At 33.2% G+C, this 53,873-nt stretch overlaps 2 protein-coding genes and 3 non-coding genes across 6 annotated transcripts; 3 read left to right on the top strand and 2 right to left on the bottom strand.

Moving 5' to 3' along the window:
- Positions 1-942: 942 nt before the first annotated feature.
- On the bottom strand, positions 943-21,959 carry LOC128166006 (uncharacterized). Its single transcript, XM_052830925.1, has 10 exons — positions 21,902-21,959; positions 20,169-20,321; positions 17,423-17,575; positions 10,213-10,437; positions 9,474-9,716; positions 8,150-8,287; positions 7,303-7,443; positions 5,908-6,054; positions 3,618-3,735; positions 943-1,104 (listed from the first exon to the last, which is right to left on the bottom strand). Exons 1-10 carry the CDS (start codon positions 21,957-21,959, stop codon positions 948-950), a joined length of 1,533 nt encoding a protein of 510 aa, XP_052686885.1. The 3' UTR covers positions 943-947.
- On the top strand, positions 17,415-17,578 carry LOC128168431 (U1 spliceosomal RNA). Its single transcript, XR_008241368.1, has one exon. It is a non-coding gene; the product is annotated as a U1 spliceosomal RNA (small nuclear RNA).
- Positions 20,161-20,324, top strand: LOC128168418 (U1 spliceosomal RNA). The gene has a single exon (XR_008241357.1). It is a non-coding gene; the product is annotated as a U1 spliceosomal RNA (small nuclear RNA).
- Positions 21,894-22,057, top strand: LOC128168442 (U1 spliceosomal RNA). Its single transcript, XR_008241379.1, has one exon. It is a non-coding gene; the product is annotated as a U1 spliceosomal RNA (small nuclear RNA).
- Positions 22,058-25,816: 3,759 nt separating this feature from the next.
- On the bottom strand, positions 25,817-38,069 carry LOC128166541 (transcription factor atf-2-like). 2 transcript variants are annotated; one of them, XM_052831780.1, is made up of 3 exons: positions 37,931-38,069; positions 37,659-37,729; positions 25,817-30,138 (listed from the first exon to the last, which is right to left on the bottom strand). In XM_052831780.1, the coding sequence occupies exon 3, from the start codon at positions 30,000-30,002 to the stop codon at positions 28,467-28,469; it is 1,536 nt and encodes a 511-aa protein (XP_052687740.1). In that variant the 5' UTR covers positions 30,003-30,138; positions 37,659-37,729; positions 37,931-38,069; the 3' UTR covers positions 25,817-28,466. The 2 variants fall into 2 exon arrangements, with proteins under 2 accessions (XP_052687740.1, XP_052687739.1); XM_052831779.1 differs by lacking the exons at positions 37,659-37,729; positions 37,931-38,069 and adding an exon at positions 37,143-37,547.
- Between the last annotated feature and the right edge of the window lie 15,804 nt (positions 38,070-53,873).

The raw sequence follows: 53,873 nt of genomic DNA, 5'->3' as shown, positions 1-53,873 counted from the left end.
AACATTAAATCGATTGTGATGCAATGTCTTGCTGAGAGGCATCATTATCAACACATATTGTTCTTATTGCAAGTAGTGAGTGACTGCAATGTAAATACATGTATGCATTCAAATATTAATTTCTCTGTTCACATTATTTTCATAAGCTCAATTATGCATGCATGGATGAGTGTGAGTGTAGATATCATCTAAAGTGAATTGTTTCAAGTTCATAGTATTAATGATGGTCAATAAGTCTTGCATATTCAGCATTAAAAATGTAGCTCATTTCTGTATACATTCTCAAACTACCTGTCGTTGACATTGTTATCCATACTTTGATATTTGTATGATTTCAAAAAATAATTTTCAATGGAATTTGAGTATTTTCATAACGTTTGCATAAGATTCATATAATCCTGCCGGAAAACAAAGACATAAATACACATGGACTGTTTCTCTGAAAAAAAGGCAATAGCATAAATCGTTTTATTTTCAATTAAAATGATTAATAATCATCTTTCAGACGTCATACATCATTAGATGATTATATAACTAATAAAAAAGATTTTAACATTAATATTGATTTTATTGTAAAATGAATCTTATCTACCGTAATATTCCATTGAAAATGAGCTAAATAAGAAATATTTTTAACAAGAACAATGTTAAAAAAGGTAAGTTATTTCAGTAATTTTATCTTTTGTTTATTACACCGATTCTTTTCAATATTTCATAAAATGTCCTATTGTAGAGATTTTTGTCCAAAGTTATTAATTCACATACGAATAAAATGTAAAATCAGTTATGCATAACTAATTATAAACAATAAAAGAACTATTATGCAGAATAAGAAAACAACTGAAGATTAAACTCTGAGCAAGAATAATGGAACTGTGATGTGTAACAAATATCTATCTCAAGTCGTTTGGTTTAAATCCCCTTGAATAACATACACCTGTTTTTGATTAATTTCGTAGTGTGAGGTTGTGATATGAGTTTTCTTCTATACGAAGTTCTTGGTATTGATGTCCCTCTTTTGCATCGGTCTCCAATTGTGGTGTTATTCTGGTGATGGCAGAGTATTGCATTGAGCGCATCTCCTCTACAAGTTTGTAATATCTCCTAAAGTTAACAACAGAATTAATTTATTTAATCATTTTCATCGTAACTGATTCCAGCCCCAAGACCTCAATAAACGATGTAACTTTTATTTAGATTTTGAAAAAAATCATTATAAGTCGTCACGTGTTTTTAAAGGTAAAATATACAATTTTGTAATTAATAAACAATTTTGTTTGCAATAAATCAAGATATTAGAGATCCAGTATGTCCTCTGTTTATGTGCATAGGGCTTTGAACATGTGGAAAATCGTATAAACATTTCTGCATTGGCACATCGCACACCTTAGCAACAATAGCAATAACTTTGATCAAATTTAAATCAGCATTATAGTCTCAAAATCAAAATAATTTGACAACTAATAAGTAAACTAAAAGTTGAAATATCTGCCGATGTTAATCCACATATAATTGTGAATTGTGGGAAATACCAAGCTTCTTTTGTTGTTTAAGGATTTGCGAGAAGATTTCTCTTTTTTCCTATACTCACCCCCCCCCCCCCACACACACACACACGTGTCTCCTGTGGTCTCACTTTTCTTCAGGGAATCATAGCTTGATCAAGCACAAAAATTTGAGCTTTTCTGGCCATATGGTTTTTGAGATTTCAAAGTTTGTAACTATATATATATATATATATATATATATATATATATATATATATATATATATATATATATATATATATATATATGTCTATGGATAACTTGACACCCCCCCCCCCCCAAACTTGAATTCACACTACCTGAGGATGCATCCACACAAATTTAAGCCTTTCTGGCCTTTTTGAGAAGAAGATTTTTAAAGATTTTTTTTTATTTATTCCTAGGTAAAACTTGATCCTCACATTGTGGCCTCATACTACCCCTTGGATTATCATTTGAACAAACTTGAATCTACACTACCTCAGAATGCTTCCAAACAAGTTTCAGCTTCTCTGGCTGAATGGGTTTAGAGAAGAAATTTAAAAAAAAAATTCTCTATATATTCTTTTGTAAAACTTGATCCCCCTTTGTGGCCTAACCCTAACCCCAGGAATAATGATTTTGACAAACTTGAATCTAAACTACCTGATGATGCTTCCATACAAGCTCCAGCTTTTCTGGTCTAATTGTTTGTAATAAGAAGATTTTTAAAGATTTTCACAATAAATCCTTATGTAAAACTTGATTCCCCCCATTGTCGACCCACCCTATCTCCGGGGATCATGATTTAAACAAACTTGAATCTTAACTACCTTCCACATTTTTTACCAAACATTTTTTTAAACATAATAGCAAATTTTCAGTAATTCTAAATTATCTTCCTTATAAAGAGAGCATGACCCTTCGTTTGAACCACCTTTACCTGATCTTTGTGACAAGTTCGGTTCAGATCGGACCAGTGGTTCTGGAGAAGATGAAAATGTGAACAGTTTACGACAACGCCGACACCAAAACCGACGATGACAGACAGACAGATAAAGGAACAGAGCGTACAATGCCTGTCAAATCCCCCGCACCTAGGACATTTAAACGACTTATGTACATCTCTTATATACATATAGGCTACATTTAAAAAAATCGTACATTTGAATATGTGCATCTGTACATGTAATGCTATTATACAGAACTTGATCATTAACAAACATACATTTATACTTTTCTTCTTGGTTTCATTTCTATGTGTCTTATCTTTACATTATAACGTGATCTCAAACAATCCCTGACTGTGCTAGCGCTATTGTTTATTTGAAATCATTTGGACTGGACAAGAATATTATCTTTTGAGGGGTTTATTGTCATCTGACAGGTTTAAAATATTTTTCCAAAATAAATCAATTGTATCAAAAAATTTAAAATAGGTTTACCTAAAAGGAAGTTTATGCGCAGAAATTAAAAAAAGAAAAGGACCATCATGATTCGAACACCCTCTTCGCCGAGAGGCACAGTCTACAGTCTTCCACCTATCACACTGAGCTACATAGACACATACTAATCACTGTGAAAACTTTAACAATTTGACATTTATAAATAAAGTTTTCAGTTTTTGTGAAAACCACGAGATTTCGCCCATAATGGGTCTAGACTCCACTTATTAAATCAATGATGAAAACTTATCCTTTTATCAAAAGTACATTTACGATGGAGTCTAGACCCATTCATACCAAAATTGTATTGTACTGCATAGCACAGGAAATGGTAAAGATTTATGCATAAAACGTCGTGTGGTCTAATTTGGAAACCTAGATCTCTTATGTTTACAGAATTAAAGCTTGTTATTGATTTGCAACGTTAAAATCATGTTATAAACAATGTATACCAGTAAATAGTTTATATATCAGCAACATTTGATCAAGTTCTTTTTTATTGATCCAAGATGGGGGATATGTATCGCCTTGTACGCCCTTGTCCTTTTGATCAGAAAATCTCACACATGAGCTTCGGCACAGACGAGTTAATAATAACAACACCAACAACATTCGTTAACATATCAACAAAAATCAGCATGTTTGAAGAAAAAAAAATCCATAATACCTAATGATTACGAGGATTGTGGTAACTAAGATAGCAGCTGTTACTACAAGGAACGACAATCCAGCGATATAAGATGATTCCTTGCAATTGTCATTCAATCCATCGAGTTGTAAATTAGCTGCAAGAATTGAAAATAACCACTGTATTGTCTATTGCCTAACTTAAATACATTTTGTTAAATTGTTCACCATGATTAACATGTATGCTTGTTTTGAACATAACATAGGCACGTAGCATCGTTTTTGAAAGTGGAGGGGCCAGACTCATCCAAAAAATCTTGACAAGCAAAAAAAAAAAAAAGGAATTTTGAATTTTCCAAAATCTTCTCAGTCCTAACAGTCCTAATCCGTGGTGGTGGTGGTGGTGGGGTGTAGTATATCTATAACTTGAACTTTCCTTATATTCATACCAATTTTGCAACATACTTCCAAAAAAGTGGGGGGGGGGCAACTCTATTATTCAATTTTTTATATGTGAATTTTAAAAATTTAGTTCCGGCAAGAAAAAGTGTTGGGGGGGGGGGCACCCCTGGTTCCCCTGATCCTACGTGCCTGTAAAGCTCCTTTCACAATTAGCGCACGAGCAGAAGCGACCAAATATTCGTGCGACCGAAAAGTTAGATATGAATCGTTAATTGTTGCCGAAATAATCGCATATGAAAAAAACATTCGTACAAACTTCGCACGATCTAAGCGAGCGTTGTGCAATGTAAACGCATTGAATCTTGCGATATATATTGCGTCTGTATGCGACTGTAGTACAATGAAAGCAACTGTTGAAAGATAATACGATAGGAATGCGCGAGAGACTAGGTGATCGTACGATTGAACGTGCGGCAATGTGATTGGACGTGCGATTATGCGTTCCATGGTACGAATGATCGTGCAAGTCAGAGGGGGTATATACACCGCCCATATTCAGAAGACATAGTTGAAAGCGAGAAAAGATGCCGCCCAAGAAGATACGGGTATGCAGCAGCATTTATTATTACACCTCAGTATGATTATTCTATTATATCTGATTGATCTAGAAAGTCATGTGACAGGGCGATTTCATAGTAATGAAAAAGCTGATATGAGCATACGATGTATACATATATGATTAAATCAAAAATATTTAATAATTATGATTCTCTTTATATCTCAGAACCAACTTAACTTTCTATGATTTATGAAAAAAAGTGAGACAGTTACATGTACATGGGAAATCAAACAATCACGACGTTTATGTTGCGACTGTTGAAAAGTCAAACATTATGTTGCTTGGTTGAATAAAACGCTTATTGCATAAATGTTCAGGGAATATAAAGATTAATTCCCCAGAAAAAAAAATTCTCTCGGGCGAAGCCCTCGGGAAATATGATTTTTCTTGAGGGAATAAATCTTCATTCATGTATTTCCCTCACCATCATGCAATACATGTATATTGTAAATTTTGTTCTTAAACAGAGATACTTATACATGGTATATATACTAGTAGCAAAGCATGGCATATTGAGGCTGATAAGTCGTGCAATGATATTAACACGTTGCAAGATTACATGAAACACGTTGAGCAACAGTCTCACGGTCGCAAAACAGACGCATTAACACCAGCAATTTATCTTACGATCTATTAAATCGTGTATCTTGCGAGTACACAGAAAAGGTTGTAAAACGTTCGTACTAATGTTCGTGCGTTGCATTGCGATAATTTGGGTCGCGTTTGGTCGCGTCCAAATAGTATGCATGTCCACTATTCAGAGGAGACTTGATGCGACCAGTAAAACGTATGCAACGAATGCGAGAGCTCGTGCAACGTAAGCGAGGGCTCGTGCAACGTATGCGGATCTCGTGCGAAGCTCAACAATTTCGTTCGCAAAGTGGTGTAAAGTGGTCGTGCGCCAATTGTGAAAGGGGCTTAACCAATAAAAAGGTGTTTAAATTTTAAACCTGTTTCACATTGCATCCCTGAATATCCCACCTCACATCCATGGTCACATATACCAGTTGTTTTGTTACATGTAACATCATTTAGACAGTGACTACTACAGTTGTGTATACAGCCCATTACGTATGTTCCTTTGTCACATTCTGTTTGACAGGACTTTCAGACGTGAACATCAATGTTTTGTTTTAAAATACTTGCAAATCTCGTAAGGATATTGTGAAGATGTGAGAAAAGTTTAAGTGTGTCTTTTGTATCTAAAACTCTCCTTAAGTTAATATTCATGTGAATAATGTATTTTCACATGACTAAAATTATTAGTAGTTCTTAAATCATGATGCAAATTATTATCAAACATATTAACCTTTCTCACAGAGTTCCCCAATATATCCCGGTTTACAGCCTTGGTCACACCTGCCAGTGGATCCGTTGCATGTCACGTCATTTATACAGTGTCCAATACAGTTCTGAGCACAGCCAGCACCGTATGTTCCTGGTGGACATTCTTTAACTTGAATAAAAACTTAATGGCTTTAACTCAAAATTCAATTTGTTACGGAACAACACTAGTATATAGAAAAGTGTTTAGTGTTATCAATGACACACCTTACAGCCTTATTAGGATAATCAGAACCTTTCAGATTTTTATACTGACAAAAAACGAAAACACGCCCGAGAACGCCTAAACACGTCATTCATGGGATTTTAAAGCTGACATGAATTCATAAATACGCATCATTTCCCTTTTATCTCCGACTACCACCATATTAGTTGTCGATTTCTAATGTTCTGCTCATCGCTACACACCCCTTATATAAGGCCGAGAGCCCTCGTCTTGCTTCACCGCATTCAGGAATTTCATACACCCGAACACGTTACCTTGGACGAAAAGGCTTGTAAAAACGCGTTTTGAACAAAAATAATATGGCAACCACTTCACTGGCAAGATATATCCAATAAACGACGAAACAAGACAGACTGAAATCCAGGCGCAAATACTTAAAAAAGTCCTCGATAATTGTAGACCGTTTCCCTGTGTATGTTATAACATCGCACATGCGCAAACCACACACTGTTGCAGATCGAGCAATGTCAATTATCGCATGGATTTTATAAACGGGTAGTTTTTATAGGAACGGATGGAAACGTTGTTACTTTCTTGGATTAACTATCATTTATCTACTGTGTTGGATGTAGTGTCGCCGGGGTTTTCAAGAAGATGCAGACGTTATGCACTCTGTATGAACAACACACGTGTTCGATGTACATGCGAAGTATGGCAGCACTGTCTGTGCAAAATAATACGGATACCTTGGACATCCTTTCAAAGAATAAATATATTTGTATTTCATTGATTGTTGTTTTCTTTATTCTTTATTTAAAATACATTTTACTACAATGTATAGTTCATTTAGAAGTCCGTGCAACGTGAATGCCTCGATCGGAAAGCAACCGACCGTAACTTTCTCAACCGGTATATATACCCCAGTGGCAGTAGAGGAGCGATCGAAACTAATATGGCGACCAAATGCTTTTATGAATTCATGTCAGCTTTAACGAGACCAGTTCGATACTTTTGCAAATCGAGAGAGGAGTTAAGATCAAAATAGTAAGTAAAAGTTTATGTTTATTATTAAGTGTGTCTTTTGTGTCTAAAACTCCCTTTAAGTTAATATTCATGTGAATAATGTATTTTCACATGACTAAAATTATTAGTAGTTCTTAAATCATGATGCAAATTATTATCAAACATATTAACCTTTCTCACAGAGTTTCCATATATATCCCAGTTTACAGCCTTGGTCACACCTGCCAGTGGATATGTTGCATGTCACGTCATTTATACAGTGTCCAATACAGTTCTGAGCACAGCCAGCACCGTATGTTCCTGGTGGACATTCTTTAACATGTATAAAAACTTAATAGCTTCAACTCCCTTGAAATTAATATTCATTTAATAATAATATATTTTCACATGACTATAATTACTAGTAGTTCTTAAATCATGATGCAAATTATTATCAAACATATTAACCTTTCTCACAGAGTTCCCCAATATATCCCGGTTTACAGCCTTGGTCACACCTGCCAGTATATCTGTTGCATGTCACGTCATTTATACAGTGTCCAATACAGTACTGAGCACAGCCAGCACCGTATGTTCCTGGTGGACATTCTTAAACATAAAATACTTTAAAAGTTCATGTTTAAAGAAACACAGTACAGAGTTATACAAACACTTTTAATGACAAAATCATTTGTGTCAAAAATTATGTAATCTATGGACACAAACTTGTCCTTGTTTAGATTTATCCGGGCTTAATCTATATCAGATTTAAAAACAAAATTGACGATTCACTCTATTTAACTTTCCACACCCGAAATTTTTGTAATGTACCATTTGTGTCAACAGTTGTAATCAAATAAAATGTGATTGATGGCAAAACTTGTCCATTGATCCATCTTACCAGGCCTTTGATTAATATTCAGCTGATGTAATGGCTTGACAGCTTTTGCTCAGACAAGATCAAATAATTATGAGATATAAGTCCATGTAAGCTAACACCAACATTTATATACAATACAGCCTGAGATTGTTTGCTAACCTGTATTACAGAATGATCCAATCCATCCAGGTGCACAACGGAAACAAGCTCCATTGGCAATGTGACATCTATTTTCCGGACAACTGTCTAGACAAGGGATGTCACAGTTATTTCCATAAACATCAAGGTTGACACAACCTAAGTTAAACATTAAATACTGACTGCATTTCCACACTTTAAAAGAGGGAATAGCACATTATATAGGATCCATCAAAATAAACAGTATATGGTTATTTATAGTAACTCTCGTATACACAAAGGCTGTTTCTATCATTCCAAATAACAAGAAAAACAATCAAAATTTGTTCGCTCATTTGCTTTTAAAATTTCAGACTCTATCAATTAATTTCTCTTATTGAAATATCAATACCTTCCTTCTTGCATTTGATTTTTGTTCACTTTTTTGCTGCAAGTTCAAACGTAAATTGCTACATTTATAAACTCTGTTTAATTAGTTTTTCTACATCCTGATGATTTACAAAATGTAGTTACAAGCATAAAATCAATTCTCTTTTTAATCAGAATTAAGTATTTTAAGAACTATAGTTTTCTGTTTATATGCAAAGCATTTTTACTAGTATAAACATTTGTTGTTTTACAGAATAATTGGTCCACTAATTGATTCGTCATTAACATTGAGAAATTTTCAGCTGAACAATGTTCGGTTGTAAATGAAATAATTCACTGATATATATCCGACAAGAGACCGATGATGACAATTTTAATTAAATAAAATAAATGCATACGTAGATAAATTACGCGAACAAATTGATTAACTATCTTGAAAACAACATCGCTTTTTTTTATTACGGTGAAAATCGAAGTAAATATATCTACTTGGACTACAATTAAAATACATCTGGTATCTTCTACTTTCAATAAGTACGAACAGATACCCACTTTACCACAAATAGCAATTTTTTATATTATATTATTATTGTAAAGTTGTAATGGTTTAACCTGAGCTGTCTTTTTATTATAATCATTATAAAAACCGGCGACCCTGAAAAAAAGAACATTACTACTGAACTGTCTCAAAATTGTGTTTTTGAAAATTCTTAGTTTATTTTTATGAATATATAGACACAATAAGTATCTTGTAATGTTATATATTGACCAATTCCAAAATACCAATTTCATTGAAATTTGATAAAAAAAAAACAAAAAAAAAACATCTCAAATATTTAGACATTTTGATGTTTATCAAAAAAAGTATAGGTCCTTAAAAATTAATGATAGTTACATGTTTCATTTACTTAATTGTTATATGTTCAATTAAACGAAAAAACTATCACCTATTTAATAGAGTAAAACATGAGTTCACCTGTCACTGCTACGTCACACAGCTCTGTGTAAACTGACGCGAGTTGATAACCACTTGGGTAATTTAATTTATTCAATCTCTCGTTGTAGAATATAACGTAGCGTCCATGTGCTGTACAGTTTGTATTGAAATCCAAAGGAGGTAATTCCGGTCCGTTCTTGTAACACTGGTATCCACGGTGTCTGTCAGTTGAGTTAGACACATACAAAGAAAACCCGGCGAAGCGACCTCTCTGTCTCATGGCTATATAAAGTGTACATCTAAATTAGCATCAATGACTTTTTAGATTTATGATATGAGTAGATTTATATATGCTACGACACAAGAACTTCGCAACACTTGTTGTTGTGAGCTTATTGCTTCCTGTTTTGTTGATATATCAATGAAAAGTTACTTCTATTTATCTAATCACAAAGCCAAATTTTAATGTGCTGGTAAAGGCATTTTTAAAGGCAATGAAATTTAGTTATTTAAAACAATGAAAGAATTGGATATTTCTTTTCTTTTGGTAAATTCACTTTAAAAAGATATTAATGAATGAAAGTTGTCTTTCAGTTTGTATTGTGTGTTTACTGCTAAAGGAACAACAAATAAACATATTTACCTTATAGTCACCCTGTTCATAGTCCTTGAACAATGGTATCAGAGCAAAATAGATACTCATAAAAAGTAATGTAAGAATAAGCTTTTACTTTTGAAAACTTACAAAAGTATCAACAACCACAAATGACATACTTACTGTAACCAGGATAATCCTTGAACACGATTCTGATGTTGTACACATTGTATATCCCTCCAAGGTCAACATACCACCATGTTTTGGAATCGTAAGCTGTGGTTATACCAATGTCATCTGTTCGCATACACGTGCTCATGTTTCCATCGACGGCTTTACCAGCACCACACGAAGGGCAAGTATACGTATGTCTGTATTGATTTGTTCGCTTTTTTGCCGATAAATTATCTGTAAATAGAGCCAACGTAATTCAGATTTTTTTCTAATAGCTAGTTAAAATATAAAAAAAAATCATGCTTTGAGTATCTTTAAGGGACATGGTCACGGTTTTGATCACATTCTATTTTTCTGTTTTTATTATTTACAATACTTTAGGGTTGCATTTCTAATGATCAAATGAATTTTGAAAGTCAGTGAAGCAAGATACAGGGCTCACAGTTCTTTGTCATGTAAACAAGGCCGGTGCCCTTTTTTTGTTTACGTAAGTTCAATATACCGGTAAAAAATCTTTTTCAAGCTGATTTGTATATATTCTTATTCATTTCAAGCCCCAATAAACAATTCCTAATGTTTAACGCATTCATTTTAGGTCTTTAACTAGAATTCTTATATCAATATTCAAAATGAAAAACGCTTAAAACTCAACGAATGACACTCAAATTTTGGTTGTCTATTAAAAATGCCTTACTAAAGCAAACATTAAAATATAAAAAAAAAACTTGACTGAAATCTTGACCATGCTCCCTTTAAAATAATTATTGCGAAGTTATCATCTATCCTCAGGCCAAATTTCTTCTGAAATATATATTCAGCAATTTTACGATTTAATATTCTGGATTGTACGCTGAGATAACATGCATACTGTTTATATACAGTATTAATGACACTATCAACTCGTTTTTTAGAAAGACAAGTCACAGATGTCTGAAATGGGTCTGTAGGCTTTCGTATCAATAAATCATCTGTTTATGATTTCATTTGAACTGACCAAAGTTATAAGTGGTCAACTAATATAACTAATTTATAAAATAAACTATACACCAAGCTTTGATTCATAGATAAAGATGTATGTTGCCAATTCAGTTGAGTGATTATTTCTCATATGACTTTAATGTAAACACCCTCGTGATAGATCACACCCTGAAATATAAATAGGAGAAATTTACAGCCCCGCGACGTTGAAAACTTTTGTTTGTCTTGCTGTTGAATAGGCTAGTTTCAATCTATATAGCAAGTGGTTATAAATGGTTAAGCAATCTTGAGCGGTTGCAAATAAAGACCTTGTCCATTGCTGGGTATAACTTCCGGTTTGCTTGAATTTCGCCAAAAACTATCGGATTGTTCTTGGTGCCAATAGATAAAAAACATGCAAGAAGAAAAGAGAGAAACGATCTTAAAATAATTTTTGATAAGAATTGTAAAATATTTAGAAAAACGTAGAGGACAAAAAGACCTGTAAATTAATACTTAGTTTATCATGTCGTAAAATCAATTCATACACCAACTTTTCAATGGCTCTAGCTCTTTATGCAATGGCCATTCTGCACATTTTGAGTTTTTAATGCATTTGTGTTACACAGACTAAAATCAATCGCAAAAGTATACTTTACACATGAAGCACGTGATGTAAATAACCAATATCTTGTTTTCAGGGTTTCGTTACGGGTTATTGGTTTCAAAAGGCATTGTCTTGTTTAATTTGTCTTATTGTTAAAAGACACATAATTTACAAGAGTTTAAGATGGACACTTAGAAGTTTTGTTAGGCGCTAGTCATTCAAAGTAATATTTTTGTTAAATTGATTGATTAACAAAGATAATTTCTGGAATGCATAAACAAACGGTTTTACAATGTAGCTTCTAATGAATTAAGTACAAGTTGAGTCTCATACATCTTTTTTACACAGATTTGTATTTGGCAAATATCCAACAAATACACTAATATAACTTCTAACATGAATACGTGTTGGACTGGACGTCTTTTGATAAGCAGAACTATATATTGTTTGGTTAGTTTGATGATGAACTTTGTCAAGTTGCAGAATCCAAATGTAATTTAGTTATCAAAATACAGTAAACGTCATTATTTTCAAGCCACTACATTCCCATTGTTAATATTTAAGATATCAATTGATCCATTTGACATATTTCATATATTTATAAAAAAAATATTTAAAAAAATAATATCATGCAGGATGAAAGAAACTGCTATGGAATGAATCAATGCTTTATATATTTCTACTTATATCTGTTTAATTTTTAAAACAAAGGCAGCTACATATCATGCATATGATTGTCTTAAATGTTAGGGTTTTTTTTTTTGGTTTTTTTTTTGGGGGGGGGGGGGGGGTAGGCATCTAGACACACTCTCTCATGAAACTAGGATCAATTGCATTTTCATAGTGAATTGTAAATATTATCCTAATCTAATTTATCTTATTTGATTTAATGAGAAAAATCAATTTCATGTTAATATGACAAAAAGAGTAAAATAGTCTATACAATCATAACGAAAGTAAATAAGTACCTACTATTTTAAGAGTAAACAATGACTTCAACTTACCATAACCATACGTAAAAATAAAGGTGAATGTCAAGCTGATCAGCAGCTTTTCAAACAGCATTGTGTTAATTGGATCCTCTTTTATTTTTTTAGTAAATAACAGGTTATGCAACGTTTGAGTGTAATAGGAAGTAGTTTGTTAATTTTGAATACGGTGGTTTACTTTGGTCAAATATCGATGTTTATATTTGAGCACTCTTGAAAAATTGTCATTAGATATGTTGAATGATCAAACAATTTTTTAATAAGCTGAAACTTAGAAAACATTCTTTTAAAAACTTTTAACAGGAAACAAATGAATTGAAAAACAACAATTTATATCAATTCTATTCTACATTTTATGCTCATTTCCAGCATTTAAAGCATAATAGAATGACTAAATAAATGGCAGAGATGAAGCATATGCTGATTGCGTCTTAGACTTAGTAGATCTCTTCGAAGAGGAGGGTAGGTGAAGTCACACTATACCTGTTCTTTCAATTTGTTCGAATTAACACATCAAACTGATTCCTTTCTTAATTTGAATGCTCTCCAATTTTTGCGATATAGTTCTAAGTGTAATGGAAACTTTGATGAATGACAATCAAAGACTTTTGCGAAGGTGAGTACGTGCTTCGAATATATACTTTTAAAAAGAGAATGGGATTATCCTTTGCAAAAGAAACTCTAAAAAAATATTTTTTTATGTCACTCAGTATTTTAATAGCACATGTACATACCTTAAAAATGTATATTTTGAAATGGAAAATTTTCCTGTCCCGTATCACTATCCGCAGAATCTTATGCAACACATTGATTTGTTTTTACATGCGCCTTCCTTTTGTCAACATGCGGGGTATTTTTAAGTTTCATAACATTTATGTCAAATTGCAAGATAATTATGGTATTATGCACTTTGTATATCTCATAATAAATGATGACTATGACAACATGCAAAACATTATATCGACATGTGTCTTATATATGTCTACATGTGATTAAACCATGTAAACATGAAGCATATTGAAATCTTTACATGTAATTTACATGTCAAAATTATTATCTCACATGTTGACATAAAAAGTTAAATGTTAACAGGACAATCTTCAATGATATTAATATTTTAAAATGAAAAAATGACAATAACAAACCGTGAACCATCTCAAAAATCAATAAAACTAAATTCAAATTCGAAGCAGAGCAACACCTCCAAATAGATAGAGGTAGGATCAGGTGCCTAGGAGGAGTAAGCATCCTATACTCATATAAGGGAAAAAACGAAACGTTGATGTTTTGTTTGTGATGGTCAAAATACAAACATTGAGCAAACACGGACCTCCATTACATTGAAGGTAGGACGAGGTGCTTAGGAGGAGTGAGCATCCGCAGCTGACCGGTGTCGTATAATTTAAGGTCCACCCTGTAAAATGGTCCGGCCGGACCCTAAATGTTAAAATTTAGGGTCCGGCTTTCCCCTATAAGAAAAGGTCCTACCCGCAGTCTCTTATTAAAAGTTCTCTTAAAGTAATTATACTTTTTGCTCATGTACATGTATCTTAAAGATGTCTTTGTTTATGTAATCAAATCGGACATTTGCGTATCGTACATGTATGACCGTATTACTAATTAAATTACTTTTGGAATATCGAATATTTATAGCGGGTTAAATTTTGACCAATTGTTTAAGAATCTGAAAAAATGAAAACCAGGAGTATTTTGACAATAATTTGCACACACTATTAAGTTCCTTTGTTTTTAAATCTCTTCCGGTGTATGTGTATTAACAGAGGGTTTCACGACAGGTGAACACGGGTAAAAGAAGCCGTGCAGGCATTCACACCTGTGCTAATCAGAATACACCCCTGAACTGGGAAAGAAAAAATGTCTCCTCTGTAGTGTTCTATACAACTTAGAATATCTTTTTATCTCGTGTTTTGTTTAATTTTCAGTAGATCAAGAACGTATTATTATACACTTATAATTCATACGTCTCTAGATAGATTTATTTTTAATGTTAGATAAATAATAAGAGGCCGCATATATGGATTACCTGAACAAAAGGGATATACGTTAACAGTATAGTGTACATACGTAACTGTTGTAACTATAAGGGCGTGAAAATACAATAGGAAATTAATTAGAAGATACACGTACCTATTATTAAAAAGCATGTTTTGATTGACTACAGGTATATATAAAGGGTTTATTCATTCATTCTTTATTCACTTTACTAGGCTTAACAGCCCATCCGTATTCATGTACATATAACATACAAATATGCAAGTGAAACAGAAGAACAGACAATCTACTTATATTATGGCAACAATTCATTTCGTAATTTTAAACTACTATCTGTATATTTTATAAGGTTATTCATAATTTCGAAATTTTCTGATCTTAAAAGTTGTACAAATTTGAACATAGAAGATCTCCTCCAAAAATATGGTTTGATATATTTATATTTTTTATGAAAAAGATCATACGCCAATAGAAAATTAAATTCATCTTCCACACAATAAATATATATTACAATATATACATTTTCTTCGAATTCTGAGTGTTCTATTTAATCAACCAGTTTAAAAAGTAATAAAAACCTTAAAGTGTGGTAATAATCTCTCTCTCTCTCTCTCTCTCTCTCTCTCTCTCTCTCTCTCTCTCTCTGTTTTTTATCATAATATAATATGATATGAATGCAGTTTTGTAAAAAAAAAAAAAAAAGAAAGTACATGTATGTGTTTATTCTCGACCGTATTTGATCACCTCAAATTCTCAAAGATTAATTATTTACAACGTCAAAAATTTTTACATATATATTATGGTGCATAATTGAGCAAGGATTTAGAAACGCGTAAACACTTGATATATAAATCCGTTTCCATCGATAAATTCTACAAATTTCAAATTGTTGATATGTCCAAGCTAGGATTTCTCATTTATGAAAAATTTAAGCTGAACTAACAGCGTACTTACAAAAATTGCGTTGAGAAAGAAATATAACACCCGCCGTGTGCTCTTTGTCGTAATCGGGAAACAATCGGAAAAGTCCGTAGAAAATTAGATGATTAATTATGGTCTAACAATTAGTATGAAAAACGTCAGTCAGCATGCGACCCAGTGAAAACAAGGTCGTTGTATCGACCATAAAACTTACGAAAAGATGACTTCAAGCGAGACTGTTGATAGTCCTGTTTTATCAACTTGTTTGTCAGTAGCTTGCTTCGTCTTAGAAACTGTTCCCACGAAGAGCATGCCCTTGCGAATCGAATCAACTGAGAGACAAAACTACCATATGCAGTAGCTGTAGAACTGTAGCTCTCCGGGAAAAAAATATTGACAGACCGGAGAGCTACAGGGCCATCCATTGAAAAAATTGTATATATATTGCGCAGAAAAACGTGCGCTAGTTTTGGACTGATTTACCTTATTTATACGCAAATTCTGTGAAAACAATTAGTACCATTAAATTCTTCATGCAATTGTTGGAAGACTTGATTTTTAAAAACTACATAGATGTTGTCTACATCTTTTTAGTGTCAACTTCAGAGTACTTGTGTTCAATCAGAATGGTAAACAAAATGAGTAAACATAATGAACTTGCTTGTTGACATTAATAGCCGCATGTTGACATGAAAAACTCGTATTTTTTTTCTCTAATTGTCTCGCATATTTCCAAAAGTAGGTATATCGTTATATAAGTTATTGTAGTTATCTTGCATGTATACATAATAAGTGCATGTTAACATACATATCTTGCACTCTGCCATATCTTGTATGTTTACTTAATTAACTCGCATGTTGATAAAAAATTAGCATAACCACATTATATTGCAACTTACATAAAAGATGTCAGATTCTTGCGCGGTTATTATAATAAAAAAATATTTGTAACCTGCATAATATAATTATCTTGCATTTTTACATAAAATGAAATGTTTGTCTATGTAAGAAGAAATGAGTGATGGAACAATATCCTACAAACCTGTTAAGATAAAACGAATTTAGTATATTATTTACAGTTTACATTTCAAAAACATATCAAAATTTTAGATTATTTCATTATCTAATAAATGTAGATGGATGGAACAATGTGTACTGCAGGCATCATCAAAGTAAGGTCACGAAATTCTTTGTTAATACCAGTATGTGTTAAGGAGGCATTTGGTCAACAAATTAACCATAATATATGTCTTAAATTTTTTAGTATAATTTGTTTGGTTATAACTGTCAGGTAGCAAAGACATTCCTTATTTTAGCTACAATTTGCATATTTTGTCTGCCTAAGCTTTAAAATATCAACATATTGCCAAATATTTTTTCAGGGTTCTTTTTCTTAAGGAGATGAATATAGTCTAAATAACTTTACGACCATCTAGCCCTCTCTAGATATCCAAGAAAGATAACCCACTTTCCAATTTTAATGTAGTGTTTTCATAATGAGAAACGTTTAATCAAAATATTTAAAAAGATTAAAGAGCAACAAACCAAAAACTAGCGCTGCAATTATAAATGACATAAATACAGAAAAAGAATAAGGTCTATATAATTATCCAATTATTTTCTTTCGAAAAGTACATCATATTTTTTGCAATATGATAATTTTCCATTTTTATATTGTGTCTATTTCTTCAGCTATATAATGACCATTATAATCATGATTAATCATACTTACCTGGTGTAGGGGATACCATGATCAGCAAGGCGGTTCCCCCAGATCGAGGCCTTACCATTGCACTCCGGTTTGGCTGAAGTCTGCGATAACCCCAAATGCGGGTTACTCGGACACGTAATTTTTTAGTGTGGGGGTCTGCGTTCGCGCTAACCCCTGATTATTCAATGAAATGAATACAATGAAAGAAAAACATCTGAACTGTTGAAGTATTGGTTGCTTATCGGATAATTCTCACTTTGATCCCTTTAAAAAGTTATTACATTTTTACTTAGACATATAAGAACAGTTTAGTTTCTTTCATTATTACATGTTTACAATGTGTTTGTTTACCTGATATTTCTTAGGTAAACTGATCTTGATTATAGCCTATTAAACAATTTATAAAGTTTCCTCGCGGAAAACTTCATTTTGAATAAAAGATATCATAATCACTATGTAACCTAAACACAAGTTATACATTACCAGGCTGTTTGTTTTGTTATTGAATGATACCTCGTACATTCTCTCCTCAGAGAGTGTAGTTTAAAGTTTGTTCAAATCATGATCTCTGGGGATTGGGAATCATTGGTGGGTCGAACTTTTACATAGGAATATATTATAGAGAAAAATCTTTAAAATCTTCTTCTAATAAATAATACGCTTAGACAAGCTGTAACTTTAGTGAAAGCAACCTAGGATAGTGTGGATAATCTTCAGTGGCAGGGTGGGGCCTTATTTTCGGAGGTCAAATTTTACAAAGGAAAAAGTATTAAATTTTGGTATTTACAAAAACTCGAATTATTTAATATATGGTTTTACTTATATGCAAGCATTTTGACATATTGTTGGTTCTTGAACATTGTTTAGACTTTGGCCCCTGAAGAATTCTTGGGCCTTACAAGGGGTTCAGAGGTTGATGGAAGTTTATATCCCATATATAAACAGTTGTTTAAGATGCTGATAACTACAATGCTCAGTATGAAATATGACTATCAATTCATCCTGATACAAAAGGAGCTCAATGATAAACATCAGAATATCCAGATTTTTTTTTTTGAAAATCTTTTTATACAGGATCTATTATGCTACATTGTCCAGCTATTTTGGATATGACTCCATAAAGCTGATTTTATTATGTCTATGTCTATTGTAGCTCAGGTGAGCGATGTGGTCCATGGGTCACTAATTGTTCTTAAAAGAAAACAACGTGACTTTAAAAAAAGATGTTGCAGCTACTTTAAAAGATGGGATGTTTTTAATTTTAATTATACTTTACACTGATTGAGTGACCTTACGACAGTAACATTGTCTAATCTAATTTATTTTATACCATATGGTAATAAAAGGTTCCTAATTTTCCAATAATAATGGAAGTTAATACAATTTGGTATGCAAATGAAAGGGAAAATTAAAAAGATGAATTTCATATCTCTTGTGAAATAAGTGAACTAAAGTATCATCAAAAGACACATTTAATGTTATATTGTATAATGTAATCATAAATGATAAAACATGGTTTAGTTATCTGGCCATTCGTCATTCTTTTGTACATTCTGGCTTTCAAGAAAGCATCTATGTAAAATCAGTAAACCTTTTAAAAAAAAATACATTGCAAATAAGCCTTGAGCATTCGAGCCTAGCAATGGTTGAGAGAAATTGAAAAAAATTAAGAGATTCTGCATATTGTAAAAATTTAACCTATACTTGAAATCTAAATTATTTTAACAGGACTTAAAAACATGTATTGACTTCATATTGATGTTTGCTTGGTTTTTCTCTTAATCTGAAATGTAAATGAAATTTTAACACAAATTAATATCTCGATGGTATTAGGCGCAGATATCCAGATTTTTTAAAACAAAAATCTTTTTGTAGTAAAATGGATCGTTGAGTGTTATTCTAAATTCAGTAATATGATTATGTTGCTTCATTTCGATTATATGCATTGTTACGGCGGTAACATTAACATTGTTTTCAATACATATATTTGGAATATATAAATAAGCCAGAAGAATTCTGGTCAACGTAAAATGTATATTAAAATTACGTAAAGGAAACAAATAGCCTAATGAATAGCTAATTTTAAAAAATAAATGCAATTATTCCTTCTATTAAAAATAAACATGAAATGATAAAAACAATATCATTAATTAAGAAAAAAATTATAGTAATGGGTTAGAGAAAAAATTACATTGCAAATGAGCCTTGGGCATTCGAGCCTAGCTACTGCTAGCGATGTTAAGTAATAACATACTACATATACATGAACTAATAAAAATGGTGTAAAGCAAGAAAGATAACTTTTCATTATTGTGTGTCATATTTCAAAACCTTATCAATTTACAAAACTAGAATGAAATACGTATTGATTCTCTAAAAACCCACTTCAAATATTAAAGTGTGTAAATAATAAGCATACATACATAGTTGCCTACAGATATACAGACATACAGAATTAACATTCAAACGCAATAAAAAAAAAATAAAGGTAGATAATCCGTTTTATAATAGTTATTCTCATTTGAGAGTAAAATACTGTAAAAGCAAAATATTTCTCAATATTTAATAGAAACACATGATAAAAACAATTCTATAACCAAAAATAAATAGAACATAATAAAATAATTTCTTAGTCATTAATATCTTGTCATATCTTATTGAGAAATAAAAGAAAATGTACATGTAATATTATAATATTTCATATCAAATGTTTGTCTTTTACTTCTTGTATATAATGGCCATTATAACCATGATTAATCATACTTACCTGGTGTAGGGGATACCATGATCAGCAAGGCGGTTCCCCCAGATCGAGGCCTTACCATTGCACTCCGGTTTGGCTGAAGTCTGCGATAACCCCAAATGCGGGTTACTCGGACACGTAATTTTTTAGTGTGGGGGTCTGCGTTCGCGCTAACCCCTGATAAATCAAAAATAACAGAAGAAGCAGTTTAACACAATCCTACAGTTTGTGAAATAAAACCCAGCCATTGAAGAAAATTAATACTGTGTGAATTTTATAAAAGTAGATAAGAGATACAAAACTTTAAATAATTATTTATACAAATGTAACTTAATATCAAATTTTCATTATAGATGTTATTTACAACTGATAGTCTTTACCAGTTTATTGTAAAGAAGAAGCAACAACTCTCAAACAATTTATCAAATGCATATTTTATGTTGAAAGTAATAAAATTGTTTAAAAATATTCAGTGATAACTGCAAACATGTAGCAAATATGATTCGTTAAAGTTAAACATATTTTGTTTACAATATCATGATGTATCAAATGAATTATTGTAGACACACCTTTATATTATTTTGTGTTAAAACAAAAAGGTTTTTTTAACCATGATATCTTAATTTGTAAACTATTCAACAGCGAGAAATATCATAACACTGCACGGGATAATTATGCCAGTGTCAAGGTGGCATTTTTGCGCCCGCTTAAATAAGATGCAGTTTGGTAAATGACCATTGTGTAGAAAGTATATAACCACTTTTCTTTTTAGTGTGTTTCGCCTGAAAGATTTCCTATCGGATTTTATTAGATCCTATCTGAATTGAAAATCCTGTAGGAAGCTCTTTTAAAATATGCGAACTAAAGTAATTTGAAAGACACATCATATTTCATATCTTATAATGTTAAGTATGTGAATCAACTTAGTTTTATCATTGTAAATAAAATGATACAGCTAGTAACAAATTAACTTCATCAAAATAATTAAGCAAAAGAGTATCTTTCTACTGGTGTTAATGACGTTGGATAGTAAAGAATATCATTTTCTATGATTCCTATTTGTTTTCAAAGGATTTGAACACTCACGTAAAAAAAATTGTCAGCAAATAAACGTTTTGGCTTAATATTTTAAATAATCTTAATTCATTACATTAGTCTACATATGATTTACAAGAATAAACAATATGTAAATCTTACCTTTCGGAAAAAACCCTACTGCTAATTATGAAAAATAATAACATACTTCATATTTATATATCAAAGCAAATGGTTTACAGAGAGAAAGATAACTCTACATCAATATGTGAGATGTTTTGAAAACTTACCCATTAACCCAACCAAATTGAAATGCAAATTGACTCTTTTAAAAGGGAAAACCAGTTTAAATAGTAAATTATGAAAATAAAAGATATACATACATATATACAAACATACAGAAATACATACAAACGCTTCTTTTCAGATCATCTTAATATCAAAGGTAGATAATCCACTTCGTAGAATTCATTCTCGTTTGATAGAAAAATACTGTAAAAGCAAAATATTTCTCAATATTCAAAAGAAACACATGATAAATTATTTCTGTAATCAAAAATAAATGAAATATAGTAAAATAAAAACTAAGCCATTCATATTTTGTCATTATTAATTGAGAAATTAAAAAAATGTACATGCAATATTATGATTTTTCATATCAAATATTAGTCTTTTACTTTTGATATATAATGACCATTATAACCATGATTAATCATACTTACCTGGTGTAGGGGATACCATGATCAGCAAGGCGGTTCCCCCAGATCGAGGCCTTACCATTGCACTCCGGTTTGGCTGAAGTCTGCGATAACCCCAAATGCAGGTTACTCGGACACGTAATTTTTTAGTGTGGGGGTCTGCGTTCGCGCTAACCCCTGATAAATCAAAAATAACAGAAGAGGAATTAAACACAATTCTACAGTATGTGAAATAAATCCCAGCCATTGAAGCATTACTTTCAACATAAAATATGCATTTGATAAATTGTTTGAGAGTTGTTGCTTCTTCTTTACAATAAAGTGGTAAAGAATATCAGTTGTAAATAACATCTATAATGAATTTTTGATATTAAGTTACATTTGTATAAATAATTATTTTAAGTTTTGTATCTCTTATCTGCTTTTATAAAATTCAAACAGTATTAATTTTCTTAAAATTTTCAGCTGATAACTGCAAACATGTAGCAAATGTTAAAGTTAAACATATTTTGTTTACAATATCATGGTGTATCAAATGAATTATTGTAGACACACTTTTATATTTGTGTTAAAACAAAAAGGTTTTTTTAACCATGATATCTTAATTTGTAAACTATTTAACAGCGAGAAATATCATAACACTGCACGGGATAATTATGCCAGTGCCAAGGTGGCATATTTGCGCCCGCTTAAGATACAGTTTGGTAAAAAAAAAAAAAATCAAATGACCATTGTATAGAGAGTACATGTATATAACTAATTTTCTTTTTCTTTTTTTTTCTTTTTCCTATCGAATTTTATTAGATCCTGTTGGAATGGAAAATCCTGTAGGAAGCTCTTTTATTCCGATAGCAGATTTTAAATTTCCGGTAGGAATATTGTTATTCCCATGGGGAAATTTATTTTCCTGTAGGAATTTATTTTTGAAAGGTAAATGATAACATGATAACAAAGGAGGTTGTAAACTCTACAAGTAATGGTCTTTCATATGTCATATCTGAATTTTTCGATATATGCAGCTTAGACGGAAGCAAAACTGCCGCCTTGGCACTGGTGTAATTATCTGGCAGTGTTTTATGTTTAATATGAACTGCAAAAGTTATATTTTATTGTACTATTTGTTTTGTTAACACTGTGTTTTCGTTAGAAATTTTGAAGATGTAATGGACCATCCTGTACCACGACAATTTCATTTAAACACTTAGTTCGCATTCTAAATATATGAATTATTGTTATATTGTAATTAGCAATATTTTTTGTAATTTTTCTTTTGAATTTCGTATTGATGTTACTTATTTGTTTTTAATAGAAATAATTTTGTTGCTTTGTTTTTGGTCGTTTATTCTTGTCTTTATTTAATCAAAATATGTTGTTATAGGATTTTTTCTTTATCTGTATATGCAATATTCATTAGTGATCCAAGGTCTGTTTTATATGGAAAGGTGCAATATAATGAAAGGCAATAAAATTTATAAGTAAATTAAATTCAATTAAAACAAATATTTCTTCAAATTAACAAATTCTATATTCGCTTTTTAGCCCCATCCCACTCTCCACCTTACCTTTTTAATTTAACAAGAGCTAAGATATCAAGTAACCCTAGATCTTGTATCTCTTTTATAAAGAAATTTACATATGTTTTACAACACAGATACATGTACAACACAACTTATTAAATGATCCCTTGAGTAGTTTGACAATTTTACATGTTTTCCTTCGTTTGGTATCTGACAGAATCTAAAAATGCACTTTTATGCACGTGTTCACATAATCATAGTTCGACCAGGTTCATTCTTCACAATACGGATTGTGTTTGACTAATGTCCCTGAAATTACCTACATAGTTTCATTGCGGTGTCGGGAACAACATATAAGTCCGATTTAAAAATAATATAATCACATACGTAATTTGTTTGATAGGAAACATAATTTATATAATACCAAGTCGTATGTTTCTCTACGAAGCTTTAACGTGCATTTTCCTTACAGTAAATTTGTTGATACGGGAAGTTTCTCTGGTACGTCTAATACCAAAGATCAGGTGGTTTCCTTATATACTTAATATTTCCGACTATAATAAGATTTTAAGGACGTAATTTAAAATTATCACACGAGGAAAAAATAACCGTGATTAACATGTACAGTTTCACTCTGCATACTATTTTAGATCAAATAGGAACATATTGACCAAGTGTTAATGATATTAGCTTTTCATATTTGTGTATATCAAACCTTTGTTACAGAACTCAAATGAACGTCGTGGGATCCACATTGATGAAATGATCAGGTGCAAATTAAATCGGCGTATTTATGTTAAATCTCGTATTCCACACAAACTCTACCTTTATAATATGCGTCTTATTTTCGGGATGATTTAAAAATTGTTCGAAATGTATCATTGTAGCCTTTTCGTTATTTAAGGACAAGTTGTACAACCATTTTAAGATTTCTATGTCGTACTCTAACTCACTGAACCTAATGTCACTTTGTTAACTTCCTTATAACTTTTAAACAAACACTACTTGAGAGGTACAATGAATTTATTTATTAGCCTTAGAAAAGGATGTAAACAAAGATGAAAATAAACTGCATAAGAGGGATGTTCGGAAATTTCTGGCACATTTATTATTATTATCTTGGGGGGAGAGATAAACCGAAAGATTTAACCAAAATGTGCATGAAATCATGAGATCATCCTTGGTAAGCTGACAAACTTGTTTTCATCCAGTGACCCGGAGCAACCGCAAACGTCATTTTAACGCTTCTCGCATCTTCGCTAGCAAAAGGTTTCTGATCCGCACCGCTCCTCAGAAAACCTTGGCTAGCGGAGATGTGCTTCTCGTTGCTCCCATCTATTAAACACCGTACACACAAACGGAAATTAGAATTATTCTTCATTCCTCATTTTTTGTTTTAATTTTAACATGCCAAAGTTAACATATTCTCTACATTCCTGATTTTTTGTAAAAACAAAAATCGAGTTATAATTTCTACCCTAAAGTCAAGCTGTTGACATCGGCTAGTGTGTAAAAAGTATTTAATATTAAGTCCTTTTAAGGACGAAAAACTGAAGCTTTAGATCCCTTTAGATCGTATAGCTTTTGTTTAAGCAATAGCAGTCTTCCGAGATTTCCACCAATTTAAAATATATTCGCTGCGCCGCCTTGACGCCAAATTTATTTACCGTCGAAGTCATTTTTCTTTTGCTTAGTAAATATATTTGTACTCCTTATTTTACTCAAACTCTAGTGGAACTTTCAAAAAAGTTAGTCATATTAAATGGCAAAATTGACATATATCATTCATATTTCATTTATCTGTAGGTCATCTACCGACAATTAGTAAGTAGGTGTTTACTATTTTTAATCTCGGGAGTTTATGCCAGTTCTGGATACCCTGATCACCGACTTCTTTATGTATCGTCGTAAACAAAATATTAAATACTTTTGTATTATTACTTTGTTCAATTATTTGTTGTTGTTTCTTCAATATTAATGCCGATTTTCTCCAAAATTCATAATATCCGTGTTCTCTCAATAATTGCCGAACAACCCTCCTAAGTTATCTTGTCGTTTAAATGAGCTTGTCGTTGTTGACGTATTGTTTAAACTTTATATTTCCTTTTTCACCTTTTCCTATGAATCACTTCTGAAATCCTCCCTCTATTCAAGTGTTATTTCTAGTACAAGGTACAATTAATACTGATACAGTCATAACTGATGTTATACAACTAAAACAAAAATAGTATTATGTAATATGTTTGCTCATCAACCTACTGATATTAATAACATCCGATGAAAATTGAGGAAGATTTTAATATCATGGTGATGATGAGCTTGGAAGAATAGCTGTTAATGACCCCAAGTAATTGCTTTCGCCATAAGGTCTGCTGCAAAATGTACTTTGTAATTTCTTAACAGCATAAACCAAAACAAACAATTCTCCACTATATAGATGAGCTGTATTTATTTCTGAAATGATATAGAACAAAGCATTCAACTAGAGAATGAGGTAGATTAATCTGAAGGAAAAAAAAACACACTTCATAAATAGACTCTGTAAATTCTGCTATTTTTAGTAACAAATAAATTTCTAATATCTACTTCATGCGCATTATAAAACAAACTGATAATTTTGGAGGTAGTTCCGGAGAATCTTTCAATAAAAGTATACGGAATGACGGTTTCTTAGTTAACAAATAGTAGTACCCATGAAAACAAGACCAAATTCAACTTTTTCTAAATCATATACACGTGTAATTTGCTTAAAATAAAGTGTCTCATTTGCATTATGTTTATATCAAAATCATATGGAAATCTTATTTCAGGTATATTTACCTATAAAAACTATATGTATATGTTAAAATCATATTTGCTTATTGAACTACATGTACATATATTACAATGTCAAAGGGCAGAGGTAAAAATAAAAACAGCATCATACAAGCCTAGTTCACATTCCTACTCTTTATCAAGGAGAAAAACACCTCAACCACTGTTTGTCACTTGCAAATAACTACAAAAAGACATATCGTCACTGGCTTAATCAAAAGTTGTAAAGTGTAAAAGTAGACTTTGTCTCCCTTTGATCAAGCAGTTTAAACAGCATCAGTAACAAATTTACTAGCCATGTAAAGTAGAACCATTTTAACAAGAGTTTGGCCTTTGGATAGTGGTGTCAAACAGCAATGTGACGTAGGCCTGTCTATTTCATTGAATGCCACTCGGCCATTGCTCTTTGAAATCAACAAGATTTGTCTAGCTTTTGAGCTAAGACTATGCAATCGGTGAATATTTCGCTTGAAACCAACGTCATTTTTAACTTGTTTTGACGCAAAAAATAGATAGTTACGTCCTACTGAAAGTCCAAGGTCTTGTTAAAATGGTTCAAAATATACAAATAGCACGCACGCTAGACTCCAGCACTGTTAGAATGTGAGAAAGAAAGAGAGAGGAGACCTACCTTAACAAATAACTATTATGTCAGAATGGCAAAACACTATACAACAGATTATGATGGCACAATAAAACCAAAAAATATTCGCAAGTCAGAAATACATTATATGTTCTTCAACTTGATACCATAACAACTTTCTAGTTCGAAAAATCACATAAGCACTTGTCTTTTAAGACCTAAAACATTACAAAGTTGCAAATTTTTTTCATTAATTTTTATGTTACAAAATAGAAATTGATTGACATTTTTATTCTTATAAATAGGATTTGATCTGCATTTTGTTCAATAAAAACTTCATTTAATCAAAACGTCAACTTATAACATTGGATTCGCAATACAAAATACTATGATAATTAATTAATTAATAATCAATCAATATTCAAAACACACGTGATAAAATGCTCACATTGTACCTGTACTATTGAAAAAACATTACAACATGAAATAATCAAATGTTTCTGAGCCAAATTAAACACGGATGGCAACATGTAAAAATAAAATCGTTTTAACGTTACAATTAAAAATAAAAATAACTATAGTTAAAAGGAGGTTTTAATGAATAAAACAAAAGCACGCTGTATATAGGTCACACTTTCCCAATCCTTTTAAAGGTGCGTACAGGAACAGATTGTTATATAAACCTGACACGTGAGGGAAAGCACATGCTTTTAAAGTATGGCAGATTTTTATATGGCACTTCTTTGTTTAGCACTAATGAAATACAAATTCTCTTCATTTGTTACAATAGCATGTGTACATGGTAAGGTAGTATACAATTCTGCGGGTAACTTTAGTACAAAAATAAATCATGTAACTTCAAGCAGAATGATACAAGTTTTTTTTAAAATTCACTTTTTTAGATCGTAAAAATCTGTTTAATTTATTTTCAAAATTGAATTTTTCTTCAATCAACAAGAATAGTTTTGTCTATTGTTCATGCACGAACGTTCTAGAAATACAGTACTTAAAACATCTAAAGTAAACAAATAGAAAACAAAGTCTTGAAAGTTTAACACCATACACCACACACGTGTATAAACATTTTTTAGAAGAAGAAAAAGTGAAGCATACACACATTCAATCACAAAACAAAATATATTTACAATGGCTACACCCGTAATAAAGCGACCTGATTGATTTCAAATATCATTTTCCAGTCCGAATAAGAAACGAATTGGACCCGGCATACCAGAGGTAGGATTTAAGAATATTTGATTAAATTTAACAAATTTCCATTTTTTTTCATTTTTCTTAACCTGAAAATTTAAGAATACTTGTGAAAATATTTTAACCCGCAAACATGTAAACATAAAATAAAGAGCACTGTTGGTTTACCAGGAGTAGAATCGAACACGCATTTCATCGCTTATGTTTCTATATATACTCTATATGTAAATAACCTCAAGACTTTACGCTGCGGAAACACATCACATTAGCTTCATCTGCATTATTTTCATAAATGTATTCATGAAGTATCTAGTTAACTATATAATTAAAATAAATGTCCCAATAAGAACGAACATATTCAAATTGCAAACAAACAAATCAATAACCTAAATGATCTAGCATTGCCAAATCTAACTTGATACCCGTTGTTCAATCCAGCATTTAACCAATAATCGCCTGATATGTTTCATTTATTTTCTTCCGGCATATCATCGTCCGCCGGGTCCGGTTTTACCGTTTTCTTTCTATCTATCATGTCTTTAAGCTGCTTCATTTCCTCTTGGAGAGTGTCCAACTCGTGTCGGAGCTTTCCATTTTCTGTTTCCAGATAGCTGGACTTTGCTTCTCTCATTTTGGTTAAACTCTTTCTGTTTTCTCGACATCTTCGAGCAGCTTCGTTGTTTCTTCGGCGTCTCTCGGCATATTTCGGGTCAATGAGTGACCGCGTGTTCATCCGCCCACTTCTTGAAGAGGAGTCGTAATCGTCGTGCTTGGATTTCTTGACGAGGGACAGAGGACCAGACTGTGCGAGTGCTATTTCTGAAAGCTGTGTGAGTCCGTTCGAAACGGGATCAAAGACTGCACCCTGAAAAGCAGACCCAAAGTCCATCGGTACTTTATGTCTCAGCTTGTGCGGTAATGCCATCGTTGGTGGACTTTGTGATACGGGGCTATCTGGGGATGAATAAGATACAGAACTTTCATTACCTGAGAAACTGTCCCCACGTTTTCGTACAGTCAAAGATAATGGTTCATCCTGGGTATGATCGTCCGAGGTATAATCTGAGGGGGGAACGGTTTCTTCCTTAACAGAGGAGGCGTTAGATTCGGTCGCTTTTTGAATGTTTCTTGAAGAATACGGAGGAGAATATTGTGAGGTAGATTGAGAGGAATTGAATTGACGACCCTGAGTTTCGTTTGATTCCCCTGAGAGGTAAAGTTTTCTTCTACTAGTGCCTAATTCTTCATTATTTGATGCGCTGGAACTTTGCTGCGGGTATCTGTCTTGCATATGAGGTGAAGTGAGAGAATTTGATGATACCTGGCTCTGGAAGGTATCCGGGGCTCCAGGCGATGGAACGGCCGCGATAAAATATGACATTGGTCCTTTAGAGTTGTAATTTCCTTGTAGAGAGATCGGTAGTGGAATGGACGATTGCATGGGAACCATGGTCGGCGGTTGAGCACCGTGAAGCATGGACCCACTACTTCTGGCTGCTGATAGGTAGGCCATGTTCATCGAAGAACTGGCGTGATGATTGGAAACAGGTGATAATGACCTCTCCCTTGTTTTAGACGCGGGTGCTTTACTGTCTTCGTTAATATCAAATGTTTCGTTTAGAGGTATGCCGAAATGTTTCTTAATTGCAAACAATTCATTCCTTACCTGACAATTTTCTCGAGTTAGTTCTACTATTCTATTTTCTAAGACTACATCATGAAACCGACGCTTTTCTCGGGATCTGCGTGCAGCTTCGTTATTTTTTCGTCTCTTTTCCCAGTAATGGTCATCTTTTCTGTTCTCGGGTATGAATTCACGTTGTTTTCTCGATGGTATATACGGATTGGAACCGTCACTGGACGCACCTTTGTCCGATGATCTGTTGTTTGCGGTCGGAGCCACGATGCAGGTCGGTATATTCGAGGTAGGATTTGGTGAGTTTGTGTCTGAGCTACTTCCAAGAGAATCAGCGTTTTCATTAAATTGATCCTCCTGCTCCATTGTCACTAATTCTTGTTTTCTCTCAATTCTAACTGCAGAGTTAAAGTCCGCATAACTATATGAAGAGCACTCTCTGCGCTCTTTGTATATAAGTTCCCTGAGTTCTCCGTCCGCAAATGCTGCTTCTAATCCGGTCCTGCAAAAAAAAAAAAAATAAATATTATGGCTTTCTATTTAAGGATCAATCGCTCTTCAAGGTTAAATGTTTAAAATACATTTTCCCCTTTTCCAGGTCATTAAGACACTAGTATCATGTTTGGAGAGTTCATGTATGATATGTGCTCATATTGCTGATGATAAGCTCATGATCAGCCAAACAATGCGTTGCATAACCAAGAATAGAAGCCATGTAATGTGCTACATTTGGTAAGGCGGAACAATTTCTACCAAGTTTGCCCTATATTGAGGAAGGAAAGGGCAGCTCGAGACACAGTTATTAGAGGAGCGTTCTAAGCTTGTAGGGCATATCTGACTATATTAGAAAGACTTAAGACATGAAGATGGTTTTCTTTGAATGAAGGATGTTCACGCAAAATAATTTTGGTTTCCTTAAAGTGTAAAATGACACATCAAAAGCAACGGTGTCATATTTTTACATATTTATCAGACACCTTTAATGGTGTGCATTGCAAAGATAGGTTTGTTACGAAAGATCAACAGACTTCATCAGGCTTTGTGTAGATGTTGAGGACTGATTTCGTTAAAGCCCGTTATAGTCCGGCATTATTCAGATTTATAATAATTTTAAGATAATTTTATCACCGGAGATATCAATAACACCAAACAATGACACACTAACACTTACGCCGAGGAAACACATTATACAGCTCTCCTGTTGAGCAAGGTTTGTCTCAGCTTCCTTTGAATAATGAACAAGGACTTTAATTTATGAAATTTACTTCCTCTATCTTAATTATTAGAGCAAAAAATTAATGTTTACTATTGAACCTTTTACAGACTTCTTAGTCCTAAATTTGATTTCATAACTTATAACTTGATTGGCATACCTATTTTGAGAATATTTAAGCATTTTGGAGAAGAAAAGTTCTATATAAAAACACAAGATATTATTATAAATAGAAATGTGTGTCATACCAAACAATTGTTATATTTAAAAATTATCAACATTTTAAAGTTCTTTTTTAAGTAAAAATAAATCTTTTAGCGATCTCCGATCCTTGGCAATATTAGATATCAATAAAATATCCGGATATTTATTTGTTCCTGCTATAGATTTGGATTTCATGTGGAATATGTGGATCAATCTTGCGGAGTTTGAAGTATCATTACATATCAGGTCCCACAAATTAGTTGGTTCTGTTGAGACCAACAAAATGCAACGTATGAAAATCACAGGTTCGGGCAGTCGATGAACCAAAGCAATTTTTCACAAATCTCCAATTTTATTGTATTTGTTTACATTATAACTCAACTGGGCAATTATCGTTGTACAATTCCAAAATATCATTATTTTCTAAACTTTTGCTTCTTTTCAATGTACACTGAAATGTAAATTTATATTAAAACAGAAGAACAGATGTCAGTCTTATAATATTAAAATTTTGAGGTTGAAAATACGAAAATTATATTCAAAATAAAAGCAAATTTAGCGGGAAGTCATAGCATTTACATTCCTTTGTTTTTAGAATCAATGTCATTTCTTCCATGGCGGCAAAATTAACGTAAAATTATAGCTTTTTTAGAATAATTCATTCGTCTATGTCCTAGCCTTGTACATTTTGCAGATTAAATTTCCGTAGAAAAAACAAGATGCCTACAGGTTTACACGGCCACCCTTACCTGAGACTGTTACCCCCCCCCCCCCCCCACCTTGATGTTTGAGAAACATTTATGCATAAAGGAGTGAGGGGGCTGGGGGGGGGGGGGGGCGAAAGTCGGAGGAATTTCGGATTAAATATACCCCAGCTCAAGGGTACAAACATTGTAAAATTTTTGATAGAGACATGCAGACCTTTAATGGTCAATCTTTTAGAATATTCAGTTCCACTCATGCATGCGGGTCATTTCTACAAGCATAAAATGCACAAGAAATTAAAGTAACTAGATTTCCTAGAAAAGAAAACATATTACTAGATTCCTAGATTTCCTAGAATAAAACACATAATTAATTTGATATGGCCATGTGATAATTTACCTTAATTGTTGTTTTTTAAGTAGAAGTAAAAAATATAATATTGCTAAAGGAGGACAAAGTGCTACAGTCTGACCTTAAAAAAAATACATGTTTACTAAACCGCCATATTTGTCACCCCCCCCCCCCTTATAAAAAACAGCAACCACTCCCCATGGGCAGTGAACTTTACAATTTAGGAACAGGACAATATGTACATAAAAACAATAACTTATTTCATCTCCCACGGTTGTGAAAAACAGATGAAAATATTAGAAAATTCAATACATTTTCACTATGTGGTCATATTGGCTCTACCCAAGGGTCCTGAACCCATTCCCAGGGGTCATGAATTTCACAATTTAGGTAGAGGGCTGCATGAATATTATAACCATGCATTCAGTTTATCTTCCCCTGCTGTGAATGTGGAGAAAATTTATTTAATATATAATACATTTTTAACCATATGGCCATATCCCTGGTCTAAAGCCTGAACCACTGACCATGGGACCATGAATTTCACAATTTCGGTACAAGAATTTATGGACATTGTAGCCAAGCATTTAGTATTATCTAAAATGAATATGGAAGTGGAAAAAGATTTTCGAAGATTTAATACATTTTCACTGTATGGTCATCTAATCATATTGGCCCCGCCATAGGGCCTGAACCCCTTTTCCTGGGGCCATGAACTTCAAAATTTTGATAGAGGGCTTAATGGACATCCTAACCATGCATTTACTTTCTTTCAAATATGTGTGGAAGTAGAGAAGAAATTTTTCGAAAATAATGCTTTTTTGCTTATTTGGTCTGCCCATGAAGCCATGGTGTAGTATATATGGTCATAAGTTTAACTGTTTATAAATGTTCCTTTAATATGGACGAAGACCCATTGCAATAGTTCATCTGAGTGACTTTGGAGGTAAAATTACATATATATTGTATTTCAGGATATCAATGTTTCATGTTTTTGCATATATTTGCATTAAAGAATCGATATTGGGATTTTTTTAAGGATAGAGAAATTAGTAATGAATTAACAAAAATAAGACCTGTACACAAATAATTTTTAGTACCTTTTGCCCTAAAAAGCCGATGTTTCGCATGTATTGAAAACCTATCTATAAATAAAGCTTTAAAAAATCTAAATGTAAAGTTACTTAAAAACAAGATCAATTTTTTTAATGAAAAAATTACTACTGCCATCAGCTGTCATCCTGAGATTTTCAGAAATGCCGAGTCTGTTCGTGCACTTATTTCGTGACGGTTTGTATTTATGTATCATATTCCTTGCAGTCTGTTCAAAGAATATGCCTTAAAAAACTAGACGTATGTGGTTTTTCTATGAAGAATTGCTAATGTGATAACATGTGTTTGACTATTAATTTCAGGCAATGAGATGCATGATTTCTAAAGACGATTGCTTAAATATGGACGTCAGTCCCAAACTGTTGAGAATAATATTTTGGGACCAGATGCAGGAGCGCGCCTTAGGCGGGTGCCATGGATTTTTAAACCAAAAGATCGAAAACAAAATGGTCGGTTCATTTTAATCTCCGAAAACAATGCATGTGTACAACTGTATTGCTGAGTTTACCAACCAGATAAAACAGATTTTTTTTTAAAATTCAATTTTCCCCATCCCTTGTTTATTTTATGATTAACAGTTACATTTTTGCATTACATGGCAAAAATGTTGCAAGATTTACAGATTTACAATTCGTCATTTTCCTATTAAGTTACGATTGTAAAGGTCAAAAGAATTAGGAATTTTCTCTTTACATCTCTCGTAAAGAGAAATAATTTCAAATAAATGATATTCTCAGAATAGTGAAAAAATTAATTCAGGCAATATAAGCTATGGTCTAGTTTGTTCCTTAAAGCCGCACAAAATGGGATTGATTTTTTTGTTAATGTAAATATTGAATCATGAAAGACGATGTAACGTTTCAAAATATTAAAATCGGAAGTGCCATTCGATCAATGGCAAACGTTTCGGCTAATATAAATAATTCGAATAAATATTTCAATTAAATCGTGTCATGCAAAATATGCTTTTACTTCTTCTGGGAAATTTAGTTTCTAATAATCAGATTCATTATTGAATAATTTCAGTCAAAGAAAGCTAGCATAAGATTCAAAATTCTATAGATAAAAGTGAACAATTAATATAGAGGAACATCTGATGATTTATCAGTATATGTTAAACACAGCAATACTAGGAAAACTGAGTTTACATCTATGCATCTCTGTGTCACAGTATGAGCGCGCAACCTTGATAAAAAGATAAACATGTATTATAAATGAACATTATATATTCATCGAGATCAAGTGCAAAGCTAACCCAGATCGCGAATATATTACACCATTGATTTTCAAATGAACGAATGAATATACATTTTCTTTATTTATTTTTGTTTCATCTCGAAATACGGATAATCGGATATCTTTTTTATTTCACTTTTTTTCCGATGCCGTTTCTCTGGTATAAAGATATAAAAAAAAAAAGATTTGAATATATAAATCTAATACCGATCGATGAAAAACACAAAACATGTCCATCAGAAAACATATCCATCAGTAAGAACGATTTTTTTAAATCGAAGAAAAATTCCTTAAGTAAATTGTGAGGGTTGCTTTAAAGATACAAGATTTCGTTGTTGTTTTATATCTGTAAAAGGTCACGCGAAACTATAGTGAAAAATATAGGACTAGGAACAATAATTTCAAAAGTGGGCGGTAGAGGGAAATATTCTTTCTTTAAGAAATATAAAAGAATTCACCCTGAGAGAAAATTTTACTTCCGTTCTACTGTAAGCTCTTGCTCCTTGGCCTCTTATCCTAGTATACCCTGTGTGGCGCGAATGACTAAATGTTTGCGTCAAAGGATCCTGGGACGCGAATAAATTACAAAATCATTGCGTTTAAAGTGTATCGATGGATGCGGATAAAATTAACGAAAACCTTGCGTCATGGAATTGCATTCCAGTGTTGTGGGATGCAAATGATGAAAGGCTTTGCGCCACGTGATTTGTTCTCGGTATCATGAAACGCGAATGAGGACTTTTAAAATCCTTCCACCGTGGTTTTGCACCAGTTACAGCAGTTATTTAAAGTAAATTTCAGCTTTTTCAAATGATAATGAAAAAAAAAAAACATTTGAAGGTTTTGTTTCTTCTTATATGTTTAACAACTTATTTTGGATATACACAAACTGCATTTGAACATATATTTTTCAATAGCATCCCTATAACTAATTTAAAATCTTGCGTTAATTGTTCATGATTTTCATTTATTTCATCGTTACATTAATATTCCATTTGATTATGAATGAACAAGGAAAAATCAATTTAGTTTAAACATATACGGGCGGATTTGTTATGCATGGTCTCGTTTGCGTCCCGAAGAATGCTTTCAAAAGGAAACAAATGGAGATATATAACGCATCAATACTTAGTAAGTTACAAAATGTAAGCTACACAAAAGTCGTTGTTTCATAAGCCTGGAATGGCTCCCGGTAAAAATCAATAAAAACCATTGAAATAAAAAAAACACACTATCTGCTTTCTCGTGCTTGAACTTTAAAAAATATAATGTTCGTGTCCCATAAAAATAGCTCTGAATAAATTACACATTTACATAACATAATGTTACACCAAACATTTTGTAATATATCTATGAAACGCATTCTAATTAATTATGGATTTACAAGTTACCTAGCCTACATTATTTGTAATTTCCTGCAGTTTATTAAAGATATCATTGAATAAATGCTAAACGATCAATCAAGTTTTACAGATAAAAAATCGAGAAAAAAATATTTAGTGTGTACTTTAGGGGTTTTTTTTTTAACAAAGAATAAAAATGTATTACTAATGAGTACTGAATTAAAGGAAAACGTGTACATTTGTATATCTAAAAAACAAAGAAAGAAGCAATTTTTTGTACACATATCGTAGTATCTTTTCTTGTAAGTGAGCAGCGTGATTCTATCATTGATAGAGCATTGGTTAGCAGGCCAAAGGTCACCGTGAGGACACGACCGCCCGTCTCCTCTCCCCTTCGCTCAGTACACTCTGCTGCTACTCACAGACCAGCAACTCAATTTACTGCAAATTCCGAATCATTAAAAATACAGAAGAAAAATACAAAGTCTTAACGAGAAAGAGAGAGAAAGGTCAAAGAGTCGCGAGAGCTCTCCCTCCGTTGGTCAGCATTCTCGCGATCGTATTTTGTTTCTAAGCCTCCTTTCAAGTGTGACATTTAGAAGAAAGAATGACTCCAAGAGCCCTAGCTGTTTGTTCTTTACAATTATTTCTATTTTATTCCATTTTTTGATATTTTGAAAGTGGATATCGAGGCACATCTGTCCGTTTTAGCTGACAATGAATGCAAACTTCTAAAATAGCGTAAAAATGTGGAAATCACCTGTGGTAAATTTTAAGCATATAAACTTTCATTGCGATGTTTTACGAGAAAACGTAAAGACATATTCCTACATATTTTAAAAAGTCCATAACACACGAGTTCATGAACTGAAATATATACGTAATATTTATGATTATGTTTTGTAAATCGCAGTACAGATGAATAAACACGGCGCAGGGTTTTAAACCTGCACTAATTGCAAAGAAAAAATAATGGATTTAACTTTTTAAAAACTTGGCTGAATTTTCTATGGCACGTGTTAGGAATAAAAACAATCTAAAGAAAATTAACATACTTAGACAAATTACATATACTTAACCCCTAATGCCAGACAAAAAGTCGGGCTAATAAAATCTTAGTTTAAAAATTCATTGTATTAGCAATAACGTGCATTAAAGAAGAATCAAAAACATGTGAACTTAGAGTCGCAAATTAAAAGGACGCAATATTAACTCCAAATTATTCAACGAAAAAATTCCATATGGGTCGTATCAGAAATGACGTAAATGAATTATGATCCTATTAATCATTACATCACATCCATGACAATGTTTTTTAAAGGAAATTTCACAATCACTTACCTTCTTCTCTCGATTGATCGCTGTTCCCACAATATCGGTGTGTTTACGAAGCAGGCCATAGACAAATGTGCCTTATTTCTGGAGACTTTACAATAAACTTATGCGAACAAATCTGATTTACGTAATACTCCAAAAGAATTATGTAATTTGCAAGGGCAAGGTTGTTTTGTTTGATCTACTCCTCGAGATAACCCGGCCTTACATTTACTGCACGTGATGAATTACGCCAGTACTGAAGTATGTCTCAAAAACAATACTCTAGTTAGTAAAGCTGCACCACGGCAAGGCTATTTTTATCACTGTCATACATATCGATGAAAGGAATCCCACGTGAAGGACTTATCATTATTCAATAAATCAAACCCACCAAAAGGAAGCTGTATCAACTAATGCCATACACTCTTGACTCGCATGTAAAACACATTCATCGTAAGTAAGTAAACACTATATCGTGACCCCAAAAACACAGGCCAAAAGTTCAAACAAAAAGATAATTAAAAATAACTATAATCTCACCTCCTTCTGCTTCAAGCACTCTGTATCCTTGCCCGAGAAGGACTTATTTTCATGGCTTTCTGAGGTAGAATCTGCCCAAAGAACATATTATGTAATGCTTAAGAGGACAAAAAATATCGGATCACGTGATTTGCAGTTGAACCGACGTGACCTCACTGGCCTTAGATTGAGGACAACAAATATAACCGGGAAACAGATCGTTTTAACAACAAAGACTCGGACTGGACAACAAAAGTTGACCGAGGCCATCTTATTATAAAAGAATTTTCTACCTGTTTTAAAGGTCATCCGAGGCAACGCCATTAGGTCGCATAGGATCCCCTATCGTATCTTTCCCAATTCGGAGCCATGATTTTTTTTTCAGCACTGCTTGTGTGACCTGGCAATTCAAATGCGTGCGCATACAAATTATATAATGGGCGCGTAACTAATACATCGTAAAAAAATAAGAACTAGGTCAATTATTTGGGAATACAAAAGGGGTTGCGTGTCATCCCCACTGGGATAGATGTGTCGTAGCTTGTTTTTGTGAACTGTTGAATTTGATCCGCGATAAAGGAACACAATGGGGAACAACGTAAAGTATTCTAAAGTGTAAGACAGAGAGGGCGATAGCGGGCCGCCACTCTGTTCATTCATAAAATATGATTCATGCGTGCAATCATGCAGTGAGATATAATGATCAACTACCTATATGCACTAAAACCTGATTCGGTCTTGTTTACTAATTTTTTTATTTTTTTTTTGCATAGGCGTAAATGCGAAAAAACAGAATGCTTGTAAATGAACTGTAATGTTGTAAATATCACACGATAATGTGTAGTACGTACTATAGTATACGGATAGATAACCGATTTTGCTAGAAACAGCTGTCGGTGGCATTCATTTCATTTTTTTTCGGGGGGGGGGGGGGGGTTGTGTGGTGGATGGGTCAATCAGAGGGTAACATTCTCTTCGCCCTCACTCTCCCGCTGACCTCACTGGACACGATCTAAATTCATTCCTTCATTCATGCGTTTTACAGAAACAGATCAATATCAACTTCTCCATAGCAACGCAAATTTGCTCTATCTTTATATTGCTATCAATATGCTTTAGATTCTTACTTTAGTGAATAATGCCTTCTTATATATCATTTATAAATGTTTCGTTTTTTCTTTTAATATTTGTATACTCCTTGAGCCAACTATCATTCCTGCATTTTCTAAAACGCAAGGGCTAGTAGAAAGATTGTTAGTTCAGTGTCGATGAGCGGCAATCGATAAACTTTTTTACTTGTTTATTCTTTCCCTGGCGAGAAAATGGAGATTTGCGGTCGATTAAGGTCGCCCCAATATAATAAAACAGAGGAATGCATGACGTTGACTGCAGTTGTAAAGGGAACAAGTGCGCAGGCGCAGCTGCGGTATTATCATATCTCAAGGACCTCACCTAAGATTCACCCCAAATGACCGCTGAAAGCGTTTAAAACACATCGGTGCTGAGCAGTATTGATGTGACTATGGATGCGGAACTTGGTGTTGAAAAAAAAATCGCTAAATATCGAGCGATGAAAGATAAATGAAGGTGTGACATTTGTAGTGTTATCTAATATATTAACGTAACATAAGGAAAATAATGTTTTCTGTGTTAAACAGGATTGTTTGATGTTTTCCCCCTCTCAGTGACTTGCTAATGTGTATCATTTCGGAGAGGCTGGGGCACGTTGTCATTTAATTTATCCTTTTATATAACTGAACAGCACGTGATAAAGCCAGATGCCATGCTTTACCTCACGTATGTCAGCCTATTTCACGTACACAGTTAAATTGCGGTTCAAATGCGGATATATCAATTTTTTGTAGTTTGAAGTAAATAATATGATTTAGGGATCATACTAATACCCCCTGAAACATGTTTACGCTAGTAAAGCCCCTTTCACAATTTGCGCACGAGCACTTTACAACACTTTGCGACAGGATTTTTTTAGATTCGCACGAGCTCTCTCATCTCGCATTCGTTGCATGCGTTTTAGTGCTCGCATCACGTCTAACATGCACACTATTCCGACGCGACCGAATGCGATCCAAATCATCGCAGTGCAACACACGAACATTTGTACGAACATTTTACAACGTTTTGTGTACTCGCAAGAGTAATGCACGAGTTTTAAAGGTCGAAAGATGAATCGCAGTTGTTGTGTGACCATGAAACTGTTGCTCAACATGTCTCATGTTATCTTGCAACGTTTTACTATCATTGCACGACTTATCAGTAATATGCCATGCTTTGCCACTAGTATATATACCCTGTATAAGCATCTCTGTTTCAGACAACAATTCAACAGTATACATTTATTGCATGATGGTGAGGGAAATATATGAAGATTTATTTCTCCAAGAAAAATCATATTTCCCAAGGTCATCGCCGGAGGGAAATTTGTTTTTCTGGGGGAATAAATCTTCATATTCCCTGAATATTATTGAATAAACGAACAACATATAATTATACAAAATACGTTGGTTTCTAAAAATTGTTTGATTTCCTCTGTCACTGTCTCACTTTTCTTTCATAATTTTGAATCATAGATAGTTAAGTTGGTTTTGTGATATATATAGAATCATAATGATTAAATATTTTTGATTTAATCATACATCACATGCTCATATCGGCATTTTCATTCATATGAAATCGCCCTGCAACGTGAATTTCTAGACCAATCAAATGTAAAAGAAAAACATATTGAGTTATAATAATACTTTCTGCCGCATCTCTGTTTCTTCTTGAGCGGCATGTTCTCTCGCTTTCATCTATGTCTACTGAAGAGCGTTGAAAATGGAAGGTATATTCCCCCTCTGACTCGCACGAGCATTCGTACCATAGAACGCATGATCGCACGTCAAATCGCATTGGCGCACGTTCAATCGTACGATCACCTGGTCACTCGCACGATCCTATCGCATTACCTTTCAACAGTCGCTTTCATTGTACAACAGTCGCATATAGACGCAAGATATATCGCAAGATTAAATGCGTTTACATCGCACAATGCTCGCTTAGATCGTGCGGATTTTGTACGAATACTTTTTTCAAATGCGATTATTTCGGCACGAATATTCAGTCGCTTCTGCTCGTATGCAATTGTGTAAAGCCCCTTTTTATCGACTTATCGAACATTTTATCACATACATGACTGAGTATTTCATTGCATGTTATATGTCATATCTTGATTCATTAACAATTATATAATATGAAACAAAATGATACAAAATTATATATGATTCAAAACGATAGTATATCATACTATTTATAATATAATATTTTATAATGTGATAAGATATAATACATTTATTGTATGATGGCGAGGGAGATATGAAGATTTATTCCACCAAGGAAAATCAAATTTCCCGAGTACAACGCCCAAGGGAAACATGATTTTTCGAGTGGAATAAATCTTCATATATCCCAGACAGTCATGCATGCATCAAATTGTTTATTATACTAAACGACACTCGTTAATACAAAATAAGTCGAGTCACAATAGCTTTTCAACTGTAAAAAATCGTTCGTCATTATCTTTCATAAATTCGAATTACATATAGTTCAATTTTCTGATGTAAGAATTTTGAAATATTATAGATTTTAACCATGTTTAACCATGTTTATTTACGTTGTATGCTCATCTAGGCATTTTTATATCAATGAAATGAAAACCCCCCGAGTCTTCCGTAAAGATGGGATATGACATTTATTTCCCGGGAGACAAGACGTTTTGTTTGCCCCGTCATGTGACTATTCACACCAATCAAATTTCGCGTCATATAGAATTTTCATATTGAGGTATATAATATTATATTATTAAATTATTATAGTGAGGTATAATAAGATATAAACTATAATGCAATATTACAGGAATAGGAATCATATGATTTTATAAAAAAAAAAAAAAAAACAAACAAACAAACAAACAAACAAACAAAAACGAAAAAAAAAACAACTATCACAATCAAGTTAGAATGAGTTGGGACTTGCAGCCCTCTTTTTTTTTCTTAGCACCCATATCTAATCTGATGTATGTTATATTAATATCATCGTTTTAAAATTTTTTTTTTGGGGGGGGGGCAATACTGAACTAAAATTGATACATTTTCAAAAACTAATGAAATAAATTCGAACCGAAATACCTTTGAAAGATTGATGGTTAAAACCAACTCTTTATTTCTATCAAGCTAAACTGTCCGTCTTAAAATGTACATGGTCACGATTATTGATTAATTCAATTTTCCGGTTTTAATTCTAATAGTCAACCAAATTTTCAGTGTTAGTTTCGAGTTAAAAGCGAGATACAGTGCTCACAATGATATTTTTTATGAAAACAAAGCTTAGATAATATTTCTGTTTACAATTGAATGTTGATAAGAAAATTCCACATTTAGACCTTAATTGAATGTGACAAACGCTAGGAACTGTTATTTTTATGTTAAAACGCATTAGCAGATAGAAAAATCAGCTTGAATTTTTACCGGTTTATTGAACCAATGTAAACAAAAACATCATAAACTATCATAAAGTCATAAAGTCCTTCGGGCTTTATTGGATTTGATCACGCCTGATGTGTTTGATCAGCTATGATACCCAAGGAACAATTCTTTATTCCTTAAATTTAGTTACAAATTCGTATTTAAGAAAATCTTAATCATAGAGTAGAGTAGTTTTTGGACAATTTAATATAAATTTCAGGCTCAGTTACTTTAAAAGTAGGTAATCGGTCTATTTTTTTAAAGAAAAAATACAATTTAAGGTTTATAACATAAAATATACTGTATATGAATTGAGTAAATGTAATCATGAAGAACATATACCCATCTTTTACCCATGAAAGTATCATTTCAAAAGAGAAAAGATCCATTGAATATATAAAATTTTAAAGAATCCATCTAAATTCGTCAGCATAAATATTTTGACGTTTACAGACTAAAAATTAGACAACCTTTTTAGTTATTTTGGTTGATAATACCTCGATTCTTCAAAAAATAAAAGAAAGGGAAACGCGAACCATTTACCATTTCCTTTCATAAAGAACTTTTTATAGTTCGCGAATACAAGATCATGGTAATACTATTGCCCTGCGTGATACATTATCAAATTAGAAAAAAATAGACTGATAGTTCCAGTAGACCTAATATTTAAAGATATTTTACAATATGATACTAAAAGTTCTCGTCTAATCTTGCTTGTAGAGATTTCAATATTTCATTTAACAATTTAGTCTAAAACGTTGACATACCTTTCTACATGCCGATACATCTGTCGTCAATATTCAACGTAGTGTAATAATTTGAGCTTAGTTCAAGTCATAATGCCTTTATTTGTAGCAATAATTTTTCCATAAATAATATTACTCCAATTAAAGGTTACGCTCTGATAAATCAATCTTAAATCATCGTTTGTGCGCATTCATTCATTCTATATTTGCACAAGACATACATCTTATGGCATAGGTTTTTACAGATAATTAAAATGCAATGTTACAATGGTATGGTACATGTACATTTAAAAAGTACATTGGCGATATATTTATGATAATTCTTTTAATAACAGGTGAAAAAACCCCGGATAATATTTCTTTATTAAGTTTTAAACGTTAGGTGGTGATACTTTCCTAAATTACACAGTTCTTTAAAATGTTGACCACTTAATAATTGTATAAATTTGTATAAAGTTGGGTTTTTTTTCTAATAATACTTTATATATTTTACGCGGATTTCTCTATACTCGCGATACATCAAAACAAAATGGAAATCATCGTCAATATCAGAACAAAATTTACAAAAACGTCTTTCCTTTAATACGTTCATGTGATGCCCACTTTCAATTGCAAGTCTATGAGATTTTTTATAAATAATATCAACATATGAAAATTGATCAATAATATGCTTGTAAAAATAACCACAAGATGAGGAATTCATCTGTTCTACAAGTTGTTGAATGAAATGATCAATAATTCCTTGATTAATTATAATAGGAAAATAAGTTGCACATGTACAAGTTGTATTCTTGCTCATAACGTATATGCCCTAGACCAATTTCAAAAATTTTATTTTTAATTACACTAACCCATTCATTTATTCATTCATTCGTTTATTCATTCATTCAGACTTTATTTCCCTCAAATGAGGATTATTTCAAAACATACAATTATGCATACATGCAACACATGTAATTATAAGACAAGGAATGAATATTCACATAATTATATTCATAAAAAAAATCATCTTAATTAGTAAATAGGGGGTCCATCGGAACGAACAAATACAGGCTGTGACGCTAACATTTGGTCATTATGTTAACTTTCAAAAACTGCATAAGACAATTCCCAATCATTCAATATACAGAGAACATTTAGACTACGTTTTTTGGCAACACAAACAGCAAAGTGATAACAGGCAAAATAGCAATTCTACTCTTTTTAATCTGCTTTGTCATTGAACATCTACTGGTATCATTCATAAGATAAGCAATATCATGCAAAGCACTTAGTCTAAACATTGATGTTATTGAACGTTTACATATAAAGTGTTTAAAACACGTATTTAATTCAAAATCTCAACTCCATTATACAAGGTTTATTGTGATTTAAACCTTTTTCCTATCTGTATCACTGTATACTGTAAAATGGTTTCACATTGGGTCAAACTCTATTCATGCCCAAAAAAATAAAACCGTGTGCGTATTGTATAAATGGTTTTTTAAATTTTTAAATTACACTGCAGAAAACATGTATCAAATTCATGAATGTAGTAGATTGAATACAGAAAACTTTTAATTCATGTGTTGTTCCATACACATAAAAGCTTTTGAAAGATTAGATTGGTAACCATCAAAGGATCGGAGTGGGTGGAGGGACAGTGTGGCTGCCATACTTATGTGCCATCAGGCATGAAAAAACCAAAGTAAAGTACTAGTAAGTAAGTTCCAATCATATGGTTTGAAGAAAGTCTCCAATTGAATGTCAAACGGATTACCTCCTACATCCGGCGAAATGTACAAGACCCCTTTCTCCAAAAGTGGTCAAGAGATGATGTCATTATTTCTTCAAAGGAACAAATAAACAGGATCTTTAAAACTTGATTTTTGTTTTTCGTCATTTCATTACTTTAAATTTGAAATTCATTACAATTATTCACAACATGTTAGTTGGCAGCGGACAGTTTTTTAAAAAAGTAATTCACTGTAGCCAGGGGATGTGTGACTTCGGAACTCTATAACTAGGATTGCCTTAGTTCCTATTTAGCAAAAATACATTAAAGTACATATAAAGGTTGGCAGATATTGTCACCCTATTTTCCCCAAAGATGGAAGATATTGTATTAATTGTCATGCTGTTGTTGAAGACGAACATCATTTTTATTTGCATGTCCTCTTTACACCTAGCACAGCGAGAGGCGAGCGAAGCCCGCCCCGAGAAGCACGACTTTAAGGTTACACGTATATAAGAAAATCTGTGAAAAATGATAGTTGAATCAGCAGTTCTGAGGGCCAACAAATTTTCTATCACCCTGGGCGCCACCATATTGTCCGCAATTTTGTTAAAAAGGTTAACTCGATCATAAATGACTACCGCTTGTCGATGTGTTTTGCCCCGAATCTCGATCAAAAACTTTCCAATGTTCAATTGAAATTAATTAAGATGAAAATATCAAAGTACAATTGCAAAGTACAATGTACTAACTAATAGTATAGAACTCTTTAATTAGGAGATACGAAATGTTTCACGTATATCTTATCAAATTATTAGATGTAACATAAACTCATATTAAAGAAACAGATCTTTTAGAGACTGAATAAGTTAGCAGAAAACAATTCAATTTATCAACTTCGGAAAATTAAAGGCATTAAAAGAATAAATTTTTAAAAATCGGAATCAAGCACTTTTCTTCGGCTATTTCCGAAGACAAAACTACCGTTTTACGTATGCACGCTATTTAGCAGACATACAGATCCGACCGAGTTGGCGAAATGTGTCCGGTAAAAGTTAAAACTCCGTTGGGCATTGTGTCCGGTAAATTTTAAGACGCCAGTTTAGAAAATAAAGTAATATGAAAGTATGTTGTTTGATGCTTATGTGTTTAATCCAAATATCAATCAAATGAGACGTGCGTATCCAGTTCGGGGGCATTAAAAATTATTATACTTTCATGTTAAATACTGAAATCTGATTGGTTTAGACGCAGTTGATAATCCGTTCTGTTATCCTCTGCGTTAACAACACACTTGGCAACGGGTAACACAACGAATTGATACATGCGCGTAAATTATGCGCGAACAGTTAGCCGAGGAATTCACTTCATTTCTATATAAAAGCAGTAAAATTTTCTCTAAAATAAAGACATTCAGTATAATAAAATAAATAGCGACTGTTAGGGAGGGTAACTGATGAAATTGACACCCCTCGAAAACCATTGTCAACCTCCGCTTCGCGTCGGTTGACAATGGTTTTCTTGGGGTGTCAATTTCAACAGTTACCCTCCCAAACAGGCAATATTTACATAAATTCGAGATGTCCTGCAATTTGAATTATTTCACTCCTTATCTTATGTATCCGGCCAATCTGGTTATTCTGAGTTTTTTACCCTTTCACATTTCACAAGCTAATTCCCTGTAAAGGGTTGACATTTCGGTTGACTGTCTCTATCGTGTGCATGCTGCACCATCACATGTTAGAAATTTACCAATGTATAGTTTACTATTTCCCATCCACCTACTTTTCGTGTTATTTTACCTCCCGTTTGTAACTTGCAATTTCACTTTGTAAAGTCAACACAATTGTCGAATTTTACTTTTGATTCTCGTGTAGGTCTACATACCAATTTCAATAAGAGACATCCCTTTAACTAATGATAATAATTAAAATTCATTTCATGAATTTTAGCAGCACTCATAAGCCTTCAAGTACAGAAATGTTAAACTTCAAGAAAATTCACTTTATTTCAGTCTCTCGGGTGAGTTTTTGTTACTAAAAACTATGGAATTGTACGTAAAACAAAAAGAATGAACAAAAATATGTATAACTTTAGTGAATTACTATATGAAAATTATCATTGTGAAGGTCAATAAGAAATTGATCAAAAAATGAACAATTTAATTATTTTTTAAAATAAACATTTAATTTTTTTTTAAATGCTACAGTTATTTTAAAAATAATTTCCAAAACATTTTAGCTATTAGGAGCAAAAAAAATAAAACCAATATGCTGTAGCTAAAAGCTGACTATGTAAATAACATAATTTGCATTCTTAAATAAAATGAATGAAAATAAAATAAAACAAATTACGACAACATGTGCTTCTACTCACCATTTTCCTTCTTCTACCCACACTATGATGATGCATGAGGTACATGTACATAAACTGGCTAACAATTGTTGTAAAGTGGCAGAGGCACAGTATAAAATATTTTTTAAAAAGCGCTTATCAAAAGTATGAAAAAAGAGGGTTCTTCGAGCATTTTAATCTTTAAAGTTGACATCAAGTAACAAAAAAAGAAAAGAAAGATAGACTGCCATTAAAAGGCAGCCGCTAGGATTTTTGTGTTAATGAGAATCTCGTGCAAATTCCGCGTGCGTGATAGGATCCACACGTCCCCTTGAAGTGTTCATCGAATTATTTGAAAAAGGGACGTAATCTTATTCATAAATTGATTTATTTATCTATTCTGATTGGTTGAAACGACGTGTCCTAATATATAAAAGATTGTTACCGTAATGTTGCACGTGATGATACATGTATATCACCGTGTACAACCCCTAACGCTGGGGCGTCGAAAAAGAGAGAGTCGTATATTTTACAAATCATGCATATTTTGACTACCCGACTACCTTGAATTTGAAATCTGCCAAATGCATGTAGTTTCGAAGTGTTAGAAACTACTATTCGCATAGAGTACTCGGACCAATGACCAACACAAAATTTGACTATCACCGTCCTCCGCGCGGCATATATTTTTTGGAAATACTTGTAATAAATACCTTCAAAGGGCGTGTCCAAAATTTCTCCAGTCTCCGAAGCGGAGAAAATCGACTCCCCCATACGTTGAAATTGACTCCCGCATACTCTTTGTCGTCTCTCCCGCGATGGGGGTTGTATACGGTGTATATGCTCTTGTCCTTCATCACCGTATTTATTGTATTCAACGCATATATGTACATCTACCGAGTATGATTCCCACTATTTCTTGCGGAAAATTATAGTCAATTTATAGTTGTGTAGAAAAATATCGATTGGTCGAAACCTAAAGCGATTTTAGAAAAATCACAGACTACATGAAATAATCATGATGATGTCAGAATCCAGTTCCCATGAAAGACGATTTGGCAGTTTCTTTTAGCTAACATACTGATGCACGTTAACAGTAATTAAGCGAATTAAACTTACTTTTCACAATCAATTTATTAATTTGGTGATAAAAAGATGTTAATACATGTATAAACAATAAAATGCTTTCTTTTATGCTTCGTAAATAGTATACTATACAATATAGAATAGATAGGGTCATGTTGAAAGAGTGATCATATAAATATATATATATATATATATATATATATATATATATATATATATATATATATATATATATCATTGTTATCCATGCTAGTCTAATTTTAGTACCATTCTAATAATGTCAGTTCCACCTCTCATGCATATCAATATCAATCTTATGTTTGATCAAGGGCAGATAAGCGAAAAATCTTTTTTCTAAAGTTGTACGGAGGAAAACATAGAATGAGCTTATTATATCACAGTCTAAAATCTTAACTGATGTTGGAAATTGACTAGACTCTTTAATTTTTTTCAGTGATATTAGGTCAAGAAATAAACGCAACAGAAGCAACCGAATAGGGCCAAAACCCGGCGCTAAGTGCAGTCATCTTTTTTTAAATAATAAGAACAATTTTATGGCTTATTTACATTTAACAACACATTATAGGGAATTCCTGCATGTATGAACAAAGAAAATATCCGTGTTTATGCAATTGAAGATTTTTTTTAAAAAATGACATCTCACATTTTAGCCTTTTGATTAAAAATTGGATTTTTGGGGGTAAAATTCGTGTTCACGAGATATTTACACTTACCTGCCTCCTTAACTATTTGCAATTTCCCTCTAGCTCCCCATACAATGCGTCTATATAATTTTTAGAGTGACTACGGTATTACCTCCAGTTATCCCCCTTAACTATAACTTTTCAGTTTTTCTCGACGAACTAAAATTATTAACATTATCATTTCATCGAGAGGGGAGGTGGGCGGGTGAAGCAGGTAATTGTAAATATCTCATGAACACGGATTTTACGCCCAAAAATCCAAGCTCATTTCAATATTTCCACCTGCCTCCTTAACTATTTGCAAAGGAATTTGCAGCCCAATCTGGAGGTGGGAGAGGAAAAGCAAGTGATCAAAGTAATATAATTACCTATTTCTGCTTCCCTCTCTTGGATGAGTCCAGGATTGCTGCCTTGGCAAAAATGGTCTGGTGATCTGGAACATTCTTCAGATAAAACGAAGTAAACCTAGTTTCAAAGCACGACAAGGACATAGTTTCAAATCTTCAGAGTCTGTGGCGTATGAATCGAAAGCAGGAATATAGAGGCTCCCAAGGTCTATTCATTGTTTGCGTCATTGCCAAAAATTCCATATTTGGTAACATTTTTATCCTTTTTCTCTCCATTCTAAAATGACCATCATCTAAGGAAAGACTATGAATCTCACTCACTCTGGAAGCTGAGGCAATGGTGACCAGGAAAACCGTCTTCAGAGTCAAAAACTTTAGATCAGCTGACTCTAGGAGTTCAAATGGATGTTTTGTTAGAGCTAACAAAACCAATGGTAAATTCCAATTTGGTGTTAATTGACGTGTTGATGGGTATTTATTAAACAGACCTTTCAACAATGACGATAGCTCTGAATTTATACCAACACTGCTTCCATTCTGAAGTATAATTGCAATAGCTGACTTATATCCAGCTATTGTTTGAGGTTTGCACTTTCTAACATTGAAGAGGTACATAAAAAATTCTGCTAATTCTGGTATAGATGTTATAATGGGATTGACACCCTGTTCTTTACAACAACTGTTATATATTCTGAGTCTTGCATCATAAACTGTCCGTGTAGGAGTCTTTCTGGCATTTGCCATAATATCTGCAATTTCTTCAGAAAATCCTTTTGACTTGTGCCGCAATTTGACAGTTTCCATGCTACAAGATTGATAGTCTCTAGATTTTGATGAAAATTCTGATTGTGATTTTGAGACAGAAGATCTGGCCACAGTGGTAACTTGACGGGTATATCGATCAGAAGATTGAATATCTGAGGGTAACGACTGCCTGGGCCACATTGGAGCAATGAGAAGTACAACACTTGTCTCTTCCCTTAGTTTGTGCAGAACTTTGGGTACAAGAATTGGGAGTGGAAATGCTTAAGCATACATCCATTTCCAACTGATTGTTAACGCATCTACTTGAAAGGCTTTCATGTCCGGAAACGGAGAACAATAGACTGGTAACTTTTTGTATTCTGCAGTTACAAACAAGTCTATGCATGGGGTTCCCATTTGTTGAAACAGCAAATTTACCACAGTGTTGTTGAGTGACCATTCTGTCATTCTTACTACTTTCCCCCGAGAAAGTGCATCGGCCAGAAAATTCTTCTTCCCTAGAATGTGAACAGCGCGTATTGTAATTTTGTACTGAATGCACCACTGGAACAACTCCCAAGTTAATTAACAGAGTTCTGGTGAATGTGTCCCCCTTGCTTGTTGATATAACTTACCACTGTTGTGTTGTCTGATCGTATAAGGATAACTTTCCCCTTTATCAAATATAGAGCTTCTTGAAGAGCTAATTGCACAGCCTTCAGTTCTAGCCAATTTGTGTTTCTGCTGATATTGATGAGGCCAGATCCCTGTTGTCCCCCAGTTCTCTATATGTGCTCCCCTACCGTGTTCTGATGCATCTGTTATCAATGTTAGTTGACTTGGATGGTCCTGTAAGGGCATTCCTTTGAAGAAATTTTCTCGATTCATCCACCATTGTAGGTGCTGAAGCAGAATTGGACGAATCACAATCATATGAGTAAGAGGATGAATCTTCGCTCTCCACAATGCTAGTAGGTATAACTGTATAGGGCACATGTGTAACCTTCCCAGCGGATCCAGATAAATGCATGAAGCCATCAGTCCCAATAATTTGAGAATCACAAATGCTTAAGTATGTTGACTTGTAAATAGAGACTGCACAATGTCTAGAATACTTTGCAATCTGGTTTCCGTGGGTGTCACATTGGCCTCTACTAGATTGAAATGTGCCCCCAGATACTCTATATGTTGGGACGGCACTAGAGATGATTTTTCCCAATTCACAACAATCCCAGTTCTTGAATCAGCTGTAAAGCATAGTTCTTCTGACTTATAAGAGTTGTTTTGTCTGCACTGACCAGCAACCAATCGTCTAGGTACATGAAAACTCGGATTACCATTTTCCTTAAGTGTGCTGCAAGAACTGCCAATATTTTTGTGAAGACCCTTGGAGCTGAACGGTCCAAACGGCATTACTCGAAACTGGAAACTCTGGCCTAGAAATTGGAATCGTAGATATTTCTGGAAATCTATGTGAATTGGAATGTGAAAATAGGCATCTGTCAGATCCAGGGAGATAGCAAAGTCACCCTTTTTTAATGCTTTCATAATTGAACACAGCGTCTCCATTTTTGAAATGTCGAGGCACAATTAACCGATTTAGAGGTTTCAAATTTAAGATTGTGCGAAGCCCTCCTTGCTTCTTTGGCACCACAAAAATCCTGCGTCTTCTTGACTGACAGGTACAGGCTCTATAACATCTTTTCCTAATAATGTGTTTATTTCTGTTAAAATAACCGACTCGTGAGTACCATACCTTGGTACACTTGTTTCCTTGATCTTTAGTACGGGTTGAATTATGAACTCCAATTTTAACCATTCCCTTAGGATTTCTAACACCCATTGATCCTGAGTGATACAAGTCCACTTCCTGTGGAATGCTAACAAGCGTGCCCCTAACTGGGGAAACATATTTACAGACTGACTGTAACTGCGTGGATACTTTACTTCCTTGGAGGTGAAAGCCCTTTTGGACCCCCGAAAGTTTTCTTGGAAAAAGGATACCTTCTGCTTTCTTGTCCAGTACGAAAAGTATCTTTGCCCTGATCAGTCAAAGGAAAACCTGTGTCATTTAATTTGCTGATCTTTGCAGATTTATGAGTCTCAGCTACATCTGCTTTTCTCTTCCTTCCAAATTCAGTAGAGTTCCTATTATCTCTACCCTTGTGATTCTTATTAAACCCCTTTGACGTACTGTAAACGTTTTGAGTTTCTCTTGCATCTCGTAAATTCTCTGCCGATGTATGGAGAGATTCAAAGTATTGTCCATTAAACAACTGGCTGCCAAAAATAGGGTGTTTCAGCAATTTTTTCTCTATCGCTTTGCTGATAAAATCTACGTTCTTAAGAAAAACTTTCCTTCTACTCAGGATTGAATTCGCCATAACTCTTGCTGTCAAATCAGCCATACTTCTGAAACAGTTGATAAGAGCTTTGCGTCCTTCAATTTTATCATCCTCGCATTCTGCCTCATCTAAAAATGCCGCTATCATAGTACCATATGAAATGGCTCTGGACAGGGCTCTTGGTGAATTGTCAATTCGACGAAAATCATTGTCTAACTCCTTATGAAAAGGCGTGAGAGAAACTTTTGATTTCCCAAAATTACCTTTCTGACCTACAACTAACCCCTCCTCAATATTGTCATCCAATTTAGGAGGATTACAAAATGCATGTCATCTTTTTTTATACCATAAATGGTTTGTCATCTCTACCACGTACAGACCTATTTTTCAAATGTCCAGAGGTTGCCTCTTTTTCAGCTGTCTTGATCATGTCAAGAAGTGTACCTTCAATAGGCATTTTAACAAGAGACTTTTTCTTGTCACTCTTGTCTCCCTTCAATCGTGAAGAAATAAACGATTTCCTTTCTTTCTCCAACGGATCCTCAGCTTCAATGTCAATATTGAGAACTTTTGCCATCTTGGATACAAAACAGTTCCACTGCAGAGGATTAGAAGAATCAGGTGCACCAAAAGGCACCTCTACCGGTGCATTTGAAATAGTACACATACCTGTCATAGATGCATTTGAATCAATATCCTCATAGTCATTGTCTTGTGCATTAACAGACAAAACGTCTGCCGCACTGGACTCAAAGGACGACATTTGTTCATCGTAAGCCTTAAACTTGTCAAAATGAGGTCTGTCTATGGTCGCCATTTTGGAATTGGCGCTTTCATTTTTACCGGTCGTCCTTATCTCGTTTGCAGTGACTGTATGTTGATCATTAAAACTTAAATCAACGTCTTTACGCTTGAGCAATAATTCAAGATGTTGCCTAACTTGGTCTTGAATAATGTCTGATAAATTTACGACCTCCGAGGTTGAAAATCCCGACATGGGACTCTTCAATGTTACTCGTCCCCCAGACTGCCGCCTCCACAGACGGACTTGTGTCCTGGACTGTCATACCATCTCCACAGACGGATTGAGGCACTTTATTGTTCATTTTTGGTCTTTGGACCACGTTCTACACGTGTCGCATGGAAAGGCCTCGTTACAAAGACGATGTTTATAACAAAAAACATGATCGTCTAGTACGTTCATCTTACCGGAACATTTAGAACAATCGTTAACCTCATTAATCATCTTCCAGACGCGATAATTACATCCAAAAACGCCAAAGTCAAAATTTATTTGCACTGCATGAGGAAAACCGCATGTCTAAAATGGCGTCGAGAGAAAACTGAAGAGTTACAGTTAAGGGGGATAACTGGAGGTAATACCGTAGTCACTCTAAAAAATATATAGACGCATTGTATGAGGAACAAGAGGGAATTTGCAAATAGTTAAGGAATCAGGTAAGTGGAAATATTGCAATGAACAAGAAATGCGAGAATTTCCTAGAACCACTTATAAAAGCTTAGCAACCTTTCGTATTCAGATTTACAGATAACAGGCAGGCTTGCGGGTCCATCCATTTACACTTTTATAGCCTTTTCAAATTGATATTTGCAAATAAGAATAAATCCTTTATCCTTGATGGTATGAGGGACGAAATTTTGAAAAACTAAACTCTGGTCCGGTCTATTTAAATGA

The sequence above is a fragment of the Crassostrea angulata genome, chromosome 10 (assembly GCF_025612915.1).
Source record: "Crassostrea angulata isolate pt1a10 chromosome 10, ASM2561291v2, whole genome shotgun sequence".
Taxonomy (NCBI): Eukaryota; Metazoa; Mollusca; class Bivalvia; order Ostreida; family Ostreidae; genus Magallana; species Magallana angulata.
Note: the sequence above shows the minus strand (reverse complement) of the source record. Positions and strands in the feature narration are given on the sequence as shown.

Bases quoted from the DNA above. Each gene is read 5' to 3' on its own strand.
- LOC128166006 (XM_052830925.1), bottom strand. From the start codon at position 21,959: ATGGTAAGGCCTCGATCTGGGGGAACCGCCTTGCTGATCATGGTATCC. The intron at 6,055-7,302 runs GTTAATATGTTT...TTTTTATTCAAG, and splicing joins ATGGAAACTCTGTGAGAAAG to TTAAAGAATGTCCACCAGGA. The intron at 1,105-3,617 runs GTATTATGGATT...TGTTAACTTTAG, and splicing joins ACAATCCTCGTAATCATTAG to GAGATATTACAAACTTGTAG.
- LOC128166541 (XM_052831779.1), bottom strand. From the start codon at position 37,201: ATGGCCTGCTTCGTAAACACACCGATATTGTGGGAACAGCGATCAATC. The intron at 30,139-37,142 runs GTAAGTGATTGT...TTTTTTTTGCAG, and splicing joins CGATCAATCGAGAGAAGAAG to GACCGGATTAGAAGCAGCAT.